The following is a 69939-nucleotide window of genomic DNA, read 5'->3' on the forward strand; positions in this document are numbered from 1 at the left end:
CAAACCAACAACCAAACAATTTTTACTGAACCCTACTTCAGCCAATCAGCAGTCTTTATCTCTTTCAGCATCAAACACAAACCACACCTTGAAGAGAGGTGACAAATCCACAAACACCTTCAAATGTAAACACACATCACACATGATGAACATGGATCCTAACATAGTTGATACTTTTTTTTGTAAAGCCTGATACTAAATGTATGCAGGCCACCTGAACTGCTTTTTCTCGAGTGCCGCCCACTGGGTTGGTCACTAGAACTGTGTGTTGCCATCACTGGAGCTGTGGTTGGTCTTTTAGATTATTTAGACTGGGACTGTTTTTTGTTGATTAGGCGGCATGGTGTCCTGACGGCTGCCTCTGTTGTTTTTTTTCCCAGGAGGAGGAGAGTGGAGCACAGGTGGACAGCAGCCATGGGAGCAGAGAGCACAGAGTTTTGGGTGAAGACATGACACAGGAGTCGAGGGAGCTCAAGGGATTATTGTGTTGTCTTATTTACTCCACTGTAAATAAAGAGCACTGTCCATCGCACGAGTCCTGCTTTTGGGTCCTCCTTCCCCACTTCACAAACACTGAAACTAATTATACAGGTAATAATAAAGGAACCAGAAGTTCACATCTATAGCTTTAAATTTTGATAAATCTGTCAACACAACCATCAATAATAGAATAAAATACAAACAAACACTGAAACTAATGAAAAATTACACATGATATATGAACTGTGGAAACTAACTGAACAATAAAACTCAGAATAAACAAATTCAAACATTATATGAAAGGTATAAACTGATTTGCATCTTATTGATTTGCAGGCTCACTTTGCTCCAGGACTTGACGACTGGCCCAACCCGTACAGTCTTTGGCTCTTAATACTGAATGTTGAAAACTGATACTCATGGACACCTTATTTCAGCCTCTTTACTTTGCATAAGAGACCCAAAGCATTACATTAACATGATGTTGTCTAGTGGACCAGCACGTCCATTACATGTTTTGCCGTTATTGCTGTTTGTTACGAGTTCAAATATTGAGGGTGAGCACAAAACAATAATGGTCCAGAAGAGCTTTGGTCAAACAATGATTTTAATGAACACGGGCGTGGGGAGATGAACACTGCCCACAGACAGCATCGATCTCCGCCCAATGATACACAAGCAGTTGTTTTATACCATCAGGGTTTACGTTTATGACGCCCCCTCATGCGTCAAGCAGATACAATACATGCATAAGTTTCAAAACCACAAATGTTCTGTTGACGACTTTGGACACATTTAAAAGGACATCTTCTCCGTCTCGAGGCCAGGTGCTTCCTATTAATCTTCTAACTCTCGCTTATCTCCTGGAACAAACTGTCCCTTAGGCAGACACAATTTTGCAGTCACAAGCTTTTGCAAACTATTATTTGAACTCTTACCTAAATATGAGTCTAACTACTGTTTGTGTGTGTGTGTCTCGACCTCCAACGCACTCAGCCTCACCCCGCCCGTTGATGCTTCTAACCTTTTACCAGACAGCTCTCTGTGATAGGTGTAATAATCTTAACTAAGAACATGTGTAATCTATTGAATAAATGCTTTGATGAAATGATAATTAATGTAATGGTAATGATGATGGTTATGAATAGTAGCAGTAAAATATTTCCCTGATCTCCACACTCCCGCTTTTGACCTCTTGACCACAAGAGGTCACCATACGTTGCTTGTGTCACTCCTCGGCCCACTCAGCTGCTTCCATGTCCATCAATGGCATCATGGGCCCGGGTCACCGTTCCCTCTCTAGCCGTCCTCTGGCCCAGGGAATGAGACAACACCCTCTGAGACATCAGACAAAAACAAACACCTTTCCCTACTACGCCTCCCACACTCATCTCCTCAATTGGTCTCTTAATTCTTCAAACTTGGTTCAAGCTATCATGTTTGGGACTCTCTAATCAAAAGCGAGCCTGACTTATGGCCTTGGGTCCCTATTTCGTCTACCTTTAACAACGGTGGGAGTGAAGCTCCCGTGGAATGTGCTCTCTGTCTCCTCTATTATCAGAAAAAGCAAGGTCCTGACTCTCTGAAAACAGTATTTCTTATAACTCAGCAGTATAATGCATCATAAAACAATATCATTCATTCACAATAAATCAGCAGCCTAATGTAATACAAATCAGTTTAACAAATGTAATAGTTATCACCTTCTTCTAATTCAGGAGAATAATGCAAACTAAAACTACATAATAATTTCACAATCATTAATCAGGGGCATAACGTGGCATAAGATAATATAATAATCTCACAGTCCCCCTTTGATCTCTTTTAAAAGAGATCACTTACACCCTAGAATCCAGGTTTGCGAGGTCCATTTCTTCTTCTTAGTCCTGAGGCCCTGTGTCCCCGTTTAACGAGTGGACCATATTGGATGACCTCTGTGTTTGCACAGTTCAGATGCAAGAAAAACTATGATTACAACAACAATAGTAGTTACAGATGACACTCCCATCGCTCTCCAGTTCTCCCACAGCTTTATCTTGGTGCTCCAGTTTCCCCAACCTCATTTTGGTGCCACCTTGTACCTTTCAAACGTACTCAGACTAGAACCTCTGTCCAAGGAGCTTTTAACCTTTACTTTATTGCTGCAGCTATCAGTGTCTTCCAGTCGGGTGATTCTCTGCTCTTCTTTCTTCGACCTCAGGGGTTAGACCACCCTTCAGTCGTTGCACAGATCAGGGGATTATTCTGCCCCGATTTTCAAACAACGATCTGTGTATTCTGGGGTCACAGCCGTGTCCCCCTTTTTACCAAGAGCCTCTCGAACCTCGTTGGTCTGGTGTTCCTGGTTTTTTGCCAACCCCTTCATGGTTATTGCTGTGTTTATGGGATCCATCCTTTTGAGGTGACTAGCTAGAGCCCAAACTGCATGACCCTTGGCCCCAGTTGCTGTCTCGGCAGTCTCCACGCCTATCTCTGCTGCGAAGGATCCTCATATCTCCGTGACCTCGTCTGGTGTCTGTTCCTTTCTCTGTAAGACAGAAAACCAAAACACCTCTCTGCCTAGCCTTAATAATCTAATGTTGTTATTCATTGTTCCTCGAGTGATTCAAAATTGGTTTAGAATATTCAGAATGTTCAGGACTCTCTGGCCCAGGGACTTATTCTAATCATAATCTATGTGTGTGTAAGCGTGTTTGCATTTAGCCCTCTGCACTCAAAGTCAATACCTGCAATATATCAGTCCGGTCCATCACGCCGAACGAAGCTTATGACCTTCTAAAGACTGAGTGCCAACTCATTATGAGCACATTTGCAATGCGTATATGAAAATAAAAATAACCACTTATTTTAGTAAAAGAAATCAAAAACAAATTAACCATTTTTACTTCTAATCTTTGCCACCTTTTTACAAAAATCATGTGTTTCTTTCAGCCTTCCGTCCTACGATTTCCTCTCCAGTGCGATACTCAGCTTGTCATGAACACAGGGATTTTATCCTCTAAACCAGGGGTCACTAACAGGCGGACCGGGGTCCGAGTCCGGACCCAGTCGCCATCCTATATGGACCCGGACCTATAGTTAACAAAATATTAAATTATATTTAATTTTGACGGGGCGATTCAATTTTAAGCGGTAACCTTACATTGTATTAGACCAGGGAACATACTAACCAATTGTGTGCGAGTTACGCCACCCACGTGACACTACTTAGCCAATCACATCTGCGCATTCAAGGCGATCGCAACGCTGAGTGCAGACAGAGGAAAGACATGGTGAGAGGTGAATGACAAGCGAGACGATTAACGATACAGTGAGACAAGACGTGAGCGGGAGTCACAAGAGGTAAAACAACTATGGCGCTTTCAAAAAAGAGAAAAGTAGACACCGAAAATAGAACTTTCAAGACTGAATGGACTGACGCATATATGTTCATTCTTCCGGCCGCAAGCAGCAAACCAGTGTGTCTCATATGTTCAGAAACCGTGGCACTGATTAAAAGTGGCAATGTCAAACGCCACTATGAGACAAAGCACAAAGCTTTTGAACAATCATACCCACCCAAGTCTGAACTCAGGTCCCAGAAAATTAGCAGTCTCAGAGCCCAATATGATCAGTCCACAAGGATCTTAACCAGTTCTTTCACCGCCCAACAACGTGCTCATGAATGTTCCCTCAGAGTTGCTTGGATTTTAGGTCAACACAAAAAGCCCTTTGCAGGTGTTGTCAAAGAGTGCATGAGTGCAGTAGCAGAAACATTACTTGAGGGTAAACAAAAAGAAGAGCTTCATGACAAAATAAAGCAAATACCTATGTCAGCATCAACAGCCACAAAGAGAAGTGAATTATTAGCTCAGGATGTGCTATCCCAGCTGGAAGAAGCTATTCATAAGACACCATGTGTAGGCTTGGCTGTAGATGAGTCCACTGATGTGTCTGACAATGCTCAGCTGTTAGTTTATGTAAGGTTCTTCAACAATGATAAGAAAGAGTTCTGTGAAGACCTGCTAGGTGTAACTTCCCTTCACAGCACTACAAGAGGAGAGGATATTTACCTGGCCATTAAGGAAATGTTAACAAAGCGAGGAATAGAGCCAAACCAAGTGGTTTCAATAACCACAGATGGAGCCCCTGCTATGATGGGGAGAGAGAAAGGAGCTGTAGCAAGAATGAAAGAGGACAATCCCGAGCTAATCTCTTATCATTGCATTATTCATCAGTCAGTGTTATGCTCCACCCTGTCAGACGAGTATGCTGAGGTGATGAAAACAATGATGAAAATGATTAATTTTCTCAGGGCATCTTCTTCTTGTCAGCATTACATGCTCAGGGAATTTCTCAGAGAAGTTGATGCACACGCTGATGATCTTCTGCTTCACAACAATGTGAGATGGCTTAGCAAAGGCAGGGCATTGGAGCGATTTTGGTCCATCAGAAGTGAAGTAGCAGCTTTCTTGGAAGAGCTGGAAAGTCAAAAAGCAACAAACTTTTCTCTCTTTTTAAATGATGGGAAAAACATGGATATTGTGGCCTTTTTGGTTGATATCACTTCACACCTGAATGAACTGAATTTGAAGCTGCAGGGCAAGGACAATTCAATTTGTGAACTGATGACAGCTGTCCACTGCTTTCAGAGGAAACTTGAAGTGTTCAAAGAAGACCTGCAAGGAGACTATGCACACTTCCCAACAGTGAAGGAACAGGTTCAGGGACAGAGAGATGTGTCCTCTTTTGTTGACTTTGTTGATAAGCTGATTGAAAACTTCAGCAAACGTTTTGATAGCTTCAGCTTTGGACAGCAGCTCACCATGTTCATAAAGAACCCATTTGCCATCACTGATGTCAGAGGGTTCTCAAAGGAAGTCACACAGCACTTCAAGTGGGCAAATGCTGGGCCTCTTCAAATGCAACTAATTGATCTCCAAGCAGATGTGGCCCTGAAAGAGCAGTTTGGAAGAACTGAACCTGCCACTTTCTGGCCCCAATTGGTCTCTGAGACAGCTTTCCCAAATCTGAGGAAAGTAGCCCTGTACATCTTGACCATGTTTGGCTCCACATACAGCTGTGAGGCAGCTTTCTCCACAATGAACATAATAAAAACTAAATATCGTTCCAGGATCACCAATGAGCACCTACACATGTGTATGAGAATGGCCCTGACACCATTCCAGCCCAGATTTAAAATCCTAGTAGAGCGAACTAAAGCTCAGTTCTCTCACTGAACAACAGAAAGTTGGGACGTGGAATATAAGGGGGAAAGAAAGAGAAACTGTAAAATTGTTAAAATGTTTTGATGTTATCTGTTGAAAATGTATTGAGACTGTTTAGTCGAGATGTAAAATGTAAAGAAAAAGGGAAACTTTTTTTTTCTGAAATTAAGCACTTTGTTTTAAGATGCACAATTTAGCCATTTTATTTATTTTCTCTAATTCATTTTAAACAGCAGCCCTATTTCTAATGTAGGCCTACTGTGTGTTTCAGTGTTAACAATAAATTTTGTTGAAATGTTTTAACTTGTATTTTCATTGATTTGACAGTCTATTGTTCATACGTTCAGATATAAATTAAAAAAAAAAAAAAAAAAGTTGCTTCTCTATCACAATCATAACGTAAGTTAGACATTATGATGTCCCGGACCTCTGCTTGAGAAGATTTTCTCCAACTGGACCTCCTCAAATTTTAGTTTAATACCCCTGATCTATAGGATAAGATGCACTTGTATGACCATTTGTTTTGTTGCGGTAGGATTCCAAAATAACATTTCTTTTCTATAAAGTAATTTAGCTTAAAGCTGCAATGACATATTCCCATTTTAAAAAGAAAATGAACTATTGAAACAAAGGTGCAGGGTTTAAAAATGTAAATCCTTACTATACGTCTTCCTTTTCTGACCTGTTTTTGATCTTAAACTCCTCTTATATATCGTTGTTCTTTCGAATGAAACATCAAATTCATCAAATTTTAGGAAAAATTCATGTCTTATAGCCAACCCCAGCCCTCCAGCTTAATGTCTTCCACTAAGTGCTCATATAAACTACCGCCGATAAATGAGACGTGTGATGTCAAGAACGTGATCAGCAGCAGCACGCCCACCTGCAAAAGTCCTTATTATTTTTTTGGCAGAGTATAAAAAGCCAACATAATATTTTCATGGATAGAATCATTTTTTTCTATCACAGTCAGACTAAGTGCAAGAAAAAACTGAAAGATGTGTATTTTCATTTCATGAAATGACACAAAGTTCAAAGAGTCCTTGATTTATTCTTTTTTTTTTACTATTTGAAAAAACAACAACAACAAACACACACATTCCTGGACCCAAATTGGCCAAAACTTAAAAAAAAAAATCCTAACATGTATTAGAAATGTTTTTAAAGAGACAGCTTTGTGAGTCCTGGAAGTCATACAGTGGCAGCAGCACCAAGATAAAGAAAAGCATTTGTGTATGATGAAATAATATATTAAATACATATCACAACAAAAATACACATTTCTGCGAAACAGTTTCAATTTCTAATCATGGAAAACTATAATGTTTTCAGTGGATTATTCATTCACATAATGAATGTAGTTGATATTTTATCACTGATTGCACATTTCCTGCAATAGCTGTGGAGTGTGTGTTCATTTGAATCAGTCACTTCTACAGTGAAGTGTTGAACAAAAAAATTCAAAATGACTAACTCGTGATTCTTCGTTTAAGCCTCTATCAAATACGCTTCCTATACGTTGATTCAGGAAGCCTGAACCTCATTGCATTAGTCCATTGTTGCATTGCTTCAAAAATATTGCACACCTGTGTAGGTCCTACCTTCCATTTTGGACAGAGATACACAAGCAGGCTAATAATTTCCACATGGGGCCAAAATGTCATTTTCTGTGTCCATCGTGACTCTGTATGCTACAATAATTTACCTCAAAACTGATTTTGTTTTTTGTGCTCACAACCTGTCAGTTTTCCCCACCGTTTTTGAACCACTTTCATCCACGGTGTTTGAGTACGGGTCCTGTTTTATTTCATTGCCTTCGTAGCTGATGTTATCATAAACTTGTCTCGTGTGGCTGTTCGTCTCCGCCTTTTCCCTGTCCTTTTCTTTTTCCTGCTGGAACTGGAGCAGCACCGCTTTATTTACACCGGGACCTGAGAGAAAGGAGCACGACACAATGCAACAGCGAGACACTTAGTCTTCACCTTCAGTTTTAATAGTTTCTCTACTACACATAAAGAACCCAGAGGAAAATGATGTACGTACCGAAATAACTGAGCACCACTGGGAGGAATATAAGTCCGTGAGCCATTCCCAGGAGTGTAATGACGAGGTTCAACCGGAAGAAGAAAATCTGGATGAGCTGCGCTTTGGCAAACGCCAGCACGATGATGCCTGGCAGGTTAGTCATAGCAACACCAGCAAACACCTTGAGGGTGCAAAAAAAGGGAAAATTCATTTGAAAACATGTCTTTATTTTCCTTTTTTTGGTTCAAATTTTTCTTTAATGGGTGATTAACAACATCAGCTCTTGCTTTACTTACTGCGCTGCCCATTTTGGCTGTAGCCTCGATTGCTCTTTCCACACGTGTGGGCTTGGTGCTGAGTGCAAACGATCTCGTCATATGCGACACAAACTCAACAGAGATGCCCACCGCCTGCAGATTGCACAGAAGATGTGAGACTTTCACTTTCATTTAAACCATCAAAAATGAATCTCTGCAAAGCACGGGAAAAATACAAAAGGCTAGCAAATTTAGTAAAAATATCCACACTCAGTTGATTGTATAGGTTGGTCTCCAAAGAAACCCAGTGATGCAGCTAATCAGCACCTGTTATTAGGCAGACTGGTCAACACAATGTCTTTCCATAACTGTGTCCGCACTTGAGAAAATGAGCCTCCTTCAGTCCCAATGATCTGATTTGCTCTTACCGTGACCAGATTGATGAGAGCCACTGCGTTATAGTCGATGCTCCACAGAGTCATGACACCGACTGTATCCACAACGATCATGACAATGGTGAGCAGATTGAGCAGGCCGGAGCGCAGATCCAAGCCGAGCAGCAGACAGCAGACCACGAAGGTCGGCAGCAGACACAAGGAGATGTTGAAGAGTCCCTCATTCACAATAGTCAGGTACTGCTCATAAAATACGTAGGTTATCCTGGAAGGAGGAGAAACATAAAACATTGATCAGAAAATACAAACCGCTTAAAGACGAAAACAACTTTCTGGCAGAGTGGTTGGAGCTGAGTTGCAGGGAAATGGGGAAAGCACATACGTGTAAGGGAACACTTCAAAGTCAGGCGAGGTGCCTGGCACGAGCCTCATGCCTTGGGTGATCTTGTCAGCAAGCTCCCTGGCCATCTTCAGGGCAGCGGTGAACTCCTGGGAGTTGGTTAGAGGTGTGTGGTAAGCCATGAACCGAGAGGCTGGAGAGACAGGGGGGTAAAAAAGGTTTTATTTCCTATTTTTTAAATCTGTTTTTGAATGAATAGAATCACTTCCACTGCTATGCGGTGTTTTTGGGGACCTACCTATTATTTCCCCACTTTCATCTCTTACCACTGCTTTGTCATACGCTCCTAGACCGCTGTTTAAAAAAGACAGTAAGCCATGAGATTTCCGTTTTGATGCTGGGATTTATTAGTGTGTATGCGCGCATTTACAATACAAACCCTTTGGAGCACTGCAGGTCAGGCCTGTTAGTCAGAAAGTCAGGAAGGTAGCGGTTGAATTGTGCCACAGTGGGCCTCACCGTATCATTATCAGGACGTGCCAGACACCTTTTAGCACAGATTAAACCAGCTGTTAAGACAAATAAGAAGAGTAGGGGTTATTGAAGTCATGTCTTTGTTCATGTTTAGACAGTAACATCAAAAACTGCATGCAAGTATGTTTTTTTAATGCTTTTTTCATTTAAGAAATGATTCTCACATTCATTTGCAGGACAGAAATGTCCTACATTGGGACCGTTGGTGTACAGACGACAACATTTGGATTGGGGGTTCAACCAGTCAATGAAATCATCCACCCACGAGTTCGCAGGGATAGCCACATAGGATCTAAAGTTGAGATCATATAAATAATTATTTATTCTCATAATCATCAAATTCAGAAAAAGGTAAGAAACAGCAATACCTTGTTAGTCTGTTGCATTAAAAGTAACATTATCCAGCACTTCCAAGCAATAATTGATCATTTTATTCAAAATTGAAGTTTAAAAAACCACTTCAGTTTGTGTTTTAAGGGGTTCTGTGCTTGAATATTTGGCCATTTTTCTCTGTCTTTCTCTATGCTCAGTATGCTTCAGGAAGCTAACAACCTGTAGCTACTTCAAATGTAATAATATCAGTCTCATACTTAGTAAATTTCAAACCATCTATCTGGATCTGGGATTGTGTACTGAATATTTCTAAATAACTACAGCTGTGTTTAAGAAGGCTCAGCAGCACTTTCACTTCCCGAGGTTGCTGAAGAAGTACTGTGTAGATGAGAAACTGCTGGTTTGCCTTCTTTCGCTCACTGAAAGCATGCCAGCGTACTGTGTTACAGCGTGGTCTGCCGGATGCTCTGCAGCAGATAAAAGAAGCTACCCCCAGGGTAATAAAGACAGCATGAAAGCTCACTGGCTCCACTCTTCCCTCCTTGGAAGAGACTGAAAAAGCAAGATACCTCTCAAATGTCTTAAAAACCCCTAAAAACAGCTGTCACACTGGATACTTGCTATTTGACCTGTTCCCCACTGGTAGACACTACAGCTCCACCAAAACAGAGGCAAACAGCTCAAGCCCTAACTCAAGCAGGGTTGCTGTAATGCACCATGACACTTTCTATTTAATTCTTTGCTCCTTTTTCATTCATAATCATTCATTGTCTTCTACTGAAAGGCCTGACTTTACTGTGGGAATGACTTTGTTGTTTTATTGTGTGAATGGCTTGTTTTTATGCTTGGGGCACCTGCACAATTAGCATCTCAATTTAACTATTTTATAACACAAAGATTATTAAAGGCGTTCTGATACAAATCTTTCAGTTAAATTTATTGGAGTTCTTAATGATAGATTTATTGTTCCTGTTTTATGAGATGCTGTTTGCCAGCTGATAAGGCTGCTGATAAATACGGCTCCATAATTCTGCTTATCTTGAGGAAACAATTGTGTTTTGTTACCTAAGACGGTCTCAGTCCGATCGAATATATCAAAATGTAAAGTGTTTAGGTGAATCACAGGCAAGCTGGGAAGATTATTTTGTGCATCAGAAGTTTCAAATCTGTCAGAACACAGTTTCTGATTGCAAGCATATTTCGAGAATAATTATAGGGGATATCTCAGTGATTGCTTTCACTAACTGGCACTATCACTCAGAGACACCCTTCATCTGCTCTGTGGCAATTATGTTGCTGAGTTTATCATTAACTGATCTGACTGGAAAGTGTGTAACAGGTTGCTACTACGATATCAGCAAGGTCAAGGATATGTTGTGATGTGAAGGACACATGCAGAGTATCAGAACTGTTGCAAGCAACTGGTAGATACAGAGTTTAAGTGAGCAACAATGGTACAGAGTTTGCTTTTAAAGCTTAAAGTTTCCCGTGTTCAGATTATAAACAATAAATCCACTGACTCACCGTTCAGGGTAGTTTGTGGCGTACTGGATCTTCTGAGTCAGCGAGAACTGATCACAACCCACGCTGGAGCAGACTGCATTCATGCCCTCCACAGAGGTGAAGTTGAACCCCTTTTTTGTTACAAAATAAACAGGAACGCCAACTTCAAAGTACTTGTTCAGGTACTGGAAATAGGTCAGCATGTATGAGTCCTGCATCGAAAACAGAAATATCTTTGTGAACAGGTTTAACAGGAAGAAAATAGTGTCATTGCCATTTATACATAATTGTGCTTACTGACCTGAGGCATAGCCAGCTCCTGATCCAAACCCACTTTCACATTCATCATGAGGAATAAGGCTCCACAGAACATAAAGATGAAAACTACTATCTGAGGAGAACATAGAATAGAGTGAATTTATCAAACATCTGTTTAAAAACACACACATCTCAATATGAGTTTGTGTTCATCTCATTAAATTTCATCTCGCAAGATTTAACATCAGTGAGACAGCTGAGGTCAGCGGTTTAGAATAACTGTGGACTGAACATATTTTATGTTGTTGGTGAGGCATTACCACTATGATCCTGGTGTAGCGGTGCAGTAGAACAGGGGCATAGTATTTCTTCATGAATGGCATCAGAAAACCCTTATTTGGCTTTTTTGGACGCTGTTTTGACACTTTAATGCAACAGAGAAGTTCACAGCGGTTGTTGTCTTGGCGCCGGGCATCCAGGGACAACAGCGCAACAAAAGCTGTCATCTGGAGGGCAAAGTCCATGAGCACAGCCAGAGCAGCATATAGAGCAAAGGACTTCACTGCTGGCATAGTGGACAGGGCCCCTGAAACAAACATGGATAGAGGGTAACGCACCAGACAAAACACCAAGTCCAGCTTGGTGTAAAAAATTTTTATTACATTTTTAAAACTAAGGATTCAACTAAGGATATCAGATTATATACCTAGGAAGAAGCAGACAGACTCAGAAAGACTGCACAGGAGCATGCTGGGAGCCACGTTTCCAAGGACACGCCCGATCTGCTCCTCTCGCGTCTCGTGAGGCCTCCGCACATCTCTCTGGAAGACAGGAAGAGTAACTTAATAAAAATTCCACCATGTTAAAAAAAATGGCACCATTGTACATTTATGGCACACATAGATATACAATACCTGGTACTCCAGAACAAAGATGAAGATGTTGTCAGCTCCCACGGCGAGCACCAGGAAGGGAACGACCTGAAGGATGACCAGTGAGGAGGGTATGCCAATCCAGGAATAAAAACCCATTGAGGCCAGGACAGAGCAGGCGACCACCAGGATCCCACCCAAACCAACCAGAAACTTAGAGTCCACCTACAGGACAAAGAGATGCAAATGTACAAACGTCTCAGTGAACCCATTGACATTTCTTTATTACGCTGTAGTAAGAACAATAATCCTGACATAGGCATACTGTATCAGCTTCTCCTTATCACGTACAGTAGGTGATATATACCATTCTATCATTTTTTCTCTCTGTACAGAAGCCAGTATAACCCAGGGGCATATTTTATGCTCACATTTTTACAGCAACAACTAAATTCATGTTTTAGCAACTTAAAAAAAAAAAAAAAGCTCCGATCATAACGCTTTCAGCTCTTGGTCAGAGGGTTTAAAAAGCATGTTGTTTCTAGTCAAATATGGCTTTATTTGCCATGTTATCAAGGTTACTGCACACTATTATCTAATCTAGGTCAAATGGACAGCAGCTAACAGTTGCATCCAGCACCACACTTAAATGTTAGCAAAAAATGACATTATTCTGATACCAAATGAATGCACATTAACACTTATGTTAAATCCAAACTTAAGTGTTAAAGTGTAAGCAAACCTAACCCATAAGTGTGTATTCTTATGCTTTGCAGTTACTAGTTAGCATCAACGATGTTACCGAACATTTTTAGCATGCTAATCAGCACGAAACAAAACATACAGCTGAGGCTAACTGGAAAGTAATTTCTTTTGCAGATGCTAGATTTGGAAAAATGAAAATACTGACATAACTGTGCTACATAAAAATGTTTGGGCTCCATCCTGGGCAGACCATGAAGGTAGGTGTTAAAACATTTCACCTAAAACCACACAAGTGAAAAGGCAGAGTGTGGCAGGGTTTATGAACACCCGTTCAAAGACTAATGGCACTAAAGGGATTAACTGCTGATTTGCAAGTTGCAATACCCGGGAATACCTGATGCTACCCATTCTGCGGAGACGTACCAGTAAGCGTTTCCATGAAGAGTGCTCTCCAAGTGCCACAGCGATGTAAACGAAAATTACAGCATAGCTGATCATGAAGATGGGGATATCTTCTGCAGTTGTTCGATTGATCTCGTCCTCCAGAGATCTCTATTAACAGAGCAGAGAAGTGAGTGATTAGATGTGTTAAAGGTCACAGAGAGGCCAACTTAACGTTTCTTAGAAAAACAGCAACAGCAAGTCTTTGTCAGTATGCCTGGTAATTGCTTCATTTTGCTTTCTTGAGCATTTTGATCTTTATTAGATAGGACACGACTGTGAGCAGGCAGGAAACGAGTGCAAAGATGGTGTAATGACACGTACAAAGGTCCCTGGACCACCTCAGACAAGTGACACGCGGCCAAGGCCTTAATGGAGCTTTTCTACTCTGCTTCATCACTCAAAGCATTTTACACCTCATTCACCGAATCACTTTTTTCTAAGTGATTCATTTCTATTTCACATTCACACACATGTGCGATTCTTACTCAGCACAAAGCATTGGGAGGAACTCAGAGTTAATTATCTTGCCCCCAAACACTTTGGCCACAAACCCTCAAACCTGCCAATTCTACTTCTTGAGCCACAGTGAGTCACGTAAATCACAGGTAACTGCCCCAAAATCCACACAAATTTCTCATTTGAACTTAAATTTTGTAAATATACGAATAATGCATACTCATAGAGTTTTTACCTCTGCCATGTATGCAAAAGTGAAGCTGTTTTTCGGGTCTTTCTGGTATTCTTGGACAATTTTAAGAAACTCTTTCTCCCATTGCATAGCCACTTTGAATTTAGGGTCACTGCGAGCATAGTTGTTCAGGGAGAAGGTCAGGATGAAGGCCTCAGCACTGCTGAATGCATCATCTGGGAAAAGTCAAGTGTAAATTGTTCAAGTGAGTTAGAAGCACCTTTTTGTGTGTTGTACAATAATTTCAGGGATAAAACAGTGGTTCTAAAAGTCTCTTACCCTCATATCCTCCCACAGCCAGGAATGGGAAGACTGGAGCTCCATAGTCAGCCATGCAGCTCATACCTAAATCTGTGATGTCTTTGAAGGACAAAGGAGAGCTTGAGGAGAAGTGGAAAAAGGGGGAGAAAGGATGGTTTTATGTGCCGGAAGGTGAAGTTTATAAAAATGAGCGGTGTTGGTTGCAGTTTTTTTTAATGAATGCTTACCCAAGGCAGTAGATGAGGTGGTCTCTCCAGTCCACCTCTTTGGTCACTCCCAGCTCAGTCATGTTCACTTTAGCGTTAATGTGGTCTAGGCTGTTCTGGAAGTACTGTGGCAAGCTGTTGACTGCACAGTCAGTCAAGGAAGGGTTGTTGGGATTTAGCGGCGCAAAGCACACATCCTTCAAACTTGCTGTCCGGTTCAGATCATCTGACCAAAACTGAATATTCTAAAAACAGAATGAGGGGGGTTTCAGTTAGTCAACATGGAATGATGCACCTTTTCAAACACTGTCAGCAGTCAGCTTTGACTTTGAGTACCTGTATTCGTGTCTGGAGTTCCAGCAGCTCAATGATGAGCTCTTTGGACATTATCCCACTAAAGTTTTGCGGTCCAAACAGCAACGAGTCATAAATGTGGCTTTTTCTGCCTGGTGCTGTCAAGATTACTTGATTTGTCCTGTAGAAGGGATCAAAGTACGTGTCGTGGAATTCTTTCTCTTGGCGAGCCCGGCTGTTAGGGGCAGACCAAAGTTCAACTGGATCGGTGGTGAGTTTGATGTCTTTGAGGCCAACAGATAAAACAGCCACGACAATAAGAGACAGGAGGAGGACCTTGAAAAAAGATCAAATATTCTTCAGGCGTGGTGTCTTCGTCTGGCTAACAATATACTTTCTCTTAAATCCACTGTGTAAGGTAAGGTTAACGCAAGAAGTCAGAAATGTGCAAATTCTTTGAAATGGGAACATATCTATACTGAATTAGTAAATAAAATATAGATAATAGGGAATTATTAGTATTCTTTATATTCCAAATGTCACTTTGAACAATAAAAATGTAATCTTCCTCATTTTAGTCCACTCAGAGGATTTGTTGCTATAGCATAACTGGGTTTGGTATGAACAGCATCTTATGATTTGACTTTAATTCTTCCACTAAAGCTAAAAGAAGGCCTAGTGGGTACATACGTCCTACTTTTACTGGATCAAAGTACTTACAGTGAGGGGATAAGAGGCCATGATGGTTCCCCAAATCCGGAACTGTGAGCTCAGGTAAGCCTGAGCAGCCAAGCTGTTTGTCTCAGCACATGTCACCTCTGAGGGATGGATGATCTTCTCAGTCACTTTATCACTGTCCTTGTCTTTGCCTTTACCTCTGTGTATTCCTTTCTTTTTATTTTTTTGAGATGCCACCCACCAGGAGACAGAGAGGTATAGGACAAAGGAAAGTATCAGGAGAATGAGCAAGATGATAGAAATTACAAGGTAACCATTGGTGCCCAGCAGTGTAAAGGGGCCAGCGACCGGTGAAGGAGGTAGCACACTTGGACACGATTCTTGGCAGTCCTGGCAGGAGCAAACGTCCCCTCCTGTAGGTGTGGTCTCATTACACATGAGAGCGACCCCGTTGTAGGGAATCACACCTTCTGGCAACCCTGTGGTGTCTCCTTCTTGTATTATTTTAAAGTCGATGTCCAGAGGAGCCAAACCGTTACTCGAGTCCCCTTGGAAATCGTACCAGCGCTGGGGAGTGCATAGCTTTGACCCATAGCGACCACACATGGTGGCAATGGCATAGCCTCCAATCGTGGCAGGAATCCGGACATTTTTACATGACTGGAAGGAGGTATCAGCAAAAGTCTTGCCGATGAATGCCTGGTAACCCAACACGGCCTCCCTCGTCCTATTCTGCTCAGTGACATTCATCACCCTTGTGACCTTAACTGTTTGGCTCTGGTTAGGACTGCAGGTGTTGATGCAGTGCAGGTGAGCAAAGTTGTAAGCACAGGAAGGGCAGCGGACGAGAACAGCCTTGGACAGGGTCAGGCTCTTTTCCAGTGATCCCAGCTGTTTGATCGTACAACAAGCATATGTGCTGCTCTCTCCCTGGTCAAACATGGGGCACACCTGCAGCAGGAACAAATGTAATTATAAAAGGATTGTAACACGCACTTATTGAGAATAGACAGAAATCTACCTCTGCCACACTTCATTCAAACTTCTTCTCTTACAGCAGTTCACTCCACCAAGAAGAAGGATATACACACACCTGTTTGAGTATCTTGTAGTGGTCTCCAGTGACGAGTTTGGCACGAGTGTAATTCAGACATGGGACGATGGGATCAATGAGGGTGTTATTTAGCAGCGGGTTACGACCACACTCATCATAAAAAACACAATATCCCGGCTCATGCTGGGCCTCTGATAGACTCTGCGTGGACGAGACGAGTTTTCAAGAGTAAGTACAATAAAGGCAGCAACAGCGCTTTTAATGTAGAGTCTGCTTAGAAATCAAAAACTTCTCAGCACAGATGTTCGATTATAAAAATTATTTTCCTACTCACAAACATTACAGTTAACACGAAGCGATAAGCTCAATGATATGTTTTCCAAAAACTTGTATAAGTTTGATAGTGTTTATTATAATGCCTATAACATTTTCTAAGGATAACTCGTAACATCTCACAGCCCTGTCACAATGACTCAAACGCTACACGGTGTCCTGCCAGCTCAGCTTCTTTATTGCCAATTTGCAACAATAAAATGGAGATTGTACTAATAAATTGCACACGTTCAAGGTTAATTATAACCACAAACTACATGCGTGCCTACAATACAAGATAAAAAAATGTAAATACTAAGTACAATAAACTTTTAAAACTAGAGTTTGATTTCTGTTGGAATATAAATTGACTTTTATTTTTTATAGCCAAACACAATGTATTCTTGTAACATGCAATGTGATTAAAGGTGACTGTTGCCAAACCTACGGGGCTTAAAAATGTCATCTCTAATTTTTTACAGTTTAAAGCAAAGGCAAATAAAATGTCATGATATAAATTTAATCACCTTTAACACGAGAATAGAAATTTGGGGGAAAGTCACAAATGTGTGAAGGGCATTACCTTTGAAAGTTTTAAATATAATAGAAATAATAATAATAATAATAATAATAATAATAATAATAATAATAATAATAATAATAATAATAATAACAATAATAAAATGTTATATCATACTTTGCATGAGAGTATGTGAGATAAATATAATTGTGACGACTACATTTGAATGGTCAGTGATGTAAAATGTGTGAAACAGCTTTAAAAAATCACCCATATAGAAAAATATTACATGCACATTATGTGCATATGTTCAACACAGTTTAAATCTAAAACCACAACAGTGATTTTACCTGAGACGCTGTTTGCACACCTTCTTCTCTAACCTCAACTCTGGACATAAAAATCACTACTTACTTATATTTATTTATTGTATTGCTTTTAATTTGGGTTTCTTATCTGCGAATGTACTATAAAAATACATATTGATTGCTTGTTTAAACAGTTATATTCATTTAGGATTTTAATTAAACGTTAATCTTTCTAGTTTTAAGTGCTGATCACAGATCAAATGATTAATACATTTCAAACCCCCCCCCCCCCCCCAATCATGCTGTTAACTGAAAAAATGTACAGTATTACATCTTCAATATATTATAGAAACCAGTGCACAACTGCAATAAATTCCCCAATAAAAAAAGAAGAAAAAACTTACCACAATATTTATAAAAATGACAAGGGCTGCAAGACGCATCATGATTCCTGAGCACGATTCAACAACAGAAGAGTCAGATTCTTAAATTTCAGTAAAATAGGAGTGTAAGGAGTGTTTCACTGTTGACCTATTAGAAGATGCATTAGGAAAGAAGGTGAGAGGTGATGTGGGTAGTCTCTGTTGTCTGTCTGTCTGTCTGTCTGTCTATCTTACAGTGTTAGGGCTACGTAAGGAGAAACGTGTTCTGGTGTGATGTTGCTGCCGGCCAATCACGGGCGAAAGCTACCAGTTGCTCCGTTTGATAATTAACACAGAAAATAGATTTTGATAGGGTTGCTGGGGTGATTCAGCAGAGCTGGGAGAAACAAAATCCCACCCAGATGTCTAAGCCACACCTAGTTCTTCACTTGTGCTTCATCTTACATTGATACTTGAACTGATACCACCTGGAAATTTGTAGTTTTATTGACGATAGATAAACATTCTGAGTGATTTGAATCGTGTCAATCCCTTTACAGCAAGAAGCATGTGTAGGCTGTTGTTGCTTGTTTTCAGAGCAGTGCATGTAGGAAACATCCAAAGTACAGCACACTACTACTGAACCTTTAGACCATCATCAAAGTGACTATCTGATCTATAGGGTACAGTGAGAGAACAATACCTGTGTTCCTGATATGATATGATGGATCATTTTTCTTTAAATCAAAAAGTCATTTAGTGCTTTGAATGGTCAGTAGGACTAGAAAAAAACTAAATGAATACAAATATATTACTTTCAAGTCCAGTGATGGTCTGTAAGCATGCCAAGCCGACATGATCAACTTTGTAATTAATGCTCTTATCATATGTCAAGGTCACAGCTGAGATAAAGAAGAGATCCGATGGTCCAGATGCTATCGTCTGAGCTTTCAGGTTGAAGGTGCGTGAGCATTTAAATTTGTGATAAACAGACATGGTGCAGAAGATGGGAAGAAATGGCAAAGATATGAGGATGTTTATTGTTCTTTCGTGATAAGTGGCAGCATAACAGAATTTTGTAACTATTCATAAAGTTTAGGATTTATCAGCATCTCTATCTATCTACTTTGCGCCGATTTTCAGAGCGATTGCAGCAGTTCCTGTGCAATTCCAGAGTCATAACGGGAGCAGGTTTCATTCAGCAGAACAAATCTATTTCTGATGCTACACCGTCCAAACGTTTATCACTAAATTATTTTATTCTCATTCTGTTATATCATGTTTTTGTGACGTTGGTAGATGCGGTGCACCCTGGCATTTATTCTTTATGAGCGCTATTTCTTAAAGGACTCTGCCCAACCATAAAATGATTTTGCAAAGATTAGCCAAAAATTAATAAGCCTCTCTGTTCTTAAAAGGAAAAACATCTTCATGGAATAGATTTATATGCTGCTGCAATTTAGACTTTTGTAAGTAATGACAGAGTCTATGTACATGTTTTAAGGTCCTATCACATTTTCTAGAATGTGCAGACCTGCAGAACTTACTGAAAAACTAACTTCAGGTAAACACTGTTCGGACTGGAAATCCACTATCACCGCTTCAATTGGTTCAACTAAACTTGCACATGAGTCGGGCTGGAAACAGCACTTTACTTCATATCATTTATGTTTGGTGCCAATCAAAGTGATTCTGTGGTTTGTTTGTTTTTTCAAATCATTTATATTTTTTATTTTGTTTTTGTGTGTTTATTTAAACCTGTTTCTTTCATTAGCTTGTGTTTTTGCTGTGCATTCCCTTGCTTATATGAGAAACAACTGTGCAGACCTTGAGAAATTGAAAACATTTACTAATTTTGGAAATAAAAATGAAGAACATTTTAAAGTTAAAATTATTAAAATTATTAAATTAAAAATTATGATCAATAAATCAGGATTTGAAAGCAGTTCCTTTGCAGGACTGGTTGTTGTGCATGTTTTTTTCCCCTTTTTTTTTTCAATTCGGTTTCGATACTTTTCATGCACGAAAGACATGAACATAAATGTGATGTTGTCAGTAACCCGCATTTAAAACAAAATAAAACACCAGGACACCCGATTGTCGCATAGAAGGTGACAGCAAAGGACCAATAAATTAGTGGGATGACCCCCACTGGTGGGCAATCCAGCCACTGCAGGTGGGGGAAGATAAGCAGGGGAAACTGACGGGACAGGTGTGAACCTTTTTGCTTCATGCTAGAAAAGACTGAGGACTCTCTGCACTAAATCAACATTTCTCTGACAATCCAAAAAAATAACTTATATTAAAGAAAACAGAAGTATAAAATATAAGTACTTCATACATATAGGTATAAGTATCGCATTATATGTTTGCCTTTATGTTGTTGTTTCAAAACAGCAGGAGAAATGTTTCATTTAACTTCTGTTTTTGATAATGTTGTAACTGATCGCATCAAATTGAATTAGGCATTAAAAACTATCTGTCATGTGACCTAATGTGATGAGTATGATTTTGTTTAACTTAAGAACACAAAGCACATCTTTCAGTGTGGGACACCAGTATGCAATAAACAGCTGAATCAATTTTATGCATGGGTCTGTTATATATAGTAGATCATTTAAATACTGTAACAGACTCATGTGCAATTATGTAATTATTTCTAATGATGGCAAAATACTAAATGTTACACAACAAACGTACAAATTTCTCTAAAAGGGTTATTGGAAATAAAAAGAATGTACCTACTGAAGTTAACACACTGACAGTAACAGTATATTATATATTATATATATGTTTAAGTTTTTGAAGATTAATAATATTATCACATCGACATGTACTAATTAGCAACAGCACAGACAGTTGTGAGTTTAATAGTCTTAGATTTTTATGGCATAAAAAGAAAAGAGAAAGAGCTGTAGCATTCAGGGTGCAGTCTTCAAATAATGCCTATCTAAACCATTTTAGAAAACAGATTTTGCATCCAGATAGCGTACATTGTCCCCTTTTTATGATGGGCTCCTTATCATTATTTATGGACCTCATGTTAAGCTGAACTGATCTGGGGAGAGCCAATCATCTTGACTTGTTGGACTCAGATAAAGGTGAAAGGTAGTTTCCTTAGAAAACCCTCAGTATCAGATTAAAAAAACAACTGTATTAGCAGATAAATCTGTTTCTACATGAGGGAGATTCAAGTTGTTTAAGTATCTGCAAATAATATCAGTGTTTTTCCCAATAACAGTAGAAATATATATTTATATTAGCTGTATTATTTAAGATGTTATTCAGACACTGATATTTTACATGTAGTTGATTTTTCCTCCAAATTTAGTGGTATTTTTACTTAAACTGTACCTCACCTATACAAATTTTACTTGTATTTTTTTTCTTTATTCCCACAACCGTGCACCAATGCAGTGTGTGCATATATATATATATATATATATATATATATATATATATATATATATATATATATATAGTATATATAGTACTTGTAATTTACGTTTGTTTCATTTTGTTCAACTTTACAGATCTGCTTCACTACTCTCATAACTAAATATTTCTCTTTTTACTCCACAGCTTTACCCGTTCACTTTTCAGCTCATAGCCAATGAAAACCATACATATGCAAATGTTATATTTTCATTTTTCTGGATAAACTGAAAGATTAGATCTTCTATTTTTCCCTGAAATTTCTGAAATTCTTGTTTAGATATCCTCCTGAGGACCGAGGAAAAAAGAATCTTCCCATTGAACTTTCTTTGTGATTTTCTTCCTCGTTGGAGTTGAAAGAAGCCGCCCAAACACATGAATTATCGATGGAAAGCCTGGGATGTCCTCTATTTAGTACATCAGGACTTAGTAGGGTAGTTCAAATAAGTCGAAAGATATAGACCAAAAACAAATGTCCATTACAGAAGACAGAGAATAAATGAATAGGCTGGTTCTCAGGAGGATATTAAAAAATGAAAAGATTCTGGAGTCGCTGAAGGATTGTGTTTCAGTGCCTTTTAAATATATTTGGTAAAATTTATTTGTGTATTTATTTATTTTATTGATTACATAAATGTGTTATATTAATATTACTTTTCTGGGGACCACCAGAGGTCAGTATTCAATATACAAGGGTTCGTCAAAGTGTTTCTATAAATTATGGTCTACTGTGCTTATTTTGTTCTTTATATCTTTGGAAAAACCTCATGTTACATACATATGAAGTATTAAGATTTGATGCTAGAAGACACATAGTTGTAACACCAACAGACTGTAATGACATCAGGATCATAAGTTTGTGCAAACTAACAAGGAATTTGACTGGGCTTCACTTTGTTATCTTTGTGCAAAAAAAAGAAAAGAAGCGTTTTTTTTTAAATACGCAGTGAAGTGTGATTATATGACCTCAGCTTTTTTAACTCCTGTAGCTGAAGCTACAAAGTGTTGTGGAACTTAAAGCAATTTCACTCCATCAATACAGCCCTTACTGACAAGTCTGATTTTTTCAAACGAAGAAAGTTTACAAGACGGTTGTGAGGCCTGCTATGATGTAAGGTTTGGAGACTGGAGACTTGGCTCTGACAAAAAGATGTGAGGCTGAGCTGTCGAGCTGAGATGGTCACCTATTAAGACTGATGTGGACAAGGTTAGAAATGAATATATCAGAGTGACAGCTCAGGTTCAGCAGTTTGGAGACGACTTTAGAGAGATTGTTTGGACATGCGCAGAGGAGGGATAGTGGATATTTTGGACAAAGGATGTTGAATATGGAGCTGACGTGGAAAAAGAAAGAAGATTACGGAGAAGAGAGAGATGGAGGCAGACAATCCACTGCAGTGACCCTTAAATGAAGCAGCTGGAAGAAGAAGAAGAAAACAGATGAAGAAGTTTCTTTATGAAACAAAATCACATTTGTTTCCATTTAGACTTAAATAAAAAAAATACATGGCTGCACAAAGAACTTGTTACTTCTGCATGTTTGTATCATCCTGATAATAAGAATGTTTTATTAAGTATGACACAAACCAAATGAAAAATATGTCAAAATCAGAAACACTTTCTGTTGTATTTTCTAACTGATACTGGCCTGCCCTCCACCCTCCCCATATGAATCAGTACCATTTACAGCTCTGTTCACATGTAGCTTTGCTGTGATTCTTCTCAAAGGGTTGTTGTCCTCTGTGCCGTTTCACACTGCGTGGGCATGAGTGTTTGGACTGTGCTTTATTTGTCATTGAGCAGTCATCAGTCCTCTGCTTTCTTCTCGGCTAGTTCAGTGATTTTATACTGGGGAGCCACTGAAGGGAAGCCGGAGACAACCAGGAAAATGAAAGGGAGAAATTGCTTTTAAAAGGTATTAGTTATTTACAGAAAAAACAAACAGGAGTTTGCTGATTTTTGTGTTTACCTTTTCTTGCTACTGATAGGAGGAGGGGGAAAAAAGCTTGAATCACTGGGCTTGGCAGTGGATGAGTCACAAACAACCTGTGTAGATTACAAAATGGTGAAATCCACATGCAGGGAGTTACTTGTCAATTAATAAAACACTGTGCTCATAGGGAAAGAAGTGTTAATTATTAAGTGTGATAACAGCTCTTTGCCACACATAATGTTTCAAAGCAGATTTTGTTATTTAAAGGAAGAGTGGTGAAACAAAACCTGTCTGCATTTCTGTATGTCAAAATGCTTTTTCACTAATACTGATGTAACAGATGCTCTCTCTATCAGGCACAGTAAAACTACGATGTCAGTAATTAATGTGTAAAGTTAATTTCCACTGAAGCAAATATCATGTCTTCACTAATAGTGCAAAATCAAAACAGCAGTTGCTTCAAGCTGCTTGTATTGTACAGTAAAGATCCTACAATGAAAGAGAGAAACCCCCAACAATCAAACAGCCCCCGATGAGCAAGCACATGGAGACAGAGGGAAGAAAAAACATTTAACAAAAAGAAACCTCCAGAACAACCAGGCTCAGGGAGCGGCAGCCTGCACAAGGGGGTGAGGATACGCCTTCACATTACCTTCACATCTGCGAGGCTAACCTGTGTTAGATGGCGAGTTTGAGAGCAGAGAGACAAAGAGCGCCAGTAGCGTAATCTGCAGGTGGATCATTAGTGCACCAACACTGCGTCGAGGTAACTGTACACTGTATACGGGGATCGGTCTAAATTATATGTATTATAGCGCTGCAAAAATCAGGTCGGGTGAACCTAACTCACACATAACATAATAACATAATCGCTGCGTTTACTTTTGAGATTTATACCACTGAATGTTGTCGCTAAGGTTGTCTCCTAACCAGCTGTCTGATCATGGAAACCAGTTGACTACGTTAGCTGTAGCGGTGATGAAAAGCGCCTGTTATTGAAGCGGAAAACGCCTTTTGGAACTCTTATCTATCTGAAACATGAACATAACATAAACCACTTTTTTACATTTATTATTCCTGTTTTCAGCGAGGAGGCTGTTGTAACTGTAAAGCCTTGAACTGATCAAAAACGCGCTGCACCCACAAGACTAACAGAGGCTAAAAATAGACATCGTATTTCTCCTGTATCAGCTTCTCCTCGCTGGCTCTCTGGTCAATCTAGAGTTGAATTTAAAATGCTTCCCCTCACTAACAAAGTATTAATTATAATCTGGTTCAATCAAATCTGAAATGCGTGCCCATGAGAGGAGCCTGGCAGCGCTGACTCTACCAAGATGAACATCTCTCAGTTGAGCTGCTGTCAGGATGCTTGGGGACCTCCCAGGATGCACTGAGCATTTCTTCTCTACTCACCTTTCCCCCCCCTCACTCTCCAGGTATTTATAGGCTGCTACTACAAGTCTATGACTTCTATCTTCTCTCTCTCTGAAGATTTGTCTCTCTGTGCTCCCCCAACATGCTTCCTCATAGGGGATCATCACCTCATCAGGGTTTTCTCTTATACTGAAGGGTCTTTACCTTGCTATATAAAACGTCTTGAGGCTACTTGATGTGAATTACGGTACCACTATAAACAATTAAAAAACACCAACTGAAATCTGTCAATGACTGTGACATTACCGTTTCCACTATCAGTGGGAAGCCAGATTTGGGTATTCAGCAAAACATGCAAGAAGTTCTCAATATGTGTGAGGCATTTTTTCCCCCCTAGTTATCAAAATAAAGCAGAAAAACGACCGTGCAAAAGCCCATGTTTCTCGCTTAATATTTAACTGCAACCTATCAGTAAGACTCAGGTTTATGGAGCTTCAAAGCTGTGATAAGATGTACTTGCTATAAATTGCTGACATTTGCATTTCACTTTTTGGTAATTAATAAATCAGGCACAGATGACCAATAATCAATATTGAGTGCCAGAAATGCCACTCTTTACTTTGTTAGTGACAATACTACTCACACTACTGTGCAGACAAAAGTCACTATTGTGTGCAGTCCTGAGCTTGCTGAGGTGATTCTACTCTGAATAAACCAAAGCCTTTATTTAGGGAATCAGGAATTTATTCCAGAAAAGTTATCATAACCAGGACAAAAGCCCTTTCTACCCCTATGAAAATACATTAATGTGAGAAGTAAAGTAAAACACATGGCTCATTTTGGAGTTTTTACATTTCAGAACTAAAAATAATCAAAAGTACAAATAGGCAGGTACAAAAAAAATGACATGCAGTTTTCCAAGTTCAAAAGTTAACACTAGCCGAACTTAAAAGTACAGTGAGTATGAAAAGGAAGGGGGGGGGGGGGGGGGGGGGGGGGGAATTAAGCTTGCAATTCAAAATCTGCGTTGTTTATTGGAAGGTCCATAATCTCCAGGGCCGGGGAGGCCTCTGGGGAAGCCACCCTGACCACCTCCAGGCATGCTGTTGTTTCCTGGCCCTGGCAACATTGGTGAATTCTCTGCAGCCAAGCCAGGAGTACCAGCTGGACCAGAGCTGCCCCCCAGAGAGTTTCTGTTCATGGGCATCCCATGACCACCCATATGCATCCTCATGTCTTGCTCCCTGTTCTCAGAGAAGTTGCCCCTGAAGCCCTCCTGCTGCCTCTTCATAATCTCCTCATTGCGCAGCCTCATCTCCTCCTCTCTCCTGCGGCGTTCCTCCTCCTGTCGGAGCTCGGCTTGTTTCCTCTTCTGCACTTCCTGATTGTGGAGCTCCTCCATCCTTCGCAGCTCTTCCTGCCGCCTCAGGAGGTCCTGCCTCATCAGCATCACCTGATGCTCGTGTCTGGCTGCCTCCATCTCAGCCTCCAGCTTCTCCTGCGCCTCTTTCATGTTGCGGTCCACCATCTCATACTGCTGCTTCTCCATCTCCATCAGGGCCTTCCATCGCATGGCATACTCATACTCGAAGGAGCCGGGCTGAGCGAATCGTGGCGGCTGCTCACGCTCTTTGTGATACTGCTGGTTTTTGTTGACCAACTTTTCTGGCAGTCCCTCCTCTTCATCAAACTGTTCCATAGGCTCCACTGTAACAGGCCGGGGGAAAGCTGTCAGAAGATAAGCACCATCAGAGCACTTATCCAAAGCCTTTCTTGCAGCTGGCTTTGAGGTGAACTCCACTATGCCCTTCCCCGTAGGTCTCCCTCGGTCATCCACTATGACCACAGCTCTTTCTATCTGGCCAAAGACTGCGAAGGCCTCCTCCAGGAGCTCGTTGGACGCAAACTCTGGCAGATTCTTCACAGTTAAAGCAGCTCCGTGTGTCGCAAACCTCACCCGTATGGGCCTGCCTCTGAAGGGGGTATCATCTAGCTCGGCTCTGGCAATCTCTGCTATGATTCTCGTTTCGAGCCTAATGAAGCCGAAGCCTCTTTCCTTGTTAATAAATATCTCGCTGGCTTTTCCATACTTGGTGAACAGCTTCTCCAGGTCCTCCTCGGTAACACCCGTTGGTAAATTACCTACAAACAGCCTGCTCCGCTGGGTAAAGGTCTTTTCCCCGGGCTTTCTGAAGCTCTGCAGGTCCAGGGTTAAGGCCTCGTTGGGGTTGGTCTGCTCGTTGGGCTCTGGCTGCTGCCCGTTGCTGTTTGTTCCTTCTCTTTTCAGCTGCTCTCCCGGGCGGTTTGGGCCGCGGTTCTGCTGGGGGCCTCTGTTTCCTTGCATTCTCGCAATGGATTTAAAATCTGAAGTAGCAAATGGCTTGTTAAAAACACAGAAACTCTTTGCAAACGGTAGCGCACAAAGAGCTGTGAAAATGGCGAAGGTACGCGCTACGCTATTGTGACCTCAATTCGTTGCGACATCGGCGACGTAGTTTATGTGCGACGGTACGAGAAAAAACAACAATAAAACAAAAACGATGCAGTTATTTAAAAAAATATGTAAAATGTAAGTGTATAAAAATAACAAGGCTGCTTAAAATGTGTTGTATATATGTTTTGTTCCTTACTACGGGTGCTTTAGATTTTTGACTTTTTTAAAATGTTTTCTTACTTCTCGCGATAGTTTGCCCTCGTACATAGAGACTGTCACCGGTGAGCGGGTGATTTCGCGGGAATTATTCCTGTTGCTCGCAAGCTACTGAAAATAATCGTCGATATCTGAAAATATCAACACACTTGATCTCAGAGGAGTAGCAACTGAAGTGCAAACGTCTATTTTCTTCGGTAAGGTCGTTATATCTGTCATATTATATTAATTTTCAGGGTATTCTCATGAAAAGTCGGGGTGTTTAGGAAAAACCCAGACAACTTTACTTGCACTTGTAAGCATGTTATTGAGTTGACTGTGCTTTAAATTGATAGCCTTTGAAATCTAAAATAGACCCATTTCTATGTCTCCTGTGCTTTTATTCAGGACAGTCATGTTCTCAGACCTAAGTGTACAGAAGGAGGGCTCCTCTCTGCTCTGCCGTCCTGCCTCGGAGGACCAGGGCCCGGTGTTTGAGAGGACGTCTCTGGCTTATAGTCAGTGCTCTGAACGCTACAGAGTTGGGGAGCGGAGCTTCAGCCGCCAGTATGCTCACATTTACGCAGCACGACTCATGCAGATGAGGCCTCTGCTGTCAGAGAGAGCTCAGCAGAAGTGGGGTAAGCTCAGAGCAATCTTACCTACCTACATCAGGGACACTGAAACATTTGATTTCTATTTCTTAATCTGTTTTTTTTTTCTGTTCTGTATCTGTCAGGATCAGATGTGGTTATCAAGAAGCTGTGTGATCTAGAAACAGCGGAGCAGTGTTGCATTGTAGGGACTCTGTTCAAGCGTATGGACTTGCAGCCATCTATTCTGAAAGAAATCAGTGAGGAGGTTGGAAGTAGTGCTAAATTCACCCCACACATTGAAAGCAGCTACTGAATTGTACTTTAACAACTTTCTTTTTCCTTGCTCTCCAGCACAACCTCCTGCCCCAGCCTCCACGAGCAAAATACATTCATGAATCAGATGAGTTGATTCTGGAGGATGAACTGCAGAGGATTAAACTAGAGGGGGAAATTGACAAAGACAAGTGTGTCACAGGTTGGTAGTTTTTCAGGATGTCAGCATCACATGAGCTGTGGACGTATCAGTCTGATGTAGGTGTTTCTTGTTGTCTTTCTTAGGCAGCGTCATTGCAGTATATGGTGCTGAGAGGAACGATGGGAAGTTCACAGTTGAGGACTTTTGCACAGCGGATCTTCCTTTGCAGAAAGCAAGGCCTGCACTTGACTCTGACAGGTATGAAAACACATCTAATTGGTGTAAATCCCTGCCTGTAGTGATAAACAACATTAATTGCTTTGCCTGCCTTCATACAGGTTTGTGCTCCTGGCATCAGGTCTGGGTCTTGGCAGTACTCATGCTGACAGCATGCTGGGCCTACAGTTGCTTGTCGACATGGTAACTGGTCAGCTCGGTGACCTCAGGGAGCAGAGTGGTGCAGCAACAATTTCCAGGGTTCTGCTGGCGGGAAACCTCCTGAGTCAAAACACTCAAGACAAGGATGCATCAACAAAGGTGGGAAAAATGGTTTGAACCTTGTCATATAGTCACGTTCCTCCCAAGTCACTCATGTGAACTGGTTTACTTAAAACATAAAAATAAATATTTTACCCTTTCTCTGTTTTTTTTTGTTTTTTTCCCCAGGCCAAGTATCTTACTAAGAAGACTCAAGCTGGCAGTGTGGATGCCATTCGTTTGCTAGATGAGTTGTTGCTTCAGCTGGTGGTAAGTCTGAAGATTTTGACACAGTTTACTTTAATGATAAATGTTTATGTTATGATTCATAACATCCAAGAGAGCCAAGGGAGGACCTGTGATACTGTATGAGAAAGTGTGGAAGGAATGATAGATGGGGATGGGATTAAACCAGGGATTGCCTTTGAGCCCTTAGTTTTTTGCAGTGGTGACAGGCTGACATATGAGTTCGGGCACGAATCGAATCTCCATGGAGTATGATATAGTTAGGCAACACTGCGATCTGTAGTAAGAGTAAGGAGCAGGTGGTGGAGGAGCTGGGGAGGTGGAGGAAAGTCAGTCGAATCGAAACAGAATACATGTGTGTGTGAATGACTGGGAGACGGGTTTGAAGGCGAAGGTGTAAGAAGCAGAGGTAGAGAAGGTGGATGAGTTTAAGTACCTGGGGTCAACCATCCAAAGCAAGGAGTTAGGGCTACATCTAAAGATAATTTGGTAGTCAACTAATCTGCCATTTTTTTTTTTAGTCGATTAGTCCATGATTATTTCAATAACTCTTATCTCCGTTTCCTGTGGGCAAACCACCTGTTCTGGGCTCCAGTATCTCATCTGCCCACCAGTGAATATCACCCTGTTATCTCGTCCCACAGCAAATTGGAAGGAAAGCTCCGCTTTGCACAGTCTGCATTTACTTTATTTGTTTTCTGTGAAATTCTTTCACATTTTTTTTTTTTAAATCCCCGTTTCCATTTTCTTCTGTCCTGCTTTGCAGTTAGCACTACTTTCTTCTTCTTTAGTATTGAGTTCAGTCTTGGCAGACGAAATAGGGGATACTGCCCCCATGGCCCCCTGTAGTGTATTGCATTTAAAAAAACAGATTTACGTGGTATTAGACACGTCGACAATAAAATTACATGTCGCTAAATTTTAATTGTTGACGTCATTGATTATAATAAATCGTGGCAGCCTCACAAAGACTACACAAGAGAGGTGAAGAAGAGCAGGTAGACGAGCTGGACATGCTGTAATATATGATGTATTGTATGGAGAGGGTGGTGCTGACAAAAAGACAGGATGTTGAGCCTGGAGGAGGCAGAGTTGAAGATGCTCAGAGTTTCATGGAGAGTGGGCAGGATGGACAGGACTAGAAATGAATTTATCAGAGTTACAGCTCAGGTTGAGCGGTTTGGACACTAAGTTAGAGAGACAGGCTGAGGTGGTTTGGGCATGTGCAGAAGGGTGATGGTGGATAAACTGGACTGGAGGAAAAGAGGAAAAGCACAGATTATTACCGTCTAAACAACTCTACTGTTTTGTTTTTTTTCTTTTGCTACACATTACTGTCTCCTGCTGATTAAGGCCTCGGTTCCTGTGGATGTAATGCCTGGCCAGTACGACCCCACCAACTACACCCTCCCACAGCAGCCTCTCCACCGATGCATGTTCCCCTTGTCGTCCGTTTACCCCACACTACAGCTGGCATCCAATCCATACCACGCCAGCATAGACGGAGTGAGGTAAGCAGCGTCACACATGTTGTTACAGTGGGCATGAAACACTACAAGTATACAGGCTAATTTACACCATAGAGCCCTGCTCTCAAAAACTAACATGGATATAACTCTGTTTGTGTAGCTGGATTTGAAAAATAAGTGCTTACAGTTTAAATTTTCAACGTGTTTAGCACTATTTCTTAAATCCAACTTCACAGACGCACTTAGCCTATGTCAGTTTTTCAGAGCAGGGCTCCATTTATGCCTCATATCCACTTTAATATTCACTTCTAGGTGCAAATATGTTTAGGTTTACATGTATTTGCTTGTTTCCTTGAAGGTTCCTCGGTACATCAGGGCAGAACGTCTGTGACATTCAGAGGTACAGCAGCAGGGACAGCCACTTGGAAATATTAGAGGAAACGCTTCGACTCCGACATCTGGCCCCGACGGCACCTGACACATTAGGTTAGTTGATACAGAATAACACGCAGAGCCTCTGGTAAATCTAAACACACTATTGGTTTATTGACAAGATTTTCTCTGAATTGCTCAGGTTGTTACCCATTTTACCAAAAAGACCCTTTCATCCTGGAAGAGTGTCCCCATGTTTACTTCAGTGGCAATGCCCCTACTTTTGACTCCAAGCTCATCAAAGGTTAGTGCATGCCATTTGCATGTAAACAGAAGAAACTTTGTGGATGTTATCATATGATCTGTTTTAAGCTACAAATGTACTATTCACACAGACTAATGTGTAATAAATAATTAACTGTTGCTGCTCGTATTCTCATCCCGCCAGGTCCGGATGGCCAGGAAGTCCTTTTGGTTACCGTTCCAGAATTCAGCAGCACACAGATGGCGTGCCTCGTCAATTTACGCACTCTTCACTGTGAGCCAATCAGCTTTTCTGCCTTCTCTGCAGATGAAGATGAGGAAAGTGAGATGAACGTAAGCCACTGAGGACACAGCTGATGCTTTTTTTTTTTTTTCTTTTTTCTTTTTTTTTTCCTTTTGGCCAGAGAAGGATCAAATTAACTTCAATCCAAAAAACACAAGCTTTTCAATAAGATACATTTACCTCATGGGTTCCTTTCAGTGTTTCTGTTAAAGTAACATTTGTGTTTTTGTTTTTTTTCATTGAACTGAAAGAAAACCAGCAAATGAAAAAGAAAGGAAGAGACCCTCGTGGTTTAATAAGAAGCCTTTATTTGAAAAATAACTCTTCTAACCCATCTGTGTCTGAGAAAACATGATAAAAACCTCTGTACTCCTTCATCTGTTACCAAGTTCTCCCACATTTACTGAATGTTCACACTAAAAATATTTCTGCCATATGTGAAGATCGTGTAAATAACAGTTTTTTTTATGTGCATCCACAATAAACTTCTTTTCACGAAGCATTCGTACAAGTGATTGAACGAGTCAGAGAATAATGAAGTGTGATCTTTGGGGAAAAAAAATCTAAAATGGTTCCATTTCTGTGAAGAGACCTTATTTCAAATGTTGATTAACAGATGTACTATTTTAATATAGCTGATATTCTGTACATTCCCATTGCTTACGTCGTACAAAGACGAGAGCCCTAATTTGATTCTTCAGCCAGCTCTAAGTACAACACGGCAACGTGAACTACAGTTAAGAGAGGACGGTGGTTTACTTGAAACAAGCCACTTGTGTTTTCTTTAATAGTCACTGATCTTGTAGTCATAGTCCATGATGGAGTCTGTGAAGCCGCCAGGAGTTGAGGACTGTCCCTCTCCCCAGACCCAAGATTCATACCAGGATGTGGTGGCCTCTGTTGTTGTGGGAATTGTGGTTGTGGTTGTTGTAGGGGGTAACGTCGTTCTCATCGACATGGCCTTCATTAACTTCCGCTGGCGAAGACGACGGATGAGAGCGATCTTGCGCTTCCGTCGCTGCTCAGGACTGAGTCGAGAATTTGTGGAAGACCCATTACTGGCACCGATCACACTCCTGTGGCCATTGTTGACTGTGGTGTACTGTACTCTGCTATTGCTGTAGGCAATTCGAATTGGCTTGTTGCCGTGGAGGGCCATAATCTGCAGAGAAATTAAAGAAAAAACAAAGAGGCTTTACTGAATACTGCTAAGATGCACATGCATCGAGGCACTTCAAGTTGGGACAGTCTTACCTGTTTAATGCGGTCCCAGTTGGACTTGGCCAGGTTGAAGCTGCAGGCAGTCGCACCCGACTCATAGCCCACCACACAGAGTTTGGTCAACGAGGAGAAGCCCTCAGCTCGAGCCGTCACGCGGTACTCCCCGGGGTTAAGCAGACGCCAATAATCCCCCGTTGGTGCTACAATGGCAACAGTAGTGTTGAGCACAGTTTGAGCTATGTTATATTTTATTACATCCTGAGTGATGGTGTGAACAGTATACTGACCTGTGGTCACGTCGTGATTTATCCCCTCGATAGATACAGTAGCGTTTGCAATAGGGTTCCCCTGCTGATCTTTCACAATCCCTCTAATGCCGCGATGCACCTGAAGTACACAAATAGTTACATGAGTGAAAGAAGCAAAGTACAAGGTACAGTTGCTGAGTAGTAGTTCTCTTCAACTGCTCAGTAAAATCAGTAGTTTCATTTTTTCATGAGTGGACTTTGGAGTAAAATTGAGCAAAATTATACTTGGATTGATCCAAAAAGCTGTGGTTTAATGATTCAGTTATTCTAAAATGATTCCACTCAAAAATCATCCATTACAAAAGAATCATATTTGATCCTACTCCCATTTTTATGTTGCATTTGGGTCTTTTATATGTATAATATAATAAACTGTTTTGATAAGTGGTATATGAATTTAAACACCTGCGATCAACTATTCAAAGCAACAGACAGTTAACTTATACAGCCAAAGCAAACATTTGCCTCCAAGAGCTCCGCAAACTGTACAACATATGACATCCTCTGTCAGTCGACCCTCAGTGGACAAATCTAAGGATAAAGGGGAGCAACCTCGGGAAAACCAATACAGCGTGGGAAACATCTCGGTTGGACAGAGGAGGAATAACTGCAAAATCACAATGCTGTAAATCACAATTTTAGGTACTTTTATTTATTTTTATTTTTTAGAAATTTTAAAATCCAACATTATATCCAGCAGGATGTTGAATAGTCTTTTCACTACAGACTGAAGCACAGTCAGGACAGGTTACAGTTTGTGTTTGTTTGGGACTAACCTGCTCCATGAAGATGAGCATTGCTTCTCTGTTTTTCTCCCACTCATACGCCAGCTCGCTCTGATGAGGGAACTTATCACAGCCCAGGAAAATGGACAGCTCCAAACAGTTGGTGTGCAGGTAGCTAAAGTCATTCATACCTGCAGGGAAGATCAAGAGCGTGTATTGCAACTACTGTCCACCAGGGTGTGCTATAAACATACGTGGGAATTTAAACGCACTGGTCTCTACTTACTGCCTGTTACTGGCTTCCATTTGGCCCGGTTGACAATTCCAAGACCCCCTCCTGGTGTGTCTCCTTGGCAGGAGCCGTGATGGCTGTGTGTCATGGTCAGGTGTGTGGAGGCATAGGAGATAGCTAGCCACCTGAAGAGGGATTCGTCTGCAGTCACGCGGGGCTCATCTTCAGATTCAGCATAATGGTAGCCTGCACTTCTTCCTCTGTCATCGTCTTCTTCCTCCCTGTGCCCATAACCCTGGTTGTACGCGTGATTGTAGCCATGGTCGTACCCAGGGTCATAGCCATGGTCGTACCCAGGGTCGCGACCATGGTCATAGCCTGTGTCGCGACCATGGTCATAGCCTGTGTCGCGACCATGGTCGTACCCAGGGTCGCGACCATGGTCATAGCCTGTGTCGTGACCATGGTCAAATCCATGGCCCCGCCACTCCTCTTCTGGCTCTGCATACCCTCTGCTTCTCCAGTCTTCCACTGGCTCCTCATGGTAGCCCCTTCCCCACTCAGATACATCAAAACCTTCATCCTCATACCTGCAGACATGATTCTAAATGAATCATTAAGCACTATTTTGGTGGTTCACAGAGGTGAAAAATTAGCATTTGGACAATACGTGTGTACGTAAAGGTACAGAAACAACAACAGAACACAGGTAGGGAAACAAGTCATACTGTCTCTTCTTGCGACTCTGAGGTTTCTGGCTCTCAGCAGGCTTGTTGAGACGTAAGCTGTCATAAGGATAGGCCACAATTCTCTCCCCACCCTGGAAGTTTGCACCCAACACAAATGGATAGCTTTTCATCCAGGAGATTATGGCCCTGGTTTCCACAGCAATCTGGAACAAAAGCAGGAAGATCAGGATCACACAGACAGAGGATCAGAATCTCATGTAACATACTTTTGTTTTTGTTTACCACAACCTGGTTAGTCTCAAAGACTTTATATATCTATATCTATATCTATATCTATATGCGTATTTGTTTGTTTGTTGCTTTACCGAACTATTAGCTTCAAAGTGCTCTGGTATAGGCACATGATGGTTGGGGGTGAGTTTAGGCACCATGCCCTTATCCTCAGCATCCCACAGGATACTATTCAGATCAGGGAAGTTCTGGAAGATGTCAAAGCCCTCATTGGTGAAGTGACCGGTGGTCCAACTGCTCAGCTCTGATCCCTGCAGAGTAGAAATTGGGTAAAAGAGACATACTCATCTAAGTAGCCCACTATGTTTCACAGACATTTCCTCTTTGTTTTAGACAGTATTTAAAACATGTTGTCATTAATTGATTGTTTTTTACACCGACCGCTTCAAAAGCTTCCTCCTGTCCGTCAGGGTTGAGCGAAGGCACCAGGTGGATGCGTATTCCCTCCACCAGGCGCTGGGCTCTGGGGTTTCTGTCTTTATACTCTTTGCACAGGTACTGCATGAGAAGCAGGATCATCTCCCGACCCACTGCCTCATTTCCATGGAGACCTGCCGTGAAGCGGATCTCTGGCTCACCTGTGGGGACAACCGGGGCGAGACTGTAATTGTCTGTCAGCCTTAATCTGCTGGTGTCCGCCTGGTGTTTATTAGGATTTGCAGGATACCACAGTGGTGCCATAAAGACCCAGCGTAATTTCAACGAATCAGCATCCCAGACTGTTTGAAATACTGCACATTACAGCATTTGTGTTGTTATAGCACACATTACAATAAGAACACGGCTATCTGCCCGTTTCCTGCTTGAGATCCCACCTATTTCGTGCTCTGTGGGATTGCCAGAGATTATCATGGCAACAATTTCCCGTCCCTTGGAGCTGCGGCCCAGGCTGTAGATGGTGGTGATGTTAGGGCACTCCTCATTCACTGACTTCATAAGCTGAATAGGTGAGATAAAGACAACAGTAAATATGCAAAGCATTGTATTTGATTACATTACGCACTACAAAGCAGATGGTTAATAATGAATATTATGTTATTGTGGAAATGTCATGTTGGTCTCTGGTGGTTCAAATGAAAAACTGGGACAGAATGAAGCTGCAATTTATATTAGAGCATTTAAAGCGGACCTCCTGGAATTCTATCAGCCAGCAGATAAACTTTGCAGGGAAACTCACATCAACCATCTCCGAGTAGCTGTGGTGTTTGAACTGCAAGTAGTCCACGGGAGTCACCTCATTTTGCTTGTACAGAACATTAACTGGATCTGTTTGGAGAAAAGAGCAGCAAAAATTATTCATTTTCTGTGTTTAAGGTGTGTGTGAGTGTGTGGGCATACGACTCACCAGGCAGGGGGCAGCCTAGGACCTCCAGCCTCATACAAAGAGAGCCGTTCCAGCTCTGTGGGATAATTCGCATGTAGCGGGCCACCACGGGCACCGCAAGCTGGTTCATCACTGGGGTGTCCTTATCATTATTTCCGAAAAACAACTGCACAAGAGAGGACATGTGAATGAGGGGGAGAGGAAGATGAGTATTGGTGCTTGTGGAAGTGGCACAGTTTTAGATGAACTCACCCAGTCGGCGTATCCATCGTGAATGGTGGTCCACTCTCTGCTGTCATTGCTGAAAGCCAGGAAGTAGGACGTCACGTAGTCATTGCTGACAGAAGAAGAGGGCAAATTGTTGGGTGTAGGAATGTCAAATGATGCATATTTATGTCTGCGTGTCTGTTTGTCTCTTACTCATTTAAGGAGTCCCGTCCCTGAGTAATGACTCCGGTGAACTCTGTCGCCCTGCGAGCATCTATCTCAAACCAGTGGATAGCATCCTCTGAATTTGCACACCACGCTCCACCTCTTATGTTTTCCTCATCATCGGAGCCCTGGGAGACACATGCTACTGAATACTCGAACCCTTTTAGTATCTTGAGTGCCAAAGCAACATATCTACTTTTGCATCCATTAACAGAAGAATTTGGATACCCCCACCCGCCCACCCCCCCAAAAAAACACATTGTTGATTTAAATACTGAGGACTTAAAAGAATCCGTCAAGCATGTACCACTAAGGCAGCTCCTGGAAGTGACAGACCCAACAATAACAGTATTTTTCAGTGTTGCTGGCAGCTGGTGGTTATTTCAAGGCCTGCTTGTAGGTGCATGGCCCCGCCCTGATTGTTGTGTACCTGCATGTTTAGGCGCGCCCTCTGAGGTGCAAAGTGATACTGAGACATAGAAGAGGCTGAAAGCTGATCTGGCTCGACCTTGTGAGACTCCATCCCCAGGGGAGGACACTCTGCCAAGCAGAAAGAGAACATTTAAATAATGTGTTAATTACATTCAGCAAAAGCTTACGTATACTCTCCAGATTTGAACAGATGTTGACTTACTCTTTGGCTCTTTGAAGACACGTGGCCTGTTCCTGGCTCTCTCCTCTGCCTCCTTTAGCTTCTGCGCTCTCTCTGTCCGAGGCCAGACAAACAGTCTTAATGCAAAATAAATTGCGCTGTCTTGGCTGAATTTTTTTTTCTTTTACTCTGCCCAGAAATGATGGAGGAACTCAGTATTATTTTACAATTTTTATTTGCCAAAAGTCCTCACGGGGACCTGGAGGGCCAGATTACGGTTAAAAAACAAAGCACACCAGATGTTATGATTTAGCTTCTAGTCCAAGTCTGCTCTGAAACTCATCATCATCATCATCATCATCCCTCTGACCTGGACTTTTACCATGAAGGAAGATTGCAGAGTCTCTCACCCATTGTCATTATTCATATTCTGACACATACTGGAGCGTGATGCTGGTTACATGGCTGACAGTGAGAATGTAAAACATGTTGTAAGCTCTCTCACCCACAACACACACATGCGCCCATTTACACAGTATCTGTAGATGCATATAGTTGGTTTACGGAAGAATGCAACAACTCTCAGAGACGTCTGCAAAATCATTTCACCTTAGACCTAGTCTGGGTCAAACTGTGCACACAGGAAGAGCCTCATTAACAGCAGTCCTGGTGGTGTTATATATCACTTGCTCTGGGCTTTACCCCTTCAACTTTACGCACGGCAGACACGTGGCACAAAAGAGCTGAAATACTTCTCCCTTTGTTGTCACTCCTCTTCATCCCTCACTTCCAATCCGATGCCGGCACAGCCTTCTTAGCTTATCTCACGCTCTTTGCTTTTGGGCCCAGCCCATATGAGATTTCTGAACTCTTTACAGCCCTAATCTCCGTTTTACTTTGGTGGGGTGAACTTTTGTCCCTGTCATGCAAGTTAAAGCAAGTGCCCGAGACACACACATTTGTATGCATGGAAATCACATCTGCATTCTCTTAGTATGACTAGATATGACTGAGGGGAGACAACATCATTGTTAGTACTTTTCCACTTGGGTTCATGAGGCACTCTCTTTGCTTTGACAGGATTACGCAAGGTGGTGCAAATAACAAAAAGAAGAATCCCATGTGGGTCTCCTTACCTCTTTCTTCCCTCTCCCTCTCTTTGGCTGCTCTTTCTCGCTCTTTTTCCATCCACTTTTCATCAGTCTCGTCTTCTTTTCTCTCTGAAAACAACAACAACAACAGAAAAGGAAAGAAAATCACTTATAATTTCATAGAAACAACAATGATTACCACAGAGCCATGCACAGTAGTGTACTGTATATGCATGCTTTTTTTTTGTGGTTTTGCAAGTCATTAAGAAATGCAAACAGGTCATCAAGGAACACTTGAAAGCTATTGACCCAACTGTTGTTTATCCCTTTCTTTTGCTGTTTGCTTTATTGGCAGGAAGTTCTCTGTGACTAAACCAATAATAGAAAACATTCGAGTATGGTTGTGATTCACATGTGTGTGAGCGGGCGGCCACATACTCATCCCGTACTCGTCGTAATCATCATACCAGGTCCCCTCATAGGGCGCGGTGGCGGTGGGCTCTTCTGTGTAAAAGAGAACAAACACGAAGTCAGACGATTCGTTCAGCCCCTCGGAGGCGCCGCTACTTTACAGAGTCAAGCTTTATGGGATTACATGCAAAATTTTACAACTTAGCAGTGGCCCGAATTATTCAACCACAAGAGGAGTTTTCTATTTTGATGCTGGTGTGATGCCCGCTGTATAACGTAGCTGTTAAATCTTCAATTCCCCATTTATGAGAAACATAACTTTGCTGGGCTTTGATCACAGGGCTTTTTGTTGCTCTACAAGAAAACTGTGGAAAGTTTTGTTGACTGTGTGGAAGAAATAAACCCACCCACTCCTGTGTGTAAACTAGGGCAGGTCAGCTCATAGATTAGCTCCAGTGTTATTCTCATGTGTTGCATTTCTAATGAAACACAAAGTATGGGCTGGCTATTTCATTTGTATCTTAATGCTTACTAGAGGTTTCACATTAGTTGATTTTGTCATGAGAGTCTGCAGTCACCTGGCAGGATTTCAACCTTAATTTCTGGGCTGACCTCTTTACCATCAGGTGACGGTTGCACCTCATCTGCAGGAAGAAGAATTCAAAAGGTCAAGCTGAGAGGTGATTTAAGTGTAACAGACAGAGAAATGGGGGAATATAAGCAAGAATGCAGAAGGGCCAAGTATGAGTGAATCATTGGAAATGCTGAAGGAGCATAGGTACTGTACAGTAGTGTGGAAACAAAGAGTAATGAGAGCATGCCATTCAAATCCAGATGAGTGTCACAGGTCTGCACGACACACTGTTTCCAGCATGCATTTCATCCCGTGGAAAAAAAGCCCTCTGTTGACTTCAGCTGGAAGAAATAAAGAGCGCTCATAAAAGTTTTCTCCAATATGTCTGAAAATCGGATCCAAAAGATTAGCGGGTATCTGTTATTAAACGTTATTTAATCAGAAGTTTACGCAGTTCCTTCAGCTTAAACAAACCACCGAGTTTACTGAGTGTCCAGCTGATTAATCACTGAACATCCTATTCCTAATCACTTATCCAAATAAGGGTTGGTAAGAGGCAGAAGCCTTTTGTAGTTGACAGAGGACAAAATGCAGGGTACATCCTGGACAGATTGCTGGCCTACTCTCTGTAAATGTCTCCCATAGTGCAGTTCACTCCTTTTTTGTGTCTGTTCTTTGCTTCTTTCCTTCTGTTTCACAAAGAGTAACACTGTCTTAGATCATCTAGTATGTTTCTGAAGAAAAGAAGCACAAGTGACCACTTTCATGGGGAAATTGAAATATTTAATTTTTTAAATCATGAATTTAAAAGCTTCTTGATAATATCATACAACCCAGCACTGTTAAAAAAGACACCTTTGATTCTGTAACTATTTCTGTACAGATGACCTCTCAATTAGCATTAAAAGAATGCACTTTAAACTCTGACAATGATCCTTTTTAACCACTACCAGCAGTTTTTATTTCCACACCGCAAAGCAGTAATGATAAAACAAAGGGGAAATTTTGACCTAATTGAGTTCTTGTTGTTTGACTCCCTCATACTTTTAAAGACATAAACTAAAATTTTACTAACTGCCATTATTTTAAATGTCAAGTTTCACAAGACAGAGAGTAAAGCATTTGTCTCGACTCAAGTTTCCACTGGCAGGGGAGTGCCTAGAGGAAGGATGTGGGGTGGCATCCATCCCCTCTGAAGGTGAGGGTGTTTCCTAATCTTTTAATGCTATTGGAGTACATTACTATTAATGCTACAATACTTAACACCATCAGATGAGAGAATTTACTTTACTATTTCATCGAAGTAAGGTTTTAATTTACTTGTACCTTAGTATTTCTATGTTGTTGTCTACTTCTACTCCATTACATCTTGTATATAAGTGTCACATTTTGTACTCTACACCAGTTATTTTCAAGTTGTAGTTACTTGTTAGTTCGAAGTATCTAAAGCAAGCTTTTTAAAGTACAAGCTGATGATAAAAACCTTTACTATTACTTAAGTGAAGAGTCAGATTGCTTGTAAAAGTATTTTTTGTGCAGCATCAGTTTCTTTAATACCAATTTTCTGCATTTCTGATAAAAAAAAAATTATTTAAGACAATTGTTTTTCCTACGGGGCCCCTGCCTTAATCGTGCCCCACACCTTGGCCTACCCCACTGAAAAATTCCTGTAAACACCCCTGTCAGTTAAGTAAATTCATGATATTTCTCAGAATTGTTTCAGCGCCCCCCCATTTTGCCACATGGATCTAATTATGCTTTCATCATCTTATTCATGTTACATAAACTGCCTCCACACTAAACATCCTCAATCAAAACAAAGACACGAAAGACTTATACGTACATGTGGCATCCCAGTAATCGCTGTCATCTGTTCCAGGCTTTGTATCAGGGGCAGCAGGCGTTGGGTTTACTTCTTGCCAGTAGCTGTCATAGTTATCGGTCACAGAGGTGTAGAGGTCTGTCTCGTCTGGTTTCATGTAATCATCGTAGATGGCAGGCGCTGAAGTGGGCACTTCTTTCTCTGCTGGTTTCCAATAGTCATCGTAGGCATATGTTACAAGAGCAGCTGGGTCTTCCTCATCTGGTTTAAAGTAGTCTTCATAGGCATCTGTTACGGGGGCGTCTGGCTTCCAGTAGTCGTATGGGGGATCTGTGATCGCAGCCTCAGGCTTTGGCCTGGAGGGTGTGGGCTCAGGACCCCAGTAGTCATCTTCTGGGCTCCAGTAATCAGTTTCTGAGAGGGAAACAGACACAAAAGCTGGCTGATGGTGAGCTCACAAGTCTGGACACAAATATTTTTATGGTTCTCTGGTGTTTTATAATGTTCTGATTTTTGAACTGGATCTGAAATTATTTTTCCTCCTTTCCACTACTACTTAGACATATTTCTAGTTTTAAATTTGTATTTGAATAAAAACAACAACAAATCCTCACAAACAAACAAACAAACAAACACTGTAACCCTCGATGGGTAAAAAATCATAAAAGAGCACAACTTTTTTGCCTAATCGGAATAGGTGCTATATTTACATCTAGGTGTGTGTGCCACATTTCAGTCTTCATTTCAGTGTTGTGATTTAGAGATTTAGGTGTGTTATGTGAGGCTAATGTAACACTGAGCTGGTAGCTGGCTCAGAAATGAGGAGGGGGCTACATTTGATCTTTCTAACTCTAAGTTTTGTCATTTTCAGTAGCTTCTGGGTGCAGAAGCTACTAAGCCTAATGTCAAAGGGAGAACAGCTTTCTGTCTTGACCTCTGTAAACACTTTCCTGTTGAGCTCAGTCTTTCGTTTTGGGTCACGCTGGATAAAAATGGTCTGTTTTAAAAATCTTGGTCATTCCGTGTATCAAAATGGAAGATTATCTGCCGTATAAAACTGCCCTCTCATGAGCTCCAGTTTCACCAAGATGGCAGAAACAGCTGAAACACTCATCTCAAGGCCAGACTTCAGAAACCAATGGGTGATGTCACGGTAGATTCCTCCATCTGTCTACAATCTGGTATTGTACAAAATAAGCTAATGTGGAAGTGACTTAAACTCTCTAATATTCAACAGTGTTGGGACAACGAAGTCATGCTGCATAAAACTTTAATGAGATTAATCATCCCTGTCAAGTTTTTCTGTGGTCATTTTATGGCCTCTGACCCTGGTGTTTGAAATCTTCTTCAGTATTGCATGATCATGATTTGAATGGTCAGATTTTATGTGGACAGTGTCCTCAGGTTCTTACATTCATCCCACACTCCTCTGCAGCTCACCATTGTGTTCACATCCAGCCCTCAAAATGCTTGAGGTTACGGCTTTCAAATCTACAAACCAGAGGCAAATCCACTTCTTTTATGCTCCTGGTCCACCCCAAAACAGACTTGAATGACATAATTTTGCGATTTACATAAATTTTCTCAAAGGTGCAGTAGCACTGACCAAATCCTGTTCAGACTTCGATGCATACAATGGTTGAAGTTTCCATTTATATTGTCATGTTTATATCCCATTTATATTCTTATATTCCCAGCCTTTAAAAAAAAATTGTTAAACATGTTTTTCCAAGCCAGTAGTGGGAGGCAATTTAACACACAGAATATTAACATATTAACATTAACACATATTAACAATATAGTTATATGAACTCAAATTTAGTAGTCAACTGAGTCAATATTCTTCAAGCAGCCCCTGCATGTGTGCCACTCACCGGCATCAGGATAGGGGTAATCTGTATATGGTTCGGTGGGTGGCTCCGTTGGGATCGCTGGAAATATAAGATACAAGATTTAACAACAATCAAATCCAAGTGATCAGTGAAGCAGGCTCAAGGCTTAGTATTCTCTTCTCACTTGTTGTGGTCGGGGGCAAAGTTGTGGTTGTTGTTTTCTTGTCCTTCTTCTTTCCCTTCTTGTCGGTTTTTGGCTTTTTGGTGGCTTTGGGGTCTTTTGGCTCTTTGTTCTTCTTCTTGTCCTTCTTTTTCTTCTTGTCTTCATCAGGTGCCCTCCTCACCCGGCCTAAAATATCTGGAAAAAAGGGGAAAAAAAGAAGCGGCAGAGAGAGAGAGAGGTTTTCCAGAGCCCACTCCTCACGGTTCTGTGACAAAATCTTTTGAAATGAAAACATATTCCTCCTTGCATACAGAAGCTAAAGACACAATTAGTTCTTTTATGAGGCTTGGGTCTGAGATTATGCAACTATTTCTTCACTGCATCACATTGCAGTGTTTCCAAGGAAAGTCCAGACTGCCAATTACATTTCAGTGGCTGCTTGAGGTCCATCAGTATTTCCTTTTGACTTTTCCTCAAGTCCTGTGGCACCTTCATGGAAACCATGTTTCTCTCTTTCCATTAGTTGTGCTCTATTAACCACAGTTCAGCTTTAATGATCCAAAATCAGTCCAGATACTCAATAAATGTACCGCTTTCACCTCAGCAGCATAAGCGAGACTCATCAAAGAGCTTATTTAATGGCTCCAAAAACTGGGCTTATTGCTTGAAGTGTGTTAGCGGGACTGTACAGAAGAGTCAGCATTATTCATGCAGGGCTTGAGCAACTGAGGCAGTGGAAAAGGTACGCGTCATAAAAAAATCTGTCTGCAAGATGCTCGACTCAGTGTCTTCTTCTCTTGTCTGGTGTGAGTTAAACCAGCTCATCTGTCCCGCTCCCTTGTGCGGGGAAGCAGGAGTGGACAGACGAGCACATGGACTTTGTCACGCTGTTGGAGCTGTCAGAGACCGAATCGTTGTGTGTTTGTGTCTGCATTTGCTCCATGTCATGCCACAACTCAAGCAGTACCTCAGCAGCTCTGATATCTTGTCGGCATAACACATCTGTGCTTTAGAAGTACAAAATATAATTTCTTCCACTTACCTGCCTGGTTGGCTTCTGCTTCTCTCTTGGTCTTGATGCCACCCTCCTCTGGGAGTAAGTCTGCTACAAGTCCTTGCTCTCTTTCTGGGTCATCCGGCGATTCGTCTCGCAGCTGATCCCCAGCCTGCCGGAGAGAAACTATTCCCCCGGCGCTCTCTCCTCCTCTAGGGATCATCAGCAGGCAGCACAGGGCCAGCAGAGCCGCAGACGCAGTCACAGCCTGGATCTTCATACCTGCTGCTCTTCCAACTCGCACAATCCTTTGGTTTGGAGTTTGTACAACCGCTCAACACTCACTCCAGTTTAATTGCCAGAAGGTTAAATTTCACCCTTAGGCCCCCTTGTGTGCTCCTTTCCTTGTGATCCACACTTTTACTCGAGAAGGGAAACCTCTGCAACTCCACACATACCCACACAGCCACAGTGTCAGCCAGCCTCAGACTGCTCTAGACAAGAGATGGAGTGGGAGGGGGGTAGAGATACACAGGGAGGGAAGGGAGGTGGGTTGTAGAGACAGACGGAAAGAAAAGATGCAAAGCAAAGCAGTAATCCAGTCAAATGAATAGACAGGGTTCCTAATTACCCCGAAGCCAGGGTCAGCTGAAAAAACAGCGCAAGGCTAGAGGATCCCCTCCACCTGGCCGACAAGTCAGAACAGGTGCAGTGCTCAGACAGGAGTTGGAGGGGGAGGATGAAGGAAGGCAGGTGAGGGCCCCAGACTGCAGGGTTTGCACCTCCTGGAGTTAAACGCCAATTTTTCTTCGTCCTCGGCTCTGGCTGAATTCCTCAGTCACCACAAAGCAGCAGGAGAGGGGAGTGATTCCTAGGACATTGAATTCCACAAGCCGAAGAGGAGGAGGAGGAGAGAATGGGCAAAAGGGGGAGGATTGAGACAAACACAAGCTAATCCTCAGAGTGAGGAATTCCAAAAAAGAAGAAGAGGAGAAAAAAAAAGGGAAACAGGCAGGAGTAAAACATAGATTCTTCTTTGGTACTTAAAAAAAAGGGGATCTCTGCTTTCCATCACTTCAGTGTGGTGCACTGTCGCTCATTCCTCTGAGTGTTACGTATTTTTCTTTCTCCTTTCTGGAGAAAAGGTTGTGTTACACAAAAGGGTGGGGGGTGGGTGGGTGGGTGGGGGGGGGGGGGGGTTGGAGTAATACACACGCTGGGCAAGAGAATTGTCTGAGCAGATGACAGAATTAACATTTGCTGTGTTTTTTTTTAACCATCCCCCATCCTCCTCTTACTCTGTCCACTGTTTGGAGAGCCTGTCAGGGCCTTTAAATTTTGGGTGTGTAGAAAAGGTTGCAGCTAGTCTCAATGAAGAATGACTGATCCATTAATAAGTCTAGGCTAAGAGTTTAGATCATTTCAGTTTCTAGATTTAGAATCCAGATATTAATCAATGTGGTAAAAAGCATTGTGAAGCCCGCAGAACTCCTATAAACTCTGCTTAGGAGCAGAAAAAGAAGAGATGTCCTCTGAATGGGTTTCAGACTGTGATGAACAAGACAGATACACAGGTACAGACGTCCAAGTGCATGAAAACCTGCTAAAATCATTTAGTTCGTACTGTCTCAGACTCAGAGGACAGTGACGCAGAAAAGGAAAACGGACTGCGTGGGATTTGATTTTAAGAAAACTATGGTGTTGTGCAATCTTATCGATGGGGGATATGACTACTGCTGTGAAGAATGCTGCAGAAATCTCGGACTACAGTAAGGTCAAGCACAGGGCTTCTGAGCTGGAACTAACACAGAGCTGGATAACTTTAGTTATTACTATTGCTGTTATTATTACAGCACAAATGGAATGATTTTATTTGTTGGAAGCTAATATGTTACAACAGTGTAAAGGATGTGAATGATGTTATAGATAATGCAACAGTTCTAGCATTTGTTTTTTTTGGCAGCTATAGTTTCTGAAGGAAAGTCAGTGGATGATAACCACAAAGAGAAGATAGGCAACCCTACAAGGCCTTAAATCAACCTGCAAAAGGTGACATGGCCACAGGTAGTACGCACACATTGTTTGATGTCTGCAGTGCAGACAAGAGAAACCAGAGCACAGAGTCGACTGAAAATGGGGCTGACATCAGTGTTGTACGTGTCTGTAATTTCCTATATGTCAGCATTTCAAGCAGAGTGCTGTGCATTATGTTTAATGTGTGTGCACACAGACCTGAACTGAGCATCAGAAACTATTGGGCAGGAAACAATGACATCAGAGAGAGAGAGAGAGAGAGAGAGAGAGGAACAGAGTTGGGGGAGGGAAGGCGAGAGTGAAAGTGAGAGAGAAAGACTGTAATCCAGCAGGCTCACTAGGTACAAATGGAAACAGATTCATAAAAGTCAACCCTGCTCTGTTCTCGTCATTCTGACTTGGATGCCAGAGGCCTTGACACACCGGTAGGATGCTGGATATGTGGCTGAGTTCTCTGTTTCACATTATTAATCCTTTAAAGGGTTTCTGAGTGGAATCATGTCAGTTAGGTTGCTCTCAGCTGAAATCACTCCTTCAATAAAACATTGCTAATGTAAGCATGGAAGGGAAAATAGGTTAGGGAAGGGTGATTTTGATTCAGGTCATAAGAAAAGGGGTGAAAAAAGGCTTAGAATTTTTCTTTTCGTCCTGTGTGTGTCTGCTGTGATTCAGCAGATCCACCACATCCCAGTCATCTGGGACTGTGGGACTGGAGCCACAAGTCTGATTAGGCGCAGATGTAGAGCATCCAGTATCAAGATTCCATTGAGGCATCTTTGTTAACTCAGTACAAAAGTCTCTTTCGTTTGATTTACATTTTCAACACACCAGCATGTAAACAAGCCAGTAATTTGCTTATCTTATGAAAGATGAGGGGCCTGCCAATACTGCCGATTCCACCCCACTGAAGCAGCGCTGGGACTTATGAGGCTCACTAAAAACTAAACACTGGAAAGGCAAAATGAATCAAGATCAGGTTTAATTTTAATAGGAGTTCACCGATGTTGTTTTGAAAACTAAAAACACTGACAAGGAATTGGAAAAACAGATCAAACTTCAGCTTATGCAACTGAACAGATTAGTCTTGGCAGACTCGCTCTGTGCGTGAGATTATTTTTGCAGCACCACAATAAATGAAACACCATGTGAGTCATGTAGCTCTATGGCAGCATGTTAAAAGTGTGCACTCTAGTGGCTGAACTGCAGAAAATGTACTGACGCACTGCAGAGTACAGATAAGAACAGAGTTAAAAACCTCTGCAAAAGAGGAAAAAGTTGCAGGAAAAAAAAATAAACACTTCATTAGTTGCTAAAAAATAAATACATTTATTACCTTTTTAATCCATCTGTAAAGTTTCTTTTTTAAAAAAAACAAAAAACCCACCACATACATAAAATGCTCTATCGGACTTAAATATGGCGACTGTGGAAGTCGTTTGAGTACAGTGAAATCACTGTTTAGTAAATACGAACAGCTGATGGACATGGTCAGCAAAAGAAAACCTGGGTAGACCATGACATTTAAACAATGCTCAGTCGGTAGTAAAAAGCCCAACACGTGGGAAGAAAATATCCCCTACACCCTTACACCTCCACCACCACCAGTACTGTAAATGTTAGATATAAAGCAGGATGGCTCCATGCTTTTTCCAACATGTTATCAGTCTTCTGTTGTCCGCTTTTGGTGAGCCTGTGTAATTTGTAGCTTCAATTTCCTGTTCTTGGTTGACAGAAGCAGCCCCCGGTATGGTCTTCTGCTGATGAAGCCCCTCTGCTTCAATGTGCTGCACATTAAGAGTTGCTCTTCTGCATACTTTGGTTGTATGGAGTGGTTATTTCAGTCACTGTTGCCTTCCTCTCAGCTTGAAACACTCTGGCCATTCTTCTCTAACCTCTAGTATCAACAAAGCATTTTCCCTAAGAACACTGCCACTTACTGGATGTTTTCTCTTGTTCAGACCACTCTCTGTAAACTCCAGATAGTTGTGTTGGGAAAATCCCAGCAGTTTCACAAATATTCAGACCAGCCTGTCTGCCACCAACAAACACACCACACTCAAAGACACTTAAACCAGCTTTCTTCCTCATTCTAATGCTCACTTTGAACTTTAGCAGGTTATCTTTACTGAAAGTTAAGCTTTCCACATACTTGATGGCCACCTTTTTATTTAATTTATAAGATTTAAGAGGAAGTTATGATGACTCAATGATTTCCCAGAGAAACAGTTTTTAAACAGCATTTATTTAGCTTTCTCCATACAATACATTTAATGTACAACAGCACATACTGTATTCTCAAATAACTCTCAGTATAAAATAGGGCTTCTACAATCAAGGTACAGTCATAAAATGCTCTGAGGGACATGACGACAGCAACAGTAAAACACCTTCATATAAAGCGCAGGATATTGAGAGAAGTGATTGTATTTGCCAAGCTGCTGCTGTAGGAAGCAGAACTTCAGACCCCACCTCTCAGAGCATCTGACATCCTGCAAGAACCCGTTTTATGTTTCTCTTGGTTCTGGTTTGTCAACTGAAGCGGCTCCAAATGATGATCAAATCATAAGAACATGATCTATTACTGCTGAAAATACAACTTTTGTTAACATGGGAGGATAAAATCAGGCCTTGTTTGGCTATTATATACACATAGGTGATAATACACCAAAGTCAAAGTGCACTCAGCATTATGACTGATGATCAAGCGTATCTTAACAATCATTTATTGAACTGTTTGTGACTGGAGCTGTAAAAACAGGATTGTTTCTGAGTGTTTCCTGACACAAAACACTGAATTACAGCAAAAGTATACCATACTATCACTGAAGCCACAAGAAAGCGATCTTATTTCAACATTATAAGTAAACATCAGCCAATTATAGAATGTCTTTAAAAGGAATTTTATCTGCAGATGTGCATCGGAGTGCGCGTGGGCCTATATAGCGTCGATAAATGTGTCTTTAAATAGAATACACGTAACACTGACCAGCTTTTGTGTTAGTTTGCTATTACGTAGTGCTTCTGGTGGAGGATATACATTACATATCATATCCAATTAGTATGAGAGAAGGCCTAGATACAAGGAAACGTAAAAATAGAGAGAAAGGAGAGATTTGTCTCAAGTCTTGAGGTAAGCAGTGTGTTTCGATATAATGCCCTACAGACAATCATACAGTTACAATCATTAATTCTCTATATACAAACTTCCTGATTTACATACACTGTACTGCTCCTCAGTTTGTAATTGAATAAAACTAAATATGAGACTATGGTGCAAACTTTTTCAAGCGAGGAGGGGAGTCTGACTTCACAAAGCCCGTTTTCATGATGTGGGTGATAATGAACGTTACAATATGGCTATTGAAGATGGCCTGCTTCCTCTTGCATACGTCACACATACTATCAAATATCTACAACAGTGCAAATTTTCCTGATCGATCAAAACACTTGCAAACAATTGGCAAAACTACATCAGCTCACTTTTGAAGTTGTACGGTGGACGAGAAGAATGCAAGTTGGCGATGGACAATTGTCTGAATAGATGCCGACATCGAAAACTCACATGCCTGTGCATTTAACAGTATATATTAATTAATTTGGCATGTTTTAGGGGTAACATTAACTCTGCGTACTGTGTCACACAAATGAATAAAGTCTACCGTGGCACGATGGCTCGAATGAAAGACAAAAGTAAGAGGACAAACCTGCACTCTGCCCCGCATAGCTCTGCTTGGATGTAGGCACCGGGTTTACTATCACCTTCTTAGAAGACAAGTTTGAGCTCAGAAACATATCGAGCCTAGCCCACATCTCTACAAAACACACGCTGTGCCACCTAAATGTGCATCTACTCGAGGAGGCTTCGCAAAAAAAAGGGAAAAAAAAGAAAGAAATGTATGTGCTATAGTAATAACAGTTTGCGCACTCATTAACACTACAGACTGTAACTGAGACGCGACATCAACAAGCTTTTACGAAGAGGAGGAGGCTATAGGATGCTACAGTACTAGTGCTACCTGAACATGCTACAGATTGAGACTACAAAGATGGAGGACTGATTCACATTAGCACAAAGCAGGAACCAGCTTTGCTGAGGAGCTCTACCCATTTCAGCCCACAGAGCTGCTTGCAACCAGCTGTGCCTGGAACCAACATTTGATTATTTAAAAACGCAAACCAAAGGTTGTGTGTGTCTGTGTGTCGTTTGTTTTAGGAGAAATATTGTCTTCACAAATGTTATGAACCATTTTTAAAATGACAGAAGTACCATCTATGCAGCTTGATGGATCAAGTACTTAGTAAAGCTGGCTTATTGTGTGCAGAGGAAAGCACCCCATCTGTAGTCAGTTCCTGTCATATGAAACACACATACAAACATACTCACACACATTCGCTTGCACAAGTGCACAAACCCTGAAGTTAGGAACGATTTCTATCATCACACGGCACTAGCGTTTTGATAATCTTAGAGTAAGAGCTGGGATTGCATACTGTAGCATACATCTCCTGGGAGAGGCGCCCTTCATCAATATCAGCTCATTTGTTTTTAACCACACATGCATCCACACACAGACACACACTCATACACACTGGAATAAATTTTCAAACTGGTCAAAAAATAAAAAAAAAAATAAAATAAATTTACAATCGCATGCTTTTTAACGGAATGTAAGAAAGCTCAAACCAGAGCTTCGGCTACAGCTGGGACCAAGCTGAAGCCAAAGTGTCTCCTTTGCTTTAACCAGGAAAAGCAGAGACTTAAGAATTTTGTTCTGGTGGAATTTCATAGTGTTCAAACCGTTCTCACCATCACCAAGCCATTAGTCTGGTAACAGAATTCTGAAGTGTTTTGACACACAACTGTAACGTTATGATTAAAGGGACAGCTGTCCCTTAATAAAGGACTAATATATAGTTTATCTATATAAATAGATAAACACACACATACACTTTATATGTTTTTATATATTATTTAAAATATATTCCCCCATATTAAGTGGGAGCTCTGGACCTAGTCTATTAGACCTCTGGCAACAGACACCTACTTAAAACTGACTACAACCTCACATTTCGACTGATGTCCAAATGACATATGCCATTCACACCAACAGCAAATGCAAGGTGATCAGACCTTTAAAGTAAGCTGCATTCAAAGCCTACAGTGTAGCTGTGAAACCAGTATCTATTAACATTTTCCATCTTCCTCTTCCCACTCAAACTAATGGAAAACCTGCTATTGTATTCTCTAAAGCAGGGATTCAGACTAGTTCATTTTATCTTGTATTACCATAATTTCAACAGAGCCTTTAACAACATACCAGTCATCGCTGCTCTTCAGTTACATTGCATGTGACGGAGCAGTATTTTGGTGCAAAGAAGAATGCCAAGCCTTTGGGGAAAAAAAAAAGACACTCTCTGCCATGCTTCTCTATAACATTTAGATAACCTGGATAAGAGATCCTTGGAGCAAAATTGTGTATATTTTGTACTTTTAGACAGGTAGACTTCAACCACAATAATTTGGCAGCTATTGATTTGGCTACAAAATCCACAGAAAAGTGCAAATATTCACTTTATTTTGTTTTTGTGACATCTTGAGTTTCTGACCTCTTTATATCTGTTCTATGCACCCATGCTTAATAAATAAGTTAATAACAAAACTCAAACATAACTCTGAAAGATCCCCTAGCATAATCTGATCAAAGTGCAGCACCCCAGCAACAACGGAAGGAGTGGAAGTGTTTGATAAGGTTCAGATAGCAGGTTCTAGATCATGGTCTTGTGGGGCTCTTCTTCTAGCTCCGAGTAAGCCACTCGCACATAAAGTAATAGATAGACTCACACACACAGAAACACTCGCATAGAGTCTAGCTTAGATCAGTCTGGCCTCTCCCTCCATGTCTGGCGGTAGATCACACACTCCTGTGAAGTGCATCTCCTTTCCCTTGCGTGCCTGTGCAGTGCCAGCTTTGGCCCCTCGCTCCCCCAGGCTGGGAGAAGGCTGTTGAGCCACAGGGTCTGGTGACGTCCCACGGGGGATTCCACCTGCCCGCCTCTCTTTCAGGAAGACCTCTAGCCGGCGCAGCATCTGCTTGGGGTTCTTTTTGGCAAACAGCTCCACCTCTGAAGGTTACGAAATACAGAAAATGTGAGATTTGCGGAGGAATGGTAATATGTGTTTTTTCCAGTGTGGAATTCAATGGATAGACCCCTAACTTAGACTAAAGGAAGACTCTTGACATTTGGGAAATCCCATATTTGCTTAGATGCTGAGTGTTGCTTTCAAACAATGATACCAATCACATATTTGTCTCTAAATATGAAGCCAAAAGCTGCAGCTTAGGTAAGAGGAAAACTATCAACGGTGTGTGAAACAGTTCACTAACCAATAACCAATTATTGAAAAAGTTCAATAATCTCATCTGTGTTAAGGATATGAAAACAGAAATGTAAAAATCACAGGTTGCCATCTGACAAAAGGCTTTGTAACAGGCTGACCTTGGACCTGTATTTTTTTTTTTTTTTTACTTTGCCCTTTAAAGCAGATTAATTTTCTGAGGTTTCCAGTCTTTGTGCCAATTGGCTTCTGACTGCAGCATCACAAGTAAGAGGTAGCATTAGCGTGATTATAAGCACAACCTTTCAGAACAAAGCCAGAGTCAGCGATGGTCTTCTGCTGGGTCTTCCACAGTTGATAAAGGTGCAGATACGTGGCAACGTAGAATTCGTTCAGCACGCCGACCACTTGCTGACGACGATTACACTCCCTGGTATGAACAAAACACAAAGGACAGAGGGTGTCGTGACACCCATCAAACACACTTCTGAAAATGGGATAATTAAAAAAACAAAACAAAACAAATATGAGTCTCACTTGGACAAGGCCTCCTCTCTTAGTACTTGCAGAGCGATGCGGGTCATGTTGATTGACATCACACTAAATGGAAAGTTCTAAAACAGACAAAAACACAATGAATTATTGTTAAAGCAGTAAGGGACAATCATTAAATCAAATGAACACATTTTCCCACTTTGGCTTGAACAAGCTGCCTTGTGAGAGTAAATTTTACTGCCAGGTAACACCTGTGTCGGGTGTTGTGATAATTTGTAGATGTCTCTAGCCAAGGGTAGAGTCTCTGGGTCCATCACAAAATATAGAGTATGCATCAGTCCCAGGAATCCAGTGCCACGTAGGTCAGTGGCAGGGTCTGTACCTGCAGTAAAGAAAGTAAATAAAGGCAAAGCAGCATGATGTTAGCACAGGAGTGATGTCATATTATTAATTATGAATTGAGAACTACCTTTTTAACAACAAAATAGAGAGTGTCTTACCCTGAAAGCCAATGTTTTCCCAGTGTACGCCATACCGTGGACAGTCCAACTTGCTGCCAATCAGCTTCTTATAAATGGTCTGGAGGACACGCATGTGGACCGTTTGGCTGTTGTCAACAGGGCCTGTGTAAAGAAAAGTAAAACACACATGTGCAAAAGACCCAATTTTTGTTTTTGGAAACACTTAAGGAGTTTTAACTACTTGTGTGATGTTTAGACCAAACAGACCCTTCTAACACACACTCACACTGTGCAATGGCAAAGACGAGATCTCTCTCCTCCAGGAGCTCCCTGTGAAGTCGCGGAGGTCCAAAGAGGAAGTGTGTGATCGCAGCCAGACCAGTCCTGCGAATGGTTGGCTGGATGTTCTTCTGCAGGTGGACATTGAGGAAAAATTTGAAAAAGTGTACTCATTAAAACAATGTATTTATTTGTTTTCAAATGCATCATCATTCTCATACTTTATATTTTTCTATTTACTACACTTAAGACTAGTGATTTTTATGAATAAGATCTAATTCAGATTTCCTCTGTTTGTCATTCTACTTTCTTTGCAGTTTTGTTTTTAGCATTCCTTACCAGCAAATCCCCAAGGTCTGTGGTCTGAAAGTACTGCAGGGCTTCATTGAAGGGGATAAGTGGGGTTGGGTTAAAGTCCTCAGTGAGAGCTGGGAGATCAATATTACAGTTATATTATTATACCATCAACTAACAGACCAAAAATCAGCAAAGTCATTATCATTCTCCTACAAACGGCAAGATTTATCTGACCTGGCTGGGTGTGCTCTAGAGCCTCCCACTCCTGCCTGGCCTTTTCCAACTCCACATTTTCCTTATCATCTGTAAACAAAACAAAGTTGAAGAAAGAAAACGTGCCAATTCAACAAACAGCTTCATTTGGTTCACAGCTTTAACTTAGCACTCCAACAGGGTGAGCTATTTTGCTATGGTGACGTCCACCCAGTCAATCCCCTGTCATGAATCCTTCTTGTCTAACAGACCTGCACCCTCCAGGGTGCCTCCTGTGCTTCCTAAACCCAGGCAACCATAACTCCTGGGTCAGGTGTTACCTGCAATAATTGCTCTGTATCTAGGACGCACGCGCACGTGCGCGCGCGCGCACACACACACACACACACACACGAGAAGAGGATGTGAGACAAAAATCAAGGTTGTTCATGTTACCTTCAGGCTTGGGCTGGTCTCCAGCTGCCAGGGTTTGCAGAAGACCATTCTGTTTTAATGCTGAAATCTGGAAAATAAAATATTTGGAGACATTAAATTCAAGGAAGTGGCGTGCTGTTTGAAGTCAGACAGTAACAATAGGCTTTAATTACCGGCAGAGATCTGAGTGGTGCGCTGCCATTGGTGTGGTCTTTGACATTATGACCAATAACCAGTCCATTCATGATCTATAAAGCAAAAAAAAAAAAGAAGACAATATGTAGATTTTTTTAAAAGGACACAACACAAGCAAAATCTAATGAGAATGAATCAATGAGAAGTGATTTTTAAGTGTACTCACAGGCTTATGATTGGAGTGTCCATTGGTTATCTCCTCTAATGGTTTACATTCATGAGACAAACCATTTAGACCCTAACAGCAGAGCAGCAGCAGCACAGAACAGGTGCATCAGAAAAACACAATGTAAAAACAGTGCAGCATTCACCCCCTCCATGACAGAGCAACACATTATTACTGGAGGCCATATGCAATTCCTGAAAACTAATACACATATGATAAAAAAAAAATTTAAACAGTGAAATATTTAGTATAATAGGCCAAATTAAATAACAGGTATCCTTTTGAAAGTGGCCTGCTTGGAAACATGCCACTTTTACTGGGATGCTTCTTGTGTGAGGCACACTTATGCTTAAAAACTATGAAAATAATTTAAGGGTGCACATCCACTGGGGAAAATGGCAATAACCTGACTTATGTTGCACCGAAATTGCAAACACACTTACTGATCCAACTGTTTACAAATGAAACTGTACACAAGGACAGCAAAGAGGCCAGGGAGTTAGAGGTAATGTTTTGGCTAGGAAACCAAGCTGGGGATAAAGGAAATGCGCTGTCAGCTGCCACTGATAACAGAAAGGACCTTGACCTTAGACCTTAGGTTAAACACATAAGACATAAGGACTTAAAGCACATCATGTGACATTAAACAAAAGTGCAGGGCAGGAAGGGAAAAATGATTCCTCTGAGAACAATAAAAATCTCCGTAGCAACAATGGTCAGACGGCAGTACTTCTGTTTTGTTGACCAACACGGCAGGTGCTGCTTTCGGTTTTAATGGTTTTAAGTTCCTGTAAATCTAAACACTGGAATGAGATTAAAACAAAGGTCAAATAAGGTTACCTCAATGCGGGAGGCGACATCAATGTCTTCTTCCATTGCATGTGAGCGCGTTGTCTGCTGAACTTGTTTCTGATCCTGGCCTCTAAAGACTTCTGAAGTCATAAACTGAGATTGGCTGATGAGTTGATGCAAGGGCCACCATGGCTTCAGCTGCACACACTTGTAGCTACTGCAAGTATCTATGCGTTTATCATTTTCCCCTCATATATGTAGACAACACGACATCCACAGTCACCTGGTCGATTTTAGAAAGGTGTCGCCAGCAGGAAAAAAAAGTGTTGTTTGAACATCATATTCACGCAAGAGCAATAGTTGTGTGGTTTTCGATGCCAGTCTAACCACGAGTATGGATGCTGACAGGAATCTACAGATATCAGTCCACGAGAGCTGACTGGAGGAAATGGCTACCCATCAATACACAAGTTGCCTGGAAACCTGCCTCTTTTCTCTCCACCACTGACCAGCCCTGCTCTCTTTAGCCCCTCCAGAGGTGCCCGAAACCTGAATAATGACATTCCTGTTCAGGGCTGGGCTCTCCCTGTCCGAGACACTTCATCACTTTGGCACTTAAGATAAATCCAAAGTATCCCAGGCAGTATTCACAAGCACCGAAGCAGCCCTACGTCTCTGGCCTCACGTGAAATGGCATCGAACATCCGAACTCCAGCTGTGCAACGAGATGTGGGGTCATGAAGAGTTGTTGTATGGCAGGAGACACTGTGTGAAAGGCAGTGGTTTAAAAACGCAAAGTTAATAAATGGCTACACAAAAGTAACAGAAAAACCAACCAACAGGCGACAAAGACACAGAATTATGGGTTCTTCCCAGCACGTTTGGCTCATCATATCAAAAACAATAAAACAAGCAAAGGTTCATCACGTATCCTTTAAGTCACAATACATCACAACACCTGGAACAAAAATAGTTCACTTATGCGTTTACCTGTTAGGATGGGCCAAATTATTTTGCTGTGAAAAAAAAAAAAATCTAATACCTGAACTGAAGACCCTGTTTCTTCCAATGTTGTCTCTGTGTGGGAGGGTCAGAGTATATTGCGTGGTGTAAAATAAATACCTCCTCCCAAGCACTGGTTTTCATACTTATATCTCAAGAACATTTTCAATGCATGACTTTAACTACTCTTTTCTTTTTTCCTTCTTTCTTTTTGTTTACTTTTTTACAGCGTAATATTGCTACTTTTACTAAAGCAAAAGCTCTGCACACTTTCCCATCCGTTTAAAAAAAAAAAAAAAAAAAAAAAAAAAAAAAATCACAGCAATTTTAAAATAAAAGGATAGCACTACAGAAATCAAACACACAGCCGCGACAAAAAAAAAAAACAACAACAAAAAACTAGCGAATAAGTTCAGCTTAGTGAGGTGACAGCTGCCTACAGTAACGCTCCGCCGCTCTGACAGCTACCATTATCTGTAGCAACCGAAAAGCTAGCATTATGTCAGCTAGCAACCCCGCAGGCACAAAGACGCAGCTACAGCTTCACCTCAAACGGAGAATGCCACGGCGCATATACTGCATGCAAGTCCGCCGAAATTTACGGCAAACACCACAACATTTTAATTCGTATATAAAACAATCACCTGCATTTAAGGACTCCAGTCCTAGTTAGGTTTTGACACACGAAAAGCCAGCTGCCAGGCTAACTAACGGGCTAGCAGTAGCTCTGCTGAACTGTAACAGGGATGGAGGGGGGGTCTGTCCCCAAATCCAACAGCAACACGAGAATAAATCTGCTTTTGTCTCCAAGTTCCGGCAAATGCAGCAGAAACATTGCGTCCCGCGGCCTGTCTGAAAATATTACGTGATATGAAGCATTTTAAAAGTACCTCAGTTTATGATTGTTTCTCCCTCCAATCTCAGCTTCCCTTCCCCCTGTTGTGTCGAAAAGTGATTGTCTGCCAGAAAGTGATTGCCGTCCGCGGGAGCGCGCGCAGCTGCTTAAAGCTGCAGCGCCCGGATTACTTGCGTTGCCAGCTACTTCCGTGCAACTGATATAACGTGGGGGAAAAAACCCCAAACACATTTATGCCTTTGTTATTAGGCAAAGGTATGCATTTATGGAGCTTTAACGTTTCTTGTAACCGAATTATGACGCTTATCAGAAGGTTGCTTTCAGTGTGTAGCGCAGTCACGAATGACTACACGCATCACGATGGAATAATTAATGCCTACAGGTTTAGTATGTCTACTCTCGTTGTTCATATTTGTTATAAGACTGTCGAATAGTAGTTAAAACAATAAAGACCTATTGTGCCAGTATCACCATGACTCTTTCTTGTTTGTTCAGAATAACGACTGAGAACATGGCATTTTAGCGCTACCAAAAAGTGATTGTGGCCTATAACTTGTCACTGAAACAATATTTCGGCTTCAAACTTGTTGGATATATTCCAGAAGGGTTATATGTGATATATTATATCCCAAAAACTCTCCAAGAACTGCTGAATAACTTGTACAGGAACAATAAAACTGATAATATGCAATTTCCAACCTGCCAAAAAGCGATTGTGGTCTATAACTTGTCATTGAAACAATATTTCTGCTTCAAACTTGGCGTATGTCATTCAGAAGGCTCATATGTCAAATATTACATCTCAAACAGTCTCTTAGAACTGCTGGATAACCTGTAAAGGAACATTAACATTGATAATATGCCATTTTCAGCCTGCCAAAAAGCGATTGTGGCCTATATTTCGTCACTGAAACAATGTTTCTGCTTCAAACTTGGTGGATGTCATCCAAAAGGGTTATTAATTGAAACGAAAACCAAAAACAAATAACAATTACATCCAAGTAAAGAAGAAACCACCAGTTAAAATAAACTAACAAATAGACCAGAAACAGGGGGTATAGCGGAAGCTCAACACCAGTAAACCATGGAACAACATATATATTAATTCTTTGCATACAGTAACTATGCTAACATGTTAGGAACCACAAAATAATTGAATAATCCTACAAACAAATTGCAATCAAAGCTGAACTCTAATGTTGTGAACAACACAGAAACACACACAGCAACACGAACATAAATTAATGAATTAATAAACAAATAAACAACCAATAAATGTCTCCTATAATATTTATTGGTTGTTTATTTGTTTATTAATTCATTAATTTATGTTCGTGTTGCTGTGTGTGTTTTTGGTTTTCGTTTCAATTAATAAGTGCTGTATTGGAATGACATTTTTATTACCGTTTGTTTTGTCTTTCCTATTACTTGGTATTCCTAATGTGTTTAAGCAGATCTCCTCCCAACTGTTTCCATTTGGCCATTATCCTTTTTTTGTATTATTTTTGAATTACAACATTTTTGAAATTTGACGTTTTATGCACAGGTTGAAAATGACATATTATCGGTATTAATGTTCTTTTAAAAGTTTTTCAGCAGTTCTTGGAGAGTGTTTGGGATATAATATGTCACATGTAACCCTTCTGGATGATATCCAACAATTTTGAAGCAGAAACATTTTTTCAGTGACAAGATATAGGTGGTAATCACTTTTTGGCAGGCTTAAAATGGCATATTATCAATGTTAATGTTCCTTTAAAAGTTATTCAGCATTTCTTAGAGACTGTTTGGGATATGATGTGCCACATATGATCCTTTTGGATGATACCCAACAAGTTTGAAGCAGAAATATTGTTTCAGTGACAAGATATAGGCCACAATCACTTTTTGACAGGTTGAAAATTGCATATTGTCAGTTTTATTGTTCCTTAATGGTAATTTAGCAGTTCTGAGGGACTGTTTGAGATGTAATATTTGACATATGACCCTTCTGAATGACATCCACCAAGTTTGAAGCAGAAATAGTATTTCAGTGACAAGATATAGTCCACAATCACTTTTTGGCAGCTTGAAAATGGCGTATTAATGGTCCTTTAATAGTTATTCAACAGTCCTTAGAGACTGTTTGAGATATAATGTGTCACATGTAACCCTTTTGGATAACATCCACCAAGTTTGAAGAAGAAATAGTATGTCAGTGACAAGTTATAGTCCACAATCACTTTTTGGCAGGTTGAAAATGACATATTATCGGTATTAATGTTATTTTAAAAGTTTTTCAGCAGTTCTTGGAGAGTGTTTGAGATATAACATGTCACATAGGACCCTTCTGAAAGACATCCACCAAGTTTGAAGCAGAAGCATTGTTTCAGTGACAAGTTATAGACCACAATCGCTTTTTGGCAGGTTGGAAATTGCATATTATCAGTTTTATTGTTCCTGTACAAGTTATTCAGCAGTTCTTGGAGAGTTTTTGGGATATAATATATCACATGTAACCCTTCTGGAATATATCCAACAAGTTTGAAGCCGAAATATTGTTTCAGTGACAAGTTATAGGCCACAATCACTTTTTGGTAGCGCTAAAATGCCATGTTCTCAGTCGTTATTCTGAACAAACAAGAAAGAGTCATGGTGATACTGGCACAATAGGTCTTTATTGTTTTAACTACTATTCGACAGTCTTATAACAAATATGAACAACGAGAGTAGACATACTAAACCTGTAGGCATTAATTATTCCATCGTGATGCGTGTAGTCATTCGTGACTGCGCTACACACTGAAAGCAACCTTCTGATAAGCGTCATAATTCGGTTACAAGAAACGTTAAAGCTCCATAAATGCATACCTTTGCCTAATAACAAAGGCATAAATGTGTTTGGGGTTTTTCCCCCCACGTTATATCAGTTGCACGGAAGTAGCTGGCAACGCAAGTAATCCGGGCGCTGCAGCTTTAAGCAGCTGCGCGCGCTCCCGCGGACGGCAATCACTATCTGGCAGACAATCACTTTTGGGCACAACACCGGTAATTTCGAGTGCATCTTGGGAATTGTGGTTTCCTGTCCGACTCTATCTTCATTACGTCATCGCATTCTCGAGCTCAGGTATACAGGATCTGTGGGACATCGAGACGCCTTCCGTTACCTTTGATTCTCGCTCCTTTTTCTTGCTCAATATGTAGTAAAAAATAAAAAATAAAAATCTATTCCGAAAAGAAATAAAAAGGAAAAACGAAAACAGAAATAATAAAATAAGGTTCTGAAAATTCTAATTTACTTTTGACTTGGCACTTTCTCCCTTTCTATAAGATGAAAGAATGCGCCTAAAATTCAGACTTCAATTTAGACCACACGAGGGCACACAGATGGAAATGGGTTTGAAAAAAAAAATCAAGGCTGTCAGTGCCAAGGAGATATGTTTTTTCTTCTTTTAGTCTTCCTGGTTACACAGCTTATCTGCACTGGATAATTTCCTCTTTCCTATCCAAGAATCCAAGAATTTTTTCTTTTTAGTGAAAGACTATCTCTAAATGGCTACAACTCACATTACATCTACTTACCCCCGGAACATTTGGTATGCGGTAAACAAGCTGCACTTGGGGATGCTATGCTTTAAAAATTTAAGTGCATGCAGTTATATGCAACCAAACTGGACCCCCGGATTTCTCAAAAAGCCCTATGGGGGAATTTGAAAATGGCTCCCATTTGACCTCACACTCTAAACTAAGGCTTTAGTGGCATGACATAACCGCATCATCCCGAGTAGCACAGGTTAATATATTTTTTATTAGAAATGGGAAGTCAGACCTATACTCTGCAATTAAACTAATCCAGGTCCCTGCTATCTGCCCTGCCAAGAAAATGAGCAGTTACAAAACATTTTGGATCAACTAAAACTACACAGAATAGGCAAAATGTTACACAACTGGCAGTAATGGAGGAGAGATTTCCTGTTTGGGCTGAAATCCACTGTTACTTGATCTTGGGGAATGTGCTGCTGGCTCGCATAGGACTGCTAGCTGCTGGACTCCTTACATTTCGGAGTGGCCAAACACCTGCTCGTTCTGGCAAACGCTCAGCCTGAAAACTCATCAAGGGATAGGAAGACATTTTTCATGAGCTACATTCATCACGGGTTTAAAAAGAGCCTCTAAATCCATCCATCGCCTCCCCGTCAAAGAGGAATAATTCTTATCATTATTGCTGTGCTATTTAAAAGAGGAGTTTTGGTTTCATGTTGAGCTTGGTGTTTTACTTGTGTGTGTTTTTTCCGTTACTGGGATTTGAATTTCTGTCATTTTTTAAAAATCTCTGTGATCAAATAAAAAAGTCAAGCAAATGGCACTTAAAGTGTTTAATGTTATCTGTTTTTTCCCCAACAGGAAAGAGCAGAGAAATCATTCATCAACAGCATAATAAAAAGCACAAAAACACACACCCTAATGATTCTACTGTCATTTATTCAACACCGCTTTATGTTACAATAGCTCATAGCCAAATACATCTGCAAAATATCAATAAATAAAACAATGAAATAACAGTGCAATTTCGCAGAAGAGGTAGGGGCAATAAATGACTGTTTTCTGCCAAAGTGGGATGATGATGATGATGTATGAATATGTCAGAAAGCATACACTGACTTTTGCAGAAGGTCTTACCAGGACGGTGAGTCATTGAGGCCAGTGAAATTGTGACATGATTATTATTTTTCTATTTTCTTTTACAGTTTTAAATTGTTTTAATATTCATTTTTTACATGCTTGCTGATGAGTACCTGAATCAGACTTAAAACATTCTGTTCAAGGGGAAATGACTAAATCGTGTTTTCCCAAAAGAGAATTCCAATCTCTGTGACTTTTCAAATTTAACAGATAAATTCTCCAAGCTTGGCCTGATCAAATTTAGAAAAGAAAACAACAAGGAGTGAACAACACCAGAGCCACAGGTGAAAGGTCCAACCCAGACTCTTAAGATCAGTAATCCACAAACCCAACATTGCAGTTTATAGTGGTGTGGTGCTGGATATACATTTTAAATGGCATTCAGTTTCTCTTTACTTTGCAGTTTAGTGTTCACTTTGTGATCAGAACTCTTAAAGGTGTTATTATGTGCTCTAAAAACCCCACAATTTTATTATATGACTGTCGCCTGCCTTTAATCAGTAGCATTATATTTACAGGGCACTTGTTTGAGACTGAATCTCTCTGAAGGATTTTAGCCTAGTTGTTTTAAAACACCCAAAAAGGGACCTGAGACACTAAAAGCGAAAGGCGATTCCTAACCTGGTTAAAAACAATGAAAGCACACAGTCTGTAAGACTGGTGTTAGAGACAATCATGGCAGATTTTCTATTTTTTAGGGAAAGAAAAACACACATTTACCGACTGCAGCAGTTTAAGCAGATAAATATGAGTTTTGTTTTGGGTTTTTTCTTTTGTAAATGAGCAGAGGCTACTTTTCTGCCACGTCTCTGGTGCCAAAGCTCAATAGACATCCAGTGTCACCAGGTAGGAGACATCTCCATGGAAACATTGTTAGCCATCCTTTTCCTGAGGTGGCTGGCAAAGTCCACCTGCGTCTGAGCGAGCACTTTGTTTATGATTGTCTTTGGGATCCAGCCCTGCCAATAACAGAGACAAAACCAGTGTCAGTTTGAATCAAATGACGCTTTTACACAAATCTAATACCAGTGAAAGGGAAGATGCAAACTTGATCATTCATACCTTTAGATCTATACTTAGTAACCAGGTGAATTTGGTCTTATTTGGGTCTTCAGCGCAGGGCTTCATAACTATGCAGGTTGGCCCGTTTTCCGCTCTGAGAAATGTAATGATTAACAGACAGTGTCACTTTAAAATAATCTGCACGCAAACAGTCTGTGCATCCATAAAGTAATGCCCCGGAGTGATGGCTCCCCATTGCTTACCTGACAACACCCCTCTGCTCAGGCATCTTTGGGTGCTGAGTGGACATTCCTGCCAGGAAGCAGGTGGAGCCTCGCCGCTTGGCACATCGGACACTGACAAAGTCCCTGGGTCCCACCACATTGCCGGGGGTCTCTGCGGATACCTCATGGGTGATCATCGTGTCCTGGCCGATCTTTTGGAGAATCTGGAGAATTCCAAAGTAAAGCATCATTAATTAACATTTCTGGATATATTTGTGTAACATGTTGTAAGTGTACGCTTTTAAAATAACAGAATAAAAGAAGCAATAACCATTAATTTTTCAACTTTCTTACTTTGACTTCTTTCACATTTGGGTTCCACTCCCCCATTTGCTCCATATTTCCAACTAGCTCTTTGTAAAGATCATCAGGATGTTGCTCCAGCATCACTTCTAGCTTGAACACCTTCCCGACATGAGGTAGCACTTTGCTCAGGACCTTGTCTCCATTCGCCTGCAGAAGAGAGGGAATGGGGACGAGAAGTGTTAAAATGTGAAGTTTCATAGCGGAGCTAATACAAAAACACTTGACTTTGATGCCAATAATGTATGCACGCACAGCAACAGTTTCAGTGGTCCAGCCGTCCTGATCGCTGAGGATTCTGATGGCCTTTTGCAGTGCATCTTCACCTTGTTTCAAATAAGACATCTCCTCCTCATTGTAACCCTCTTCTTTAATCTGAGAACCTTAAAACCAAATTTCAATTATCTGAATTATACCTGTTTATGTCTTATTCTATGATTAAAAAAATCTGATCATGCATGACCTTTTTTTTCGCATTACAGTGACTGAAACAATCACAACAACTCACTGAGAAGAGAGTTTCGACGGTGGACTTGGCTGATCCAGTTACTGGGGCCTGGACCTGCCAGCTTGTACAGCTCATGATGAATGGCTACCATGGCATTCTTCCTCAAACCTGGAAAGCGCAGACAGAAAATACTCCGTCACTGTACCAGAACTTCCAGAAGGATTATCGAACAACATCTGTCTTCATTTTTTCTTTACTCATCAGGCTGGCATGCAGACTGCAACTTGGAATTTGTGGATGAATTTGTGGATTCGTTCACTCACCTGTCATATTCCTCATGTGCCGATAGGAGATGCCAGCACACAGTTTAAAAGTAGCAGGCAGCATTTTCAGTTTCGAAGAGCGATGAGAAAAAACTGTGTGAAGGCAAGAAGATTGCAGAGATTCAAACTCTCTCTGAGCTGTGAATGTTTTAAATGGCCCAGCTCCTGGGTCCATATATATAGGAGCACTGCCCACAAGGCCGCCTTGCTATCACTGTGCAGATAAACACACACACATTTCACTGTACAAATGGCCATGCCACCAAGGTTGCATCGCGCACGCAACAAGAATGCCCCACACTCTCACAAACACTCTGTGGGATTGTGTCCAGCATCCAGGCCTCCTCCTCGCTCACTTAAGCAGACACAGACATTAGTATATCAGTGGGTGACACTGGGAAAAAACAGCCTTTCGTCAGCAATGAAAACACCCAAAAGAGAGGTCAGTGCGAGAGACCCTGAGTGACTCATGCATCCCTTCATGGCCCATTACATGCTAAACACTCTCTGGAATTTGAGGGCAAAAATTTTCCATTCAGTTAGGCTTGTTTCTTCTCCCAGTATGACTGAACCCTGAATGGTACTTGGAAATATAAATGAGTGAAATGATCAGACATTAACTTTAATGTTGTGCTTGGAGACTTTGGGCTCCCTTTAACAAAAACAACAGCAAAATGTGTTTGAAGATGGCTTTAAATGGACAATGTTCGTAAGACATCTGCTGTAAAGGGTTTTGCTCGTGTTTTTAAGTCTCAGAGACCTTAACTGCAAAGGTTTCAGCTATGGATAAATAGGGTGGATTTTCATAAACTATCTCAGTGGCTATTTCTGAGAATCTTTTTAAGGTTTTTAGGATTTATTGTTGTATATTTTTTTCTACAGAAAATGTTTAGACCACATTTAGCTATGTCACCATGTGGGGCAGCATTGTTCCTTATCAGTGAGCAAATAAAAGGAAGATGCACAGGCCACGGCCCTGTGTTTCTTCACACTCTACATTACATATTAAATGATTTCCCTTTGGGAATTTTTATTTACGTTAGGGCAAAAGATAAAAAAAAAACAAAAAACTTTTAAGAACAAAAATGGTTGATTTTGCAACAATATGTGTATAAAACAAGCATTAAAACCACATCTATGCACTGAGCTGTAGTTATCCAGAGCAAAAAGTAACCCTGAGGTCGAAGGAAGTACGTAACTGTGGGTGATTCTGACAAAAATGCATATTCTGAGTGTTTTGACTGTGAAGAAACAGGGAGAGTGTCAAAATGTTTTGTTTTGTTCAAGTGCAAACTGACAGGAAGTATGAATAACAATTTGCTGCTGAGAACTGAACATCCTTAAACATCTTTTTTACATTTACAGTATTTATCACGGCCGATATTCTGACAACAGCTCATACAAAACAGATGTACAGAAGCGTTCCTTATACTAGGAAAACTGACTTTGTATAACATACTTTAGGATTAAACAATAATAAGAGAGCAATAAAATTTTAATGCAAGCAACCAAACTTCACTATGAATCTTTTGCCGCCTGCCCATTACATCACACTTTTCTTGAAAGTTCTTCCTGAAGGCTTGGTTAATCATCAGATGCTGCACCACCATCTGTGAAAAACATATTTTATCAAACTGCTCACGTGTTTCGTGAACCTTGCTTGCTTCTTCCAAGAAAAACCCTGGCTATCTAACAGAAATATTGCCTCAGTGGGCCCTGCACGTCAAGCATGTGCTCAGAGTCACGGGAACATGCAGTCAAGTGAGTTGCAGGTCATCTGATTAGTGAACAGGAACGCATGCAGAAAAAAAACCCTAAAAAATCACCACTATCAAATAAATAAATTACCAAAAAAGCCTTAACCTACAACCTTGTGTCCCTCTGGCTTGATGACAGGAATCATCTATCAGTCCATTTGGCCTTCTGCAGGGTGACTTTTTTTTATTTACCATGGGAACACACACTCCTAGTGTCTTAACCATTTCTGGGCCACAGTGGACACAGTGCAGATTCTAGGCTGGTAAAGGTTAAGGGGTCAGACTCTATGTCTTAAAAGAAGGTACATTTCTGTAAGTGAAATGGTAAATGGCCTGTATTTGTATAGCGCTTTACACTACATTCAGTCATTCACACACTGGTGATGGCAGCTACATTGTAGCCACAGCTGCCCTGGGATGCACTGACAGAGGCGAGGCTGCTGGACACTGGTGCCACCGGGCCCTCTGACCACCACCAGCAACAGGTGAAGTGTCTTGCCCAAGGACACAACGACCAAGACTGTCTGAGCCAGGGCTCGAACCGGCAACCTTCCGATTACAAGATGAACTGCCAACTGCCACGATCGCCCCAGTGCTCTAGCTTTTGATCCTGGAACAGGGAGTCATTACTAACTGATGAGATGTAATGCAGTTTTAACATTTCGGCTTAATATCCTCAACATTTGTTTGACTTGACACTAGGACAATTTTTTTCTTCCTTTTCTTTAACTTTCATATCATATGGATTGAATACTTCTGCATAAATAAAGGTATATGAGATACATAAAAGGCTATGCGAAAAGATGTTGTGCTCATTACTCAACCTCCAGCATTAAATTTCTGTTCTTGTGAATTCACAATACTGAATAAAATCAGGACCAAAGTGGTGAATAACGTAAATATGTGACATGTACTGGATGTACAGTTATTCCCCTAATAGTCTTGGAAAAAATAAAGTTTTCATAGAACATTGTTTATCATTTTTACTTGCTTTTATTTAGTTTAATCTCTTTATGCTATTTTAACTTGAATTTTGTTCTTCAAAAGTGTCGTATAAATAGGGTTGCCAACTCCCTGAAAAATAAATAAGGGACACCTCGTGGCCAGGGCCGGGCAACCCAGTTCACCCTTCCCAGTGTGGTGAATTTTGTAGCTCTTTTTTTTGTGTGTGAAATTATTTTTTAACCATTTGACTTGAATTTGATTTAAGCAGATGCATATTCTTTGTGATATGACCATATGGGAAACAAATGATCATTTAGCCATTTATTTTTAGCTCAAAATGACAACATTAACACAGTAAAACAGGTCTCTTTCTTAAACAGAAGCCTGTCATGCTTAACTTTTGAGAATATAAGTAAATCTTTCTTTAAAAGAACTCTGTCCTGCTTAACTTAAAATTATATAAATTAATAGAAAGCAATAGAACGAAAAATATTCTTGTAACAGTGCACATTTAGTGCATTTAGTACAATTGGCTTCAGTTGAGGTATTATTTCAGCTTTTCTAACGCTAATCAGCTGCTCCTGTTTGTAAACCCACTTGTTCCCATGATTACGCATCATAACTCATCATCATTATTCATCTATGTATTACTTTTATGTATTAGTGATCTATTTGTTGTAATCATCTATCCTTGCAGTTGTTTATTACACAAAATAAATTATATTATCACACTTCTGGCCACATAGCGCTGATATTCACTGCACATGCCCATATTAACCTTAACCAGAGGGTTTAAAAAAACAAACCAGTGTTTACATACCATATCTGCTTCTGCCGTGGCCTGGTGGACAAAAAATTGGTTAAGGGTTCCCCGAGCTTTCACGCCCCTCGTGTTCTTCATGTGCCCACCACTAGAAGCATGCCTATGGAAAAAGTGCGCCGGCACACAGTGCAGTGCGCTTTAAATGTGTTATCATGCATTTTCCCAGCCAGGTGTTTTCCTTTTCCCATTCCTCCCTGTACTTTTGCAGCCTTTTTTTTCTTCCTTTCTCTGAAGGGAAAAAACATTGCTGCTCTAATGCTGGGCTTACACTGAGACGATTTTTGAGTCGTGCGACCGATTTGGTGATCAGCCCGATTTTGGCCTTCATCGTGCGTCGTGTAGTATACGTGGGGTAACGAGAAGCGATTAACACCTCACGACCAGCTCCCGATCATCAATCGCTCGTGGGGGTGTCACCACAGCCGCTCACACTGCTCAGCGCAAACACTAAACGCCGTGAAAAAGATGGAGCAGCACAGCTGTGCAGCGTGTGATCTGGACACAAGCGATGGAGGCACAACTTGTAGAACTTTGGAAAGCTCATCCGAGCCTTTTCGATGTGGCATCACAAAATTATCACGACCACAACAACCTGAAAATAGTTGGATTTACATTGCTGCTCAATCACAGCTGCCTGATCAATGTTTTTCATTAGCAATTTAGCAAAGTTGATGGTGGTGGTGTGTCTGTGTGAGTGAAAGACAGAGAGAGAGAGCGACAGATTTTCTGTTATAACCTTCATTTTATGGAGGCACAGTGTGAGCACTCAGGTCGCATCAGAGCATCGGGCGGTATAGTGTGAGACCTGCATCGTGACCTACCAACTTCTAACCCCTGCGAGTCAATCGTGCAGTTTGAGCAGGAGCTGAATAACGTGACTGAAAAAATCGCACAGTGTCTGCCCAGCTTTAGGTGTACTGTCATCCGAGACTTGCACCGCAGTGTCGGCGTTTGTTTCCCTGTTGGCCATGCTTCTTGTTGTGGTCATCTGTTGTCTTCCGGTATTTTCTCCGCAAGCGACCTTTCCTCGACCAATGAGATGAGCGGTAATCTGAATTGTCATACTCGAATTGTCATAAGTGTGCTGTCAGCTCATTGGTCACAAAGCAGGAGAGGGGCTGGGAATTATGTTTTCAAACAAAGCGTTAATTCCATAAACATTTATAGACTACTTTTGATTCTCACTGTATTACGGGACAAAGTGCGTCCCTTATTAGCTCAACACGGGACGTGTACTTTTGTTTCGAAATACAGGACGATTCCGTTTTTTAAGGGACTGTTGGCAACTAGGGTTGCCAACTCCCTGAAAAATAAATAAGGGACACCTCGTGGCCAGGGCCGGGCGACCCAGTTGTCTTCACCCTTCCCAGTGTGGTGAAATTTCTAGCTCTTTTTTTGTGTGTGAAATTATTTTTTTTAACCCTTTGACTTGAATTTGATTTAAGTAGATGTGTATTCTTTGTGATATGAACACATGTGAAACAAATGATCATTTAGCCATTTATTTTTAGCTCAAAATGACAACATTAACACAGTAAAACAGGTCTCTTTCTTAAACAGAAGCCTGTCATGCTTAACTTTTGAGAATATAAGTAAATCTTTCTTTAAAAGAACTCTGTCC

General features: G+C 41.0%; 6 protein-coding genes across 10 annotated transcripts; 1 reads left to right on the forward strand and 5 right to left on the reverse strand.

The window, feature by feature from the left end:
• Positions 1–6734: 6734 nt before the first annotated feature.
• On the reverse strand, positions 6735–18255 carry npc1l1 (NPC1-like 1). Its single transcript, XM_004544201.4, has 21 exons — positions 18079–18255; positions 16574–16735; positions 15523–16431; positions 14845–15138; positions 14530–14753; positions 14321–14421; positions 14045–14217; positions 13333–13461; positions 12247–12429; positions 12039–12153; positions 11653–11918; positions 11376–11465; positions 11096–11286; positions 9403–9530; positions 9144–9273; positions 9003–9058; positions 8747–8897; positions 8398–8629; positions 8009–8122; positions 7731–7893; positions 6735–7618 (listed from the first exon to the last, which is right to left on the reverse strand). The coding sequence occupies exons 1-21, from the start codon at positions 18118–18120 to the stop codon at positions 7419–7421; spliced, it is 4053 nt and encodes a 1350-aa protein (XP_004544258.2). The 5' UTR covers positions 18121–18255; the 3' UTR covers positions 6735–7418.
• A 7120-nt stretch (positions 18256–25375) lies between these two features.
• nono (non-POU domain containing, octamer-binding) lies at positions 25376–27285 on the reverse strand. Its single transcript, XM_004544205.6, has one exon. It carries the CDS (start codon positions 27120–27122, stop codon positions 25794–25796), a length of 1329 nt encoding a protein of 442 aa, XP_004544262.1. The 5' UTR covers positions 27123–27285; the 3' UTR covers positions 25376–25793.
• Positions 27286–27467: 182 nt separating this feature from the next.
• On the forward strand, positions 27468–32028 carry pold2 (polymerase (DNA directed), delta 2, regulatory subunit). Of its 4 annotated transcripts, none has more exons than XM_004544203.3 (11): positions 27468–27625; positions 27816–28048; positions 28147–28268; positions 28355–28478; positions 28562–28676; positions 28757–28955; positions 29085–29165; positions 30495–30652; positions 30969–31096; positions 31185–31286; positions 31431–32028. In XM_004544203.3, the coding sequence occupies exons 2-11, from the start codon at positions 27823–27825 to the stop codon at positions 31589–31591; spliced, it is 1416 nt and encodes a 471-aa protein (XP_004544260.3). In that variant the 5' UTR covers positions 27468–27625; positions 27816–27822; the 3' UTR covers positions 31592–32028. The 4 variants fall into 4 exon arrangements, with proteins under 4 accessions (XP_004544260.3, XP_076746845.1, XP_004544259.3 ...); XM_076890730.1 differs by having other exon boundaries at positions 27477–27625; positions 27821–28048; XM_004544202.3 differs by having other exon boundaries at positions 27480–27630.
• aebp1b (AE binding protein 1b) lies at positions 31817–45108 on the reverse strand. The gene is made up of 22 exons (XM_012917300.5): positions 44279–45108; positions 43258–43431; positions 43116–43172; positions 41263–41655; positions 39424–39489; positions 38873–38938; positions 38480–38563; positions 37386–37457; positions 37182–37291; positions 36740–36879; positions 36572–36656; positions 36341–36485; positions 36173–36261; positions 35811–35934; positions 35377–35573; positions 35070–35246; positions 34744–34907; positions 34070–34605; positions 33835–33974; positions 33038–33137; positions 32784–32950; positions 31817–32691 (listed from the first exon to the last, which is right to left on the reverse strand). Exons 1-22 carry the CDS (start codon positions 44508–44510, stop codon positions 32314–32316), a joined length of 3696 nt encoding a protein of 1231 aa, XP_012772754.3. The 5' UTR covers positions 44511–45108; the 3' UTR covers positions 31817–32313.
• Positions 45109–48487: 3379 nt separating this feature from the next.
• elmod3 (ELMO/CED-12 domain containing 3) lies at positions 48488–57949 on the reverse strand. Of its 2 annotated transcripts, none has more exons than XM_012917336.4 (13): positions 57806–57949; positions 55962–56678; positions 55122–55193; positions 54934–55008; positions 54782–54848; positions 54368–54436; positions 54176–54264; positions 53844–53967; positions 53597–53719; positions 53348–53478; positions 53139–53215; positions 52904–53031; positions 48488–52387 (listed from the first exon to the last, which is right to left on the reverse strand). In XM_012917336.4, the coding sequence occupies exons 2-13, from the start codon at positions 56061–56063 to the stop codon at positions 52137–52139; spliced, it is 1308 nt and encodes a 435-aa protein (XP_012772790.1). In that variant the 5' UTR covers positions 56064–56678; positions 57806–57949; the 3' UTR covers positions 48488–52136. The 2 variants fall into 2 exon arrangements, with proteins under 2 accessions (XP_012772790.1, XP_012772791.1); XM_012917337.5 differs by lacking the exon at positions 57806–57949 and adding an exon at positions 57560–57790.
• Positions 57950–62212: 4263 nt separating this feature from the next.
• Positions 62213–64951, reverse strand: star (steroidogenic acute regulatory protein). Its single transcript, XM_004544208.3, has 7 exons — positions 64794–64951; positions 64531–64638; positions 64278–64405; positions 64014–64172; positions 63699–63883; positions 63496–63589; positions 62213–63392 (listed from the first exon to the last, which is right to left on the reverse strand). The coding sequence occupies exons 1-7, from the start codon at positions 64855–64857 to the stop codon at positions 63273–63275; spliced, it is 858 nt and encodes a 285-aa protein (XP_004544265.3). The 5' UTR covers positions 64858–64951; the 3' UTR covers positions 62213–63272.
• Between the last annotated feature and the right edge of the window lie 4988 nt (positions 64952–69939).

This window comes from Maylandia zebra, linkage group LG12 (genome assembly GCF_041146795.1).
Source record: "Maylandia zebra isolate NMK-2024a linkage group LG12, Mzebra_GT3a, whole genome shotgun sequence".
NCBI classification, from domain to species: Eukaryota; Metazoa; Chordata; class Actinopteri; order Cichliformes; family Cichlidae; genus Maylandia; species Maylandia zebra.

Bases quoted from the DNA above. Each gene is read 5' to 3' on its own strand.
- aebp1b (XM_012917300.5), bottom strand. From the start codon at position 44,510: ATGAAGATCCAGGCTGTGACTGCGTCTGCGGCTCTGCTGGCCCTGTGC. The intron at 36,486-36,571 runs GTGAGTTCATCT...TCTCTTGTGCAG, and splicing joins ACGATGGATACGCCGACTGG to TTGTTTTTCGGAAATAATGA. The intron at 32,951-33,037 runs GTCAGTATACTG...TTGCCATTGTAG, and splicing joins AAATCACGACGTGACCACAG to CACCAACGGGGGATTATTGG.
- nono (XM_004544205.6), bottom strand. From the start codon at position 27,122: ATGCAAGGAAACAGAGGCCCCCAGCAGAACCGCGGCCCAAACCGCCCG.
- pold2 (XM_004544203.3), top strand. From the start codon at position 27,823: ATGTTCTCAGACCTAAGTGTACAGAAGGAGGGCTCCTCTCTGCTCTGC. The intron at 28,269-28,354 runs GTTGGAAGTAGT...CTTGCTCTCCAG, and splicing joins TGAAAGAAATCAGTGAGGAG to CACAACCTCCTGCCCCAGCC. The intron at 29,166-30,494 runs GTAAGTCTGAAG...CTGCTGATTAAG, and splicing joins AGTTGTTGCTTCAGCTGGTG to GCCTCGGTTCCTGTGGATGT.
- star (XM_004544208.3), bottom strand. From the start codon at position 64,857: ATGCTGCCTGCTACTTTTAAACTGTGTGCTGGCATCTCCTATCGGCAC. The intron at 64,406-64,530 runs GTGAGTTGTTGT...TTTGGTTTTAAG, and splicing joins CCGTCGAAACTCTCTTCTCA to GTTCTCAGATTAAAGAAGAG. The intron at 64,173-64,277 runs GTGCGTGCATAC...TCTCTTCTGCAG, and splicing joins GGACCACTGAAACTGTTGCT to GCGAATGGAGACAAGGTCCT.
- elmod3 (XM_012917336.4), bottom strand. From the start codon at position 56,063: ATGACTTCAGAAGTCTTTAGAGGCCAGGATCAGAAACAAGTTCAGCAG. The intron at 53,968-54,175 runs GTAAGGAATGCT...GTCCACCTGCAG, and splicing joins CAGACCTTGGGGATTTGCTG to AAGAACATCCAGCCAACCAT. The intron at 53,032-53,138 runs GTGAGACTCATA...TGTTCATACCAG, and splicing joins AGAGAGGAGGCCTTGTCCAA to GGAGTGTAATCGTCGTCAGC.
- npc1l1 (XM_004544201.4), bottom strand. From the start codon at position 18,120: ATGATGCGTCTTGCAGCCCTTGTCATTTTTATAAATATTGTG. The intron at 14,218-14,320 runs GTAAGAGACTTT...GACTTTTCCCAG, and splicing joins GGCTGTGGGAGGATATGAGG to ATGATGCATTCAGCAGTGCT. The intron at 9,274-9,402 runs GTGAGAATCATT...TTGTCTTAACAG, and splicing joins TTTCTGTCCTGCAAATGAAT to CTGGTTTAATCTGTGCTAAA.